We start from the raw sequence: 59,236 nt of genomic DNA, 5'->3' as shown, positions 1-59,236 counted from the left end.
ATAATACTCAGGTACCCATCTGACCAAGGCTCTACTATTCTGTGGTTTCTTTTTTGATTCTCTCAAATATTTAGTAGACTTTCTCTTTGATTGCCAGAAATTCCATGGACCAACATCTGCATCAATAGTTCTTTGTGAAGCATGCTTTCAGAAAATATTCTATTTTCCAGGCTTTCCCCTAGAACTCAAAGTTCATTAGAATTTGATCTCCTCAAGTTCTATCAGATGTCAGTACTGCCAAACATTTTGCCACTACATAACATGGATTGCCACTCTTCTGACCTCTGAGATCACTATCCTTAATGCCTTTTGTCCAACCCTTAGGCTAATATTTAAAACATAAATATTTTATGCTTTTATTACAACAGCATCCTACTTCCTGTAAGATCTGTATTATTTACAATAGCTTAAGCTTATGCTGCAGTAACAAGTCATCCAAATTTTTAGTGGCTTGACATTGGAAAAGTTTATTTCTCATTTTTGCAACCTATCTGATCATAGTAGCCAGGACTCTGCTCCACACTATCACTCAGGGACCCAGGCTGACTAAAGCTCTACCATCTTGTAGCTTTGCCACCTATAATATGCTACCTTCTCAGCTGTCACAGCAAGGGAAGACAAAGACTAGTGGATTAGTCATCAACTTTTTAATGCCTCACTCCAGAAGTGACGCACAGTACTTTCACATTTCATCAGCCAGGAAATGACACCTAACTGCAAGTGTTGGTGGGAAATCTGAGAATAGATAGAAACGTTAGTGAGTACCAGTCTCTTTGCCTCATTATCCCACTTAATTCTTCTTCCACAATTCTTTCAAGTATCATTATCCCAGTCTACAGATGAAGAGACTGAGACATGAAGAAGTTGAATGAATTATCTAAAGACAAGGCTAGTAAATGGAAGATGCAGGGTAAGATTCCAAAATGAGAAACCAGGTAGAGGAATCGTAACCTAAACACACTATCTACATCTTTTAGGTACTTCTAAATTTATTCATTTACCAAAAATTCATTGATTTACCTCACAGAAGTCCAGATTTCACCACCATAGTGTGATTTTGCACAACTCATGACTTCAGTCTCACAGGACTTATTAATGTGAGAATAAAAAATACCCACAGAACTTCAGTTTACTTTCCTGTGATTAAAGAAAGTGGACTAGGGGATCCCTGGGTGGCGCAGCAGTTTAGCGCCTGCCTTTGGCCCAGGGCACGATCCTGGAGACCCAGGATTGAATCCCACGTCCGGCTCCCGGTGCATGGAGCCTGCTTCTCCCTCTGCCTATGTCTCTGCCTCTCTCTCTCTCTCTCTCTGTGACTATCATAAATAAATAAATTTTTTTTTAAAAAGTGGACTAGTAATTCTCAATGCTCCATCCACCTCAGGTACTAGTGATTCAATTCTTAGGCCAGTGTGAAATTAATTCAGAACTCAGGTATCAGCCCTCCAACTGTGCTACTTCATTACCCACAGAATCTTGGTGGCCTGGGTGACATGATGTGCAAAAGGTGATCAGCATTATCAGTGCTTCTTCATACTTACAAAAAAATTTGAAATGTTTTATTTCTCCTTCTTTTATGGGGTTAGGCAATTGATATTACTTTCAAGTGGCATCCCCTAGATAAGAAAAGTTAAATTTCCATTGTTTTAGCCCATTTTAAAACTGAACATAAGAAGAGAGGGCAAAGAATTTTTTCTCTCCCAAGTCCTCACTACGTGCTTATGAGGACTTCGGTGGTGAGGGTGTAGAGGGGGTCAGGCATTTGGGTTCCATATGTAGATCACAAGATAAATATCTAGTCCTCCCCCTGTTGTACTTACTCATGTCATCCCCAGTCAATAAACATCAAACCCTTTTTAAATTTAAATGGAAGTCAGCTGTATCAATAGGACTAGTATTACCAATAGAACAACTAGGACTAAGATCATCTGGGTACATTTGGAAATTGGTGAACTGTGCCCACCAGAGGTCTGTTGACACAGAGATGCTGATGAATGTTAGGAGAAAGAAGTCTGGAAAAGATGTAGAACAGAGCCAGGGAGTAGGTAAAAGTCTTCTCAACCTTTATATGAATAGAAGAGGAAACCAAGCACTCAAGTCTTCTCCTACTGAAGAAGCTTGAGCTATAGGATGGAAGGGGCAATTCTGAATCTGAGTGACTCAGAGGCATAAATAGCACTACTTGGGGCCCTGTGACAAAGCAGAGCACAAAATCCAGAAGGAAAGTAAGTCATTCTACTTCAGTAATCTACTGCTGCATAACAAACCATTCCAAACTGAAGAGTGCAAAACAGTAAGAATTTTAACATATCTCATGACTCTCAGGCAGAGGAAAGGCTCATCTTCGTATCATGGTATCTGGGCCTCAGCTTGGAAGAGTGAGAGGGATGGGGTGATTCAGACATTTTGGCAATGGAATTATCTGGAGGCTATTTCATTCACATGTCCAACTCATTTTACTCAAAGTTTCCACTTAACCAGGACTGTTGAACAAAGTACCTACACATGGCCTCTCTGTGAGGCTTGGTCTTGCAGCATGCAGCTGGATTCTGAGAGAGAGCATCTCAAGAGGAAACACCTGGAAAGATAATGTTCCAAGAGAGCCAAGTGGCAGTGCATAGCTTTTTATGACCTAACCTCAGAAGCCACATACCATCATTTCTCCATACTCTGTTAGTCACAGCAATGATTGGCCTGCCTATAATCTATGAGGAGGGACACAAACTCAACTTGATTTAAGTAACATCAAAGAATTTGGAGCCACATTTTTAAATCATCATACATTCTTCCCCACTTTGGCTTTGCCATCTCAAGGGTTGTTGGGCCTCACTTGTGGCAGACACATAATTATTGACACAGTGGCACCTAGCATGAGACTGCCTGGTTTGTAGTCACACTAAGATACACATTAGGAACACCTAGAAATCCTTGAGGAATACCTCATAGGAACCTAAGTTCCTGTGCGAATAAGAAAAGCAAAAGCCAGAGGAACCAGCTTATTCTTAATAATGTAGTTCCATGTGTGAGCACAGGCGGGAGAAATCTCAGCAAAGGGTAGGAGGAACATGCTGTATACTTATGAATTGTCAGAGAAAACAGGGCAACTAAAAGGGGAACCCACAGGGACTCTAAAAGACAGGGACTAATGTACCACTTACTACAATGCTACCCAATTCAGGATGGCTGCAGATTGCAAACTAGATGAGCTATTTTGTTCTGTTGAAATAAGGAAACAAGCTGTGCTTTTCAAGCCAACCCTTTAAGCCAACCTTGAGTCTTCTATAAAGAATTGCAAGCATGATGCTCTTCAAAATGCCAACCACGGATGCTCATGGAAATACAAGTTTCATGTGCACAAGTAAGGAAAGGGCTTTATGTTAGAAATTGGCTTTTCAGCCACACACACACACATACATACACCCTGCCCTCACATCTTTAATAATAAAACAAACCACACAAAATTTATTTCCAAGCACTTGATCATTCTGAAAAATCAGAGGGAATTTGAGCCAAAAGGGAGGAAAGTAACCCTTATCCACAAAGGATAAATATCTGCCCCATAATTTATGGAGAATGCAAATCATCCAAGCAGCAGTCTATTGGCATTGACTGTTATTTCATTTAATTAAATGGCTATACAAGCCTCAGAATGCCATGTCTCCTGCCAGCTGACCCTATTGCCACGACCTTCCCTTCACAGAGTTCAGGGGAACATGATACTAAAGAAAGACATTTCATTTTAAACTAGAGAGAAATATGAATTGGTACATAAGGGAGGTCAGGTGGTGAGGACTTTTCCTTTGACTAATTTGTGCCATCGAAGCCTCTGTGACTACTGTGCATGATAAATTTACATTGTCTCGTTTTTTGTTTTGTTTTGTTTTCTTATTTCAGAGGGCAGTCAGCCTTGTCACTTTTGCATTATCATGTAGCTAAATTTTGCATGAAACGTGTCACTGTGTATGATGTTTTTTAAAGATTACAGAAATCAGCATTTCTTATGCTTGCTTTTGCTACTAAAATCTTGATTCTTGAAAGATTCTGGACCTTCTGAGTATTCATTAAGCACTGGAGTTGTGATCCCATGGTTAGGCTGATTAAGTCTTGGAGCACGTGTAGGTGAAGTTCTAAGGAGAAGTTTCATGCTGGCTTATCTCACCTACCCATAGAACTCAAGGTTCATGGGTCTATACTAGATCTACCTGAAATGAACCTGCACAAAGGCATCTGGATGGCTTAGTCATTTAAGTGTCCGATTCTTGATTTTGGCTCAGGTCAAGATTTCAGGGCCATGAGACAGACCTCCATGTCGGGCTCTGAAGCCAGCAGGGGGCCTGTTTGAGATTCTTGTTCTCTGGCTGCTCCTCTCCCTGTGTTCATGTACTTCTCTCTCTCTCAAATAAATTTTAAAAATCTTTTTAAAAAGTGAATCCACACAGTGTCTGATCTCTCTTCTTTTCTCCCATGACCGCCTCCCTCAGTCTTTTTTTATTATTACACTCATGAATTTTTAAAATAAGTATTTTAAAATACTTGGGCAGCCCAGGTGGCTCAGCGGTTTAGCGCTGCCTTCAGCCCAGGGCATGATCCTGGAGACCCAGGATCAAGTCCCACTGCATGAAGCCTGCTTCTCCCTCTGCCTATGTCTCTGCCTCTCCTTCTCTCTCCCTCTGATGAATAAATAAATAAAATCTTTTAAAAAAATAAAATACTTTTATTCCATTGTATTAATTGTAAAAGGGAATACATTTTTATGTAGTATACAGTATTTCCAGCTTTCTAAAAGATTCCTCCATGCCCCCTCCTAGTTAATATCTTCCCCTGAAAGGTAACCACTGCTCTGACTTTAGTCACCATACATTAGTTTTGCCTATTTCTTGAACTTCATATAAATGGAATTACACAATACAGTTTATACACTGTTGTTTCTTTCATTCACCATTATGACTATGAGTCCTCTGTGTTGTTGAATGTAGCAGCATTTCTCCCTTTCTAATATACCATTGTATGAATATACATACAATAATAGTTTATTTGGAGACGTTCTACTGCTAAAGATCCATTTTACTGCTGATGGTGCCCTCAGGCTTTTTCCTCTATTTGTTATCCTCCTCAGATATCAGCTATAATATCAAAAAAGAGTCAGGCCCTTCTCGAAGCCGAGAGCAATTCCAGGCTCCATGAGGTGAGTAGATGAAGGAGATATATTCAAGCCTTTGAGATCCTATCCTGGAGGATATTTTAAGTCCTTTAGAGTCTTCTAAGTGAAACAACCAAAAGAAGACAAAGCAGCAGCAATAGCATTATTTTCTTGCTGATGTTGACCTCTTTCAAAGGTTAACTTATATGTTCAACTATTGGATATTTTTAGCACCTATTGTATGCCAGATATTTGTTAGGTCCTAGGAATGAAGCATCAAATAAGACAGATAAGGATGCTGTTCTTCTGAAGCTAACTTTCAAAGAAGATATCAGATGGTGATGAAATCTATGGTGAAAATTAAAATAGGACAGTGCAATGAAATAGCCAGAAAAAAAAAAAGCCTCTCTAGGAAGACCACAAAATGATAAGAAATAGTCATAGCAAGAGAATCAGAGGGAAGCCATAAGAAGGAAACATATTCTGGGATAGCAGAACAACTAGATTGATGCTAAGTCAAGAATGAACTTGGCCTTCTTAAAGGAAGGCACACTCATAAAGCCAGCATACAGTAGGCAACATGAAAGTAGCAGAAGATTAGATCAGGGAAGTAAGCAGAAAATGGATCATACATGACTTTGTGGTAAAGAGTTAAGAATTTATTCTAAGTATGATGGAACACCATTAGAGGGCATTAAGCAGAAGAGTAACATTGCCCAGGAAATTAAGTGGAAAGTGGCTTAAAAGGAGTCAGGAGTAGAAGCAGAATACCAATGAAGCAGCAACTTCCTCAAAGACAGATAATGGTATCTTGTACTATGGTGGCAGCAAAGGAGGTAAAAACATGAACAGTTCAATATGTTTTGGAGAGAATCAACAGAATATGCCATGGAAAAGAGGTACCATTACACAAAGCAGCAGAGTGTCATTAAAGGTAACACACTCAGTGGCCAACTCTGACTCTATAGAGTTACAGCCACAAGACCCTTCCAACACCATCTCCATGAACCTATTCTCCATCCACATAATTTTGGAATTTCAAAACTGTTACATGTAACCTCTTGATATTGATTTTTTTCACTTAGCACGATTCTCTTCATATCTACCCACAATTGCTGTGTGTATCAATACTTTCTTCCTTTTTTGTCGCTGAATAGTATTTCATGGTATAAATATACCACAGTTTATTTGACCATTCACCCAATAAGAACATGTGGGTTGTTGCAGTTTTTGTTTATTACAAATCAATCTTCTTTGATAATTTGGGCACAGGTTTTTATGTGAATATGTCTTCATTTCCCTGGAATAAATGCCTAGGAGTATAATTGCTGGGTTGTACAGTAAGTACACATGTTTTATATGAACTTGCCAGGCTGCTGTCCAGATTGGCTGTACCATTGGGCATATCCCACTGACAATGTATGAGAGATTGGGTTCTCTGCATCCTTGCCATCATTAATACTATTACTATTTCTAATTCTGTTTAATATATATGTAGTGATATCTCAACCTGCTCTTAATTTCCATTTCCCAAAGGCTAATGTTACTGAACATCTTTCAATAAATTTATTTGCCATATGCATATCGTCTTCACTGAAATGTCTGTTTAAATGTTTTGCCCATTTTAAGTTAGATTATTGTTAATTCTTTTACTATTGATTGTCGAGGGATCTCTACCTATTCTAGAAATAAGTCTTTTTGTCAGATATGTGGTCTATAAGTCTGTTTTATCAATTTGTGGCTTTTCCTTTCATCCTCTTAGCAAAGTCTTTCACAGAATAAATCTTTAATTTTGATGAAAAAAAAGTAAATATGTATCATGCTTAACAAGTTTCTGTCTTCTTATTAGGCCTTATTCAAGACTCCTTTTATACGTTAGGATGGTGGAGAAAAGAATGAAGAACCTCAGGGGGAAAGATGATATTGCCTTACAGTAATCACTTCCACTGGTCCACAACATGCAGAAATTACTCTCATATACACATTATCACTTTATCCTTACAACAATTCTATAAGGGAAGGAAGCAGACATAAAAAGTGAAATTTTACAAATTAAAAAAACTCAGAAATTGAAGGCCATAATGGACTAACACAAGGATTCAATGAGTAAGTAATAATAACAATTAGCAAATTCCAGAGTGCCTGGGTAGCGCAGTCGTTTGAGCATCTGCCTTCATCTCAGGTCCTGGGATTGAGCTCTGGGCCAGGCTCTCTGCTCAGGGGGGAGTCTGCTTCTCCCTCTGCCTCTGCCCCCCCCCCCCCACTTATGCTTGCTCTCTCTTTCTCTCTCTCAAGTAAATAAAATCTTTTTTAAAAAAAAGTAGTCAGTTCCTAATCCAAGACTTGTACCCATCCTTTTGGCATCTGTCCTCGATATTGTTTTCCTGAGATATCTGCTCTAGTGATCATAATAAATCTTAACTTTTATTGAGTGCTTTCTCTATACCAGCCAGACACTGGTAACTCATGACATATATCACCTCTTTTAATCCTATAATGTAAGTACCATTACTGCAGTCCTTATTTTGAAGACCTGTAAACTTAAGGCTAAGAGAATTTAAGTGACCTTTCAAAGCTATCACAGACGCTAAGTGCTAGAACTAGAATTTCAGTCAAGGCAAACTCACTCCAAAGCCCATTTCCCCAGTCATAATACCAAGCTATTATAGATAGAGCAAGTAGAATCTGTTAAAAATCCCATTTGCCACCTCCAGTGTTAAGTATCTTAAAATAATTTCAAATACTAATATTTTCTGAGACTTTTAACAACACCATACTGATAAATTAATATATAAACACTATGGACATTTTCTTTCTCACTCATGATATTCATTGAAAAAATTATTTCTCAGCTTCTCTCCCAGCCTCTGAAAAATTTCCACAGTGGGAGATCTGATGATTTGCCCTTTTACCATTTGATCCCTAGGAACATCTATCTATAGCCACCGGTGTAATTAAAGATGTGTCAAAACATGAGGGCTGTCAGCAAGGCTGACTTTATTATTTGCTCAGAAAATATAAAATATCCATTATAAAGCCAGCATTTCATGATTACAAATATTTCTTAGAAGCATAATTTAATAATAAGTAACACTAATTCACCCAAATTAAAACAACTATTTGTGAGACCTCCTCCAAGACGTCTTCTATTATTGAACTAAACATTACCTTACTTGTTTTTAAAAATACAATTCAGACTGTTTCTCATTAAAATTTTGTTTTGGTTTTGTAAATCTAGCATCTGCTATTTAAATACATTCCATTAAGTTGTATACCATTTAGAGTTAGAAGAGACACCCAGGACTATATAATCTAAAAGTATCAAGTTATAGTTGGAGAAGCATAGTTCCACAAAGTTTCCTGTGACCAGGGTCCCCCAGTGAGTTGATGACAAAGCCAGGACTATGTATGGTCCAGAACAACAATATTTTACCATCTCACTTTCTGTGTTACTTTTATTAGCATATTAATAATCTCTCTCTCCAATAAAGAAAGTCTAGAAACTTGGTCTCTAATTATATACATAACCTCATATATAACTATACAGACTTTCATATCCTTTGAATCTGGGAAAACTCCTCCAGATCCAGTTCTGATGAGGCTGCACCAGCTCCCTCAGACAGAATGAGTCATTCTGTCACTGTGTTCCCAGAAAGCAGTGTTCACATTTCAACTATAATAGTTATCACATTTTATTCTAATTTACCCTGTTTAAATGTATGCCTCCTCTACAGGACCCAGTTCATCTAGACAAATCCACCTTGTGAACTCAAACATTTTGCATAAAACATGCATTCAGTAAAAGTTTTTATGAATGAATGTGTTATGGAATCAATCAGTTATTAGAGATTGCCTTGTCCACTCCCTGAGCTCAAAGAGACAGAATAATTGACTTATCGGTATCATACAAAAATACTTTTGTAGAAATCAAACATAAATAAAGCAAAGCAGACCGTTGTAAAGATTATTCAGGGGAGGAAAGGGGAGGAGATTGTATCAGACTGTACAATCTGTACCAGATTGTATCAAATAAAAAATCAGGAAATAGAAACCACACAATGATTAAACAGAAGTTTAATATAAAGCATTATTAAACTCAGGAGAATAACTATAAAGATATAAAGAGAACTCTAATTTTAGTATATGTGCTGCCAAAGCGAGCACTGTAAAGAGAACTCTAAAGGATACCTTGAATCAAGTGTGAATCCAGGGAAGGACAGACTTAGAAAAAAGACAAATTTGGCTCCCTCCCCAAGGCTGAGCTTCAGCCTCATCAAAGAAGATGTATGTGGTTGCTGCTCATGAGATGGTAAAGAAGTTCACTGGGTTGCCTGGATCAGGCCTGGACCTGAGCTGCTATGCAAGCCACAACAACAACCTCCACCCCGAGGTACAAGCGGGCTGTGGCTGGTGAGTAGGCAGGCAGAGGGAGTCAAGTACCACTGCAGCCCAAGGCCTGGAGCACACAGCGTCCACACCAGGAGAGCCACAGGAAGCAAAGTTCAGTGGGAGGGCACACAGAAGGAGCTGGGAAGCCACTGGGGGCACAAGGACTGGAGCATGCAATGCTCCCATGGAGGACCAGAACAAGGTGGCTAAGTCGCTAAGGGACCGCCCCCTCCTCCGGTGGTGCACAGCTGGGGCAGAGCAACGTGCACCCCTGACTGACCGCAGCAGGAGCAGGGTAAAGTAAACAAAGCAGCCAGGGGGTGGAGAGCCCCTTCTTCCCGCAGTGTCCTTCCAGCACCCTCTACTGCAAAGCTCAGCATCACCCCACCGAGAAGAAGAAATGCCCCAAAAAGTCCGATCTAGGGCAGCCCCTGCGGCCCTGCGGCTTAGTGCCGCCTTCGGCCCAGGGCGTGACCTGGGATCGAGTCCCACGTAGGGGCTCCCTGCATGGAGCCTGCTCTGCCTCTCTCTGTGTGTCTGTAATGAATAAAAAAAAAAAAAGTCCAATCTCACACCGGAAATGCTGAAGAACAAAAGACAAGAAACTGGTAAGTGGGATCTGATACTCAATAAATAAAAGACGCTTAGCTCAAGTTATAATGTCCTCAGTCTCTGCAGCTGTAAAATGAAGAGAGTAATAGGATCTACCTCCTCATATGCAGCATAAAAGCAAGATAATATGCCCACTTGCTCGGTGACAGCATATGTGCTGATCATAGAACAGTGCCCAGCACGTAAGAATTCAGTCAATGTTGGCTATCATCACTTTCACTGAAAAGCACGACTGGAATCAGACGACACCAGTTCCATTCCCAGCGCGGCTGTTACTGCCTGAGTGCACAGCAAGCCCCCTGCACCGGGCCTCAGTTTCTACCGCTGAAAAGTGGCTTTTTTTCCCACTTTTTTTTTTCTTTTTAAAGAAACTGCTTATTTTCCATCAGCTTTATTGCCATTTTGTGCGTAAGTCTGTGAAAGAACAGCGTAAGGCCCCCGGGTGAGGGTTCGCAGGCACGCGGGCCAGTCCCGGGAGCGCGCGGTGCGCGAGGCCTCCAGGGCAGCAGCGCCCTCAGCTCCGCCTGCCGCCCCACGGGAAGTGTCCGTGCTTTCGGGAGCCGCGGCAGCCCACTCACCCTGAAATTCCTTCTCCGTCGTGGCCCGCGGCAGCAGCCTGCTCTTCCTGTTCCATCCCTTCAGGATCTCTGCAGGAGAGACCCGCGCGGCCTCCTTCCCCGAGTGGGCCTCGGGAGGGGCTGCACATGCGCAGAGGCTCTGGGCCAGCGCCCCCCTGCGGCCTGGGCTGGAAATGTCCACGTGGCCCCGAGGAGCATCCGTGTGACACAGGTGACCGCACCTGTGCGGGGCCGCTGCTGGTCAGCAGCGGGACTAGTGACGGCGGGAGTCGCGGCCCTCGGAGGACTGCCTGGGCTGGCTTGGCGAAGGTCCAAGGATGGGGCGGCCGGCAACAGAGGTGGCTCTGGTGGCGGCAGCAACTTCCAGCACATCTTGCCGGCCAGGATTCCTGGAGGATACGACACTGACCTTGGCTGGGTTTTCAAGGGCTTGAGCTATCAGCACAAGCGTCTTCGATGTGTGATGCAGGCGCCATCACCGCCATCACCGTTGCTTCTGAGGATGCGCTGTCCCATTCGGAAGTCAAGGTGGGCGCCGTATCAATGGGTTCCTGCTGCAAGATGTGAGGACGTCTTCCTTGGTAGGACATCAAGGACTCTGCACAAGGTGAAGGTATGCCTTAAAGTTTTGATGGGACCCGAAAACGATGCCATATGGGCCCCTCTCTGGGGAGTATGGAAAGGCCCTTTCTCACTTTGAACATCGCATTTTTTTCCCATCTCACATGCCAACATCCACACCTTCTGCTCCACACCGGGGAAACTCATTGTGGGGTTTATAGAGAGCCTAACCCTCAAAACTATAGCTAGAAGATAAAAAGTAAGGGCTTTGGGCCGCATTGGGAGATGCTGAAGACATTTATAAGACAAAAATAATCCGGTGTGACACTATGTCAAAGTCTCGTCTGGAAAATGATAGCACATTTCAACTACTATCGAGCATTAATTTCTTAGAAAGTTTAACAAGTGGATAGTAAAGCCCCAAACAAATAATGCACAGAGAAACTAGGTTTTAAAGACACATTCAAAGGGAATGGAGGATTCTGTCTGGGAAGGCTGAGGTGGGATGGGATAGAAATGATACAGTGGTACTTCTCAAACTGTAATGTGACTGAATCACCTAGAGATCTCATTATAATGCAGGTTCGCATTCAGCAGGTCGGGGGTGGGACCTGAGATTCTGCATTTCTAATGAGCTCTGGTCCACAGACCACACTCTCAGTCATACCATGGAAACCAGCAGTCCAGGTATCCAGGACTTCTATACCCATGGATGTGATGCAAAAAAAGAAGATTTTTCAACTCAAATTTTTTTCTTGGAGTCAACGAAGTCATTGCAGGCATCTGACTTCCGAAATATCATCCAGAAGAATGAGCTTCAGAAATGCCAATCTCTGACCTATCAGTGCACTGAACTATCAGGGGCAACATTTTTAAATAACATCAAAAACACATGACAGGCCGGGGATCCCCAGGTGGCTCAGCGGTTTGGCACCTGCCTTTGGCCCAGGGCATGATTCTGGAGTCCTGGGATCGAGTTCCGCATCGCACTCCCTGCATGGAGCCTGCTTCTCCTCTGTCTGTGTCTGCGCCTCTCTCTCTATGTCTCTCACGAATAAATAAATAAAATTTTAAAAAAACACATGACAGGCCAACATAAACAGATCTTGAATAAACATAAAAGGTCAATAATTATGTAAATGATCATCAGATTATACCAGAGGTTCACAAAATTTCTATCTTTGGAGGGATCCTTAGTGACTCTGTGACTTCCTCAGCATGCCCAGATCAAAGAAAATAACCAACTGTTTTATTTACAAAGTAGTTAGAACCCTACTTGGTAAAGTATTTTGTTTTTCTGTTTGTCTGTTGTTTGGTTTTGGTCCTAACAACTTAGTAGCCATTTTTTTTAAAACAACGATACTCATGAACTGAAGGAAAGTATGTTTTTATTCCATCTGTAAATAACCACACGTACTTACTAATTGGATGTGTGCATCTACTGGGCACTGCACAACTTCTCAAACTTTGAAATCAGATTGGTCACTGCCATCCTCATCCACCATTGCTTTTCATGTGGTAATTGTTATTTATCACAGCAACTGTCAAAAACCAAGCTTTGCAAATATATAATACCGCTGAAAGGAATGTAGTAGTAGAATCTTATTGAAGAAACTGAAAACTTTCCTGAGCTAGGAGCTAATTTGCAATCCAAGAAATATTGAATATTGCTATACTGTCCTCAAACTGAAAACTTTCTGAGGCTCAGTTTAGGAACTGCAGGATCATACCCTTTACAAAATACTAATCATGACCAAAGGCAAAGTAAGAATTCTAAAAGAAGATAGAAATTTTTGCAAGGACCACCAAGAGCAATACAACAAAATTTCACTTAGCTATTAAAGAGAAATCAATTATTCTCTGTCTTGTTAGAACAAAAGCATATTCTTAAATTAACATTAGGATTCTTACGACAAAATGTTTTGGTCTTTTGAAGGAAATGATCTTCCTAATATTTTCTCAATAACCACATATCACTTTCCCATCAGCAAAAAAGCCTTTGCATATAAATATCATTGTCCTTTTATTTTCTTACATTTACCCTCTATTCTTTGACATTCTATTTCAAATTAAACCTAAGGAACAATTTTGAACATTCAAGCTTACAAAAAAAAAAAAAAAAGAGCCTTGATTGATTCAAAGTTATACTTTATGTACCTACAATTTCCCAGTAGTCCTATTTCTCAATCAGAATTTGAATAATCTTTACAACTTGTATTCCCCCAAACTCAGATTTAATGACTCAGTAGGTTCAGAAAGAGAAATAACAGCTGCAGCTCATCCCGCGGTGCTATTCAGTAATGACAATGTTATACCACATTAGCAATTGTGACATTAATAAAAAGAAGCCCATAGGATTAACCAAAGACAGCTGACTTTAGTCAAATGTAGGTCAGGCTTTGTTTGCTCAGAAGCTGGTAATAAATTCCCAGGTAAGTGCTCTCATGTGTCACACATATATGTCAGGAGCATAATTTCAGCCCCACTAAATGATTCACATTTTTAAGTTTCTGTAAGCCATTTTTGAATTATTGTTAAGCATTTAATTTCACTGCCAGGCCTATAGGCTCCTTAAAATTATTAACTTATGTGACATTATAGCATGTTTTTCCTTCAGGTACCACTTAAGAACACCTTAGAGAATTTCATGTTAACCTTCCAGATACTGAAGTTCTTATGAGAGAGGCTCAGGGGTCACCCCTAATTTATAGCATAATTATGGGGAAAATGGTGTTGATGGCTAAGCTAGCCATCTATAATCACAAAGTCCTCACTGTCACAGGAAATGTCATTGTAAGCCCAATGTGAATAGTGCATTCGTAATCAAGTCTTGTGGTCAGTTTTATATAAACAAGAAGTCCGGAACCATACAATCCTAAAATACATTTTAAAAATATAAATACTTTGGAAAACATTTTGCAGTTTCTTAAAAGTTTAGACATATTCCTACCATATGATACAACCATTGCACCCCTAGGTATTCATCTAAGAAATGGAGCCACATGTCCACAAAAATATTTGTAGCAACTCTATTCATAATGGCCCTAAACTGAAAATAACCCAAACCAACAAGCAGATCACTAAAGAAATGGAGGTATTTCATTATGCTGGAACACTACTCAACAATAAAAAGGAAAGAACCACAGACCTATGCAACAATTGTGGAGAAATCTCTAAAACACTATGTTAAGTAAAAGTAGCTAAACACAAAACAGTACATGATGCATGATTCCATTTTTGTGCAATTCTAGGATGGTCAAACCAATCTATGGTGATAAATCAGAACAGTGGTCGTGGGGTAGGAATGGTGCAGGACTGTCTGGGAGAAGCACAAGAGCACTTTGTGAGTAATGATAAGTTCCATATCTCGATGGGATGAGTGAGGTATTGTTCACATACACATTTGCCACATTCATCAAACTCTACATTTATGATCTATACATTAAGATATGTATAAAATAATGCTCAACATCACTCATTGTCAGGGAAATACAAATCAAAACCACAATGAGCTACTATTCACACTGGTCAGAATGACTAAAATTAACAATTGGGGAAACAATAGACATTGGCAAGGATGCAGAGAAAGGGGAGCCCTCTTACACTATTGGTGGGAATGCAAACTGGTGTAGCCACTCTGGAAAACAGTACGGAGATTCCTCAAAAAGTTAAAAATAGAACTACCCTAGGACCCAGCAATCCCACTACTAGGTATTGATCCAAAGGATACAAAAATGGTGATTTGAAGGGGCACATGCACCCCAGTGTTTATAGCAGCAATGTCCGCAATAGCCAAACTATGGAAAGTTCCCAATGTCCATAAACTGATGAATAGATAAAGAAGATGTGAGAGATAGATAGATAGATAGATAGATAGATAGATAGATAGATAGAGATATATAATGGAATACTACTCAGCCATCAAAAAGAATGAAATCTTGTCATTCCCAAGGATGTAGATAGAACTAGAGAGTTTTACGCTAAGTGAAATAAAGTCATTGAGAGAAAGACAATACCATATGATTTCACTCATGTGTGAAATTTATGAAACAAAACCAATGAACATAGGGGAAGGGAATGAAAAATTAAAAAGATAAAAATAGAGATGGAGGCAAACCATAAAAGACTCAACTATAGAGAATAAATTGGGGGTTGCTCAATTTTAGGGGCAGTAGGTGGGGAGGCAGAGTAACTGGGTGATGGGCATTAAGGAGGGCACTTGATGTAATGATCACTGAGTGTCATATGCAACTGATAAATCACTAAATTCTACTCCTGAACCTAATAATCATTTTAAAAGATGTGTATGAAATATACCTCAATAAATAAAATCTATGGTATTCTATAAGCTCTTTAATTTTATATTTAAACTTTATTAAGTCAAACACCTTTATTAAATATTTATGTAAATGTAATGAAGTCTTTTAGATATAATCAAAAAGAGATGCTACCCGAAAGAATTACTAATCTAGTATTACCCAATTAAGGATAAGAAACAGCATAGTTAACAAAATAGATAATTTCAATTTATTGACATCTAAATTCCTTCTAATGCAAATACCATAACTTGAGAGATCTGTGTTTATAAATTGAAAAATCAGAAAAATATCAACTGGTATAAATGCAATTAAGTACTTAAAACTAGTTTATATTAATGTGGAGCAGTTTCAAGATGAGGCCAAAATAGTAAATGATGCAAAAATCATTTGAATTTCTAATACTAAGCAGAATTCAGTTGACTATTCCAATACAAGCCTTGCCCCAGCCACCATTCTAATTCGGGCCACCATTCTGATTCAGGCCCTCATTTTGTTTTGTTTTTTTAAGTGGAGCAGATTCCTAACTGGCTTTCCTAACTTTAATGTCATCCTCCTTTGATCCATTTAAAATCATATTAAGCCTTTAGTGCAGCCTGCAAGAGCATATCCACTATACATCACAATTTATGATCAAGGTCAGCTCCCTAGCTCATTATTCAAAAACTGGTGGTCTGACCACAGTCTCCCTGCCATTGTATCTAACCTCATAGCCACTTTTTTCCCCTGGCCTCCCATCCCTTCACAGACCTCTGCACTGAAGAGTCAGGATGATGCTCCTATTTCTGCCACTGGACCTTTGTTTATGCCACCTGTCCATCTGAATTTTATATCATTTGGTCCCCACCTCATCATCCATATTCATCCCAGTTTTCAAGACACACTTTAGCTATCACTTCCTTTTTAAGGAAGTTCCTCATTTTTCTCACCCAGAGTAACCTTTCTTTCTAATAAACCGTCATCACATTGTTTGCCCAGTTCTGCTATCATAATCATCATCTGCCTTATATTGTGAAATGGTTTGGACTCAAGCTCCAGAGAGAAATACACAGCTTACAAACTGAGCTCCTCAGCGGTCAGAACTTAGGGCATTTACTTCATCTCTCTATGCTTCTGTTTTTTCACCTATTAAAAAATAAAATAAAACAATAGTATCTTTCTTATTTAATTGTTGCGAACAGGAAATTAGATAATGTACATATAGTTCTTGGTCGGGCACACATTTTAAGTGTTCAGTAATATTTACTCCAAAACCTGCTCACTAAAAGAGAATAAATTCTCTAAGCAGAAAACTATATTCAAAGAACTGGAAGAACTCACAAATGGAGAATTTTGAGGACTACCAAGTTATACCAGAAGGTTGGAGGATGACTTTTGCTGTGATTTCCAAAATAGGGCATGTTAGGCTTCAGAAACTGCAGAATGGTGACATTAATTCTAGGCAGGAAAAGTCTGGTGAAAAAGAAAACAAAAAACAAAAACAAAAAAACAAAAACAAAAAAAAGGAGAAGTAGTCCAGGTACTAAACAGAAATGTAAACACATGTCTACACCAAGACGCATACATGAATATTCAAAGCAGCTTCATCCATAATAGCCAAAAACTAGAAACAAATGTCCACCAACAGAGAAGTGGATAAACAAAATGTGTTATATCCCTACAACAGAGTATCATTCAGCACTAAAAATGAACACCCTACCGAAAGAATGGATGAATCTCAAATCTGTACATTGAGTAAAAGAAGCCAAATATAGAAAAGTGCCTACTGTATAATTCTATTTATACGAAATTCTAGAAAGTGTAAGTAAGCTATCATGACAGAAAGATCAGTGGTTGCCTGAAAACTTGGGATGGAGGGAAGGGGGAACTGCAAAGAGGCATGAGGAAACCTTGAAAGATGGTGGAAATGTTGTGTGTCTCAGTTCTGGAGGTGGTTTCAAGGGACTATACATAATTCTGCCAAAATTCATCAAATTCTATGCTTCAAACAGGTGTAATTTATTTTACATCAATTATACCTCCATCAAACTAATATTTTAAAACATAACCAAAAAGTGAAAAGGTTTCTTTAAGTCAAAGAGACCCTGGAAGAGCACTAGAGTTGATTGGGACACAGTATATTTTCATTAAGAAAATGTCACATTTGTCTAGCAGTTTTTCCTTCTTCAACAGGGCTACTGGGTTGCACTATCTGGGAGACATAGCAAATGCAAAGTCCTGAACCTCAGCAAGATATTTGAAGAGATTTTTCATGATATGCTGTGAGATCAAGTGAAATTTTATGGGATAAGTGCAAGGACAATTGAAGAATTGAGTGACGATTTCTGTGTTACCCTAAAAGATGTCTAATGTCAGATCGCATGGTTCTATATTTGGTCTGTTTAATATTTTTACCAATTACTTGCCTGAACATGTAAGGGCATAACCATCAACTTCATGTTGACTGAACATTGCTATGTTCAACAAAAGATAAGAATCTACATTATCTTAACAGGCAAGAGAAGTAGTTTAGATCTAACAAGGTGAAACTTCACAAGGACAGCTCTTAAATAACTGAATTGAGTCTAAAATCTAGCTTTCCAAGTACAAGATAAAAGTGCCATGTCATACCAACAAGACATTAGGAAAAGAAGCCTTAGGGGCATAATCAGTAATAAATTCAGTGTCAGTTAACAATGAAATGTCACTCGTATAGAAGTTAACATGACCTTGAGTTGCATTAAGAAAGATATAAGCTTTAATAAAAACGAGGTGAAAACCTTGTTCTATTCTCCACAATAGGCTTACACTAAAACATTGCATTAGTGAGAAAGCAATAACGGCTTTTTAGCCTAGAGAAGGGTGAAGGGGTAGGGACAGGGGTGGAGCAAGGAGATGGCTGCAAAATCTTTGTCAATTCTCTCCATCAACAAGTGGAGTTATGTATCCCAACATTGGGATCTGGGCTGCTCTGTGACCACTTTGACCAAGAGAATCAAGGGACAGTGATACTGTGCCAGTTTCAGGCCCAGTCTCAAAGAAGCCTGGCAGCTTCTGTTTCCTCTCTCTTAGAACCCAGTCACAGTGTATTAAGAAATCTCAAGCAGCTTCATGTAGCATAATTGAGGCACCAAGTCAATAGCCCCAGACAAGCTCCCTGCCAGCTCATAATAGTGAGCCACTTAGAATTAGATCTTTGCCTCACCAAGCTACCCTAGCTGATGCTTCATGGAGCAAAAATGATCTTTTTCCACTGAGTTTTGCCAAATTGAGAAACCACTAGCAGAAAACTTATCTTTCTGTTGAGTCAGTGTTCGGATAGTTTGTTATACAGCAAGAGAAAACTGAAACAGGAGCATCTTCAAATATATGAAGAGCTATCATATGCTTGGCCACATGGGCTAGAATTAGAACCAATATGCATAACTTGGAGAGACTCGCTGAGAGGCAAGCTGGAACTCCAAAGATAAGACTTAGAGAAATCCAGAAGAACAAAGCATCAGAGTTGTGGGACTCATCTGGTGTTAGGACTGGCCTTGAGGAAATAAACAAAGAATCTAGATTAGAACGCTCCAAGATGTATGGCTAGCCCAAGCTCAATTTCAGAAGGCATCAGGTCCTATCGGTTTCCTCTGCAGTGGCAGAGATGAATTCCAGGTGGAAGGCCATTCCGGTTGAATCCCATTTATCCAGTGGCTGGGGATAGACCTATGGGAACGCCTGGAAGGTCGTCAAGATCCCAGTTAAAAGTCAGAGTGGGGGACACCTGGGTGGCTCAGCATGAGTGTCGGCCTTCGGCTCAGGGCGTGATCCCAGAGTACTGAGATCGAGTCCCACATCGGGCTCCCTGCATGGAGTCTGCTTCTCCCTCTGCCTGTATTTCTGCCTCTCTCTCTCTCTCTCTCTCTCTCTCTGTGTGTGTCTCTCATGAATAAAAAAATCTGAAAAAAAAAAAGTCAGAGTGGGATGTCAATCCCTGAGGGACCATTAGAGTAACCACCCCAAAACAGAAAAACAAAGGCACAATGCTAGGCACTGCTGGGCACCCTGTAAGAGCTTAAATAGTGTTGCTTGGAATGGGGACACACCTTAGACTTATCAGACATCAGATATTGTTCTTGATCCCATTCTCTGATAGGAGTGCAAATCCTAATGTTCCATCAGGCTAGATTAAGATTAGCTCAGGGACACCTTGGGTGGCTCAGTCAGTTAAGCATCTGCTTTGGCTCAGGTCATCATCCCAGGGTCCTGGGATCAAGTCCCTCATCAGGATCCCTGCTCAGTGGGGAGCCTACTTCTTCCTCAGCCTACTGATCCTGCTGCTTGTGCTTGCTCTCTCGCTCTGATAAGTAAATAAATTCTAAAAAAACAAACAAACAAATATATATATATATGACAGCTAATATATATATTAGCTCAGAAACCAGCCAAATGAAGAATCAGCTCAGGAACTAAGATGGCCAAATAGAGAGCAGCTCATCAGCATCTTTAGCTGTGAGAGGCTCAGAAAAGAGGTTTCTGAAGGGAGCTACAAAAAAATAGGTTTTAGTTTAACACAAGAAAACTTTTTTCAGTCAGAGAGGTATGTTCCAATGCTGACAGAAGCCTAAATTGTCACCTGCCCACAGATCTACAGAGAAGATACATCCATCAAATAACTTTTAAATTCCCTTGCAACTTAAGATTCCCTGACATCAAAATACACAAGAAGGCAAATCATTTGCACAGAATACACAAGTGCTCAACGAGGAGTGGATGGGTGAACAGATAGACACACATATGAATGACCAAATGGATGAACGGAAATGGATGGATGGATAGATGACTAATGCAGTCTGACATTCTCAAATACTCAGCACCACCTGTCCACAAATATACTAGTTGTATCAAGTAAACTGGACTCAAGAGAAAAGAAATCCAAATGTATTTGTGCCTCGAAGAGTTGGCCAAATACTTACCTTGAAGTATCCAAGTATATGCTGCATTTTTATGCTTATGAAAGCAATTTGCTAAGAAAATTAGAATTTCATTTGAAAATCTCTTCATTTGTTCTGACTGGCTCAGTCTGAGCAGGCATCACTGTGACCCTGCCTAACACGAAAGCAGATCCGTCCTGTGACAGTCAGGAATCCCTGGCTCCAGGGCAAAAGAGAGATTGGAGCAGCTCTTCTGTGACAGTCAGGAATCCCTGGCTCCAGGGCAAAAGAGAGATTGGAGCAACAGAGAAGCACTGACTGGAGTCCAACAAAAGTTCTGCTGCCTTGTCTCCCAGGTGATTCTTCATCTTTCGTTTGTTTTTACATGACTTGCATCTATTTTCAACCACTGCTCCTGTCACACACTCCCTGATATGGATGTCTCTGCAACCTTCTGACACAGTTTGTACTGTCCCCTCAATAACAGGGCTTTTCGTGGCAAGGGTTTTATTTAAATAAATTTGCTAACACCTTCATGCACAATGAATAGCTCTCTCTCTTTGAGGCAGCGAATGAAGCTCAGAGTTCTAGGGAGTGGTTTATAAAATGTTTTAACCCCAACCCAGAGTCGGAAAAGCATTTTGTATCACAACCTAGTACACAGAACACACATAAAATAATAGTTAACCTAACTCTGTGCCATGCTTTCTATATTTTCTACTCTATTTCATTTTTTAAGCCACAGGTCAGAACTAACTAATTTGATTTTATGACACACTAATGCATAGGGACTGGTGGTCTGAAAAGCACTACTTAAGGACTAATTATCAATTAGAATTTACAGAGTGTGGCAGTGGACCAAGTGCCCAAAAACTGTGTTATCAACATTAGAGGCAAAGCCCAGATCCACCCAAACCTATAAATAATATAACATTTTCTACGAATGGAATTAATAAGAGTTAATACATAATGGATGAGATTAGCTAAATGTAGAAATTAATTCAAGAAAATATAGGGCTGCAGGGATTTGAAAGTCCAATCAAGGTGTCCAGGATGTGCAGTGTGACAGAAGTCTTACTGGATTATAGTTCTAATATAAAAATTTGAGACCACAGTTTTAATTTGCCTTGTCTGAGGAAATCCTGTTGATGGCAAGAACTGACTATTTTGGGGTCTTAGAAGTGGGAAGTCAAGGTACAAGAACTTTTTAATGGTTCCCCCATCCAGGGCCCCTGAACACAAATATCCAGTCTGCTTGGAAGCTTAGGGACTAGCTCACAGCTCAATGACACCTATCCCCTTTCTCTTTATTTGGATCCACTACACAACTAGTGATTTAAACATTAGTTTCCCAAACATGTTTTCCTAAAGTGGTAAGAACACACTTTTTTTCATTGTAAATTAATAGACCAGGATCTTGGTGAATATGTATCAGTCTCATGGCTCCAGTTATATGATCCTTTCTGTGCTGAATGAAATATCAAGGTTGTACAAACCAAATCTAGCACAGAGCAGCCCTGCTGGGATGATGGCATTCAGGAGCCTAAGTAGCCAGCCAGCCTCTCTCAAAGAAATATCTCTTTCTGTCCTATCACTCTACCTATAACAAGTTATTCAGAGGTTGATAAATGGCAAACCAAATAATAACATATTGGTTTTGTAAACACAGGCATTGACTTAGCATTCCTTTAGCCAGCTGGAGCAAAGGAATATTATTGAAACTCCGTCAGATTTGCTTTCCCATACCAGGGCTGTGTGTGGCCCAAATTTCCACAAACTAATGTTATATTTTTAAAAGAAGACTAAACAATTTGTGTCATGAGTTCTGGTGGCCAATATCACGCTTTAGTATTTGAAATCAGCTGCTGGATCTGGCTTTTCTATGCTCCTCAGTGCCATTCATTCATTCCACACACATTTTGTGAGCACCCAGAGTAGAGGTTACTAGAGAGATAAGGACTCGCCCTCAAGGAAGTCAAAGACTGGAACAGAATAATAACAAATCAGTATGAGAAATCGTGTTATATGCACTACAGAGTCATGGCATCATGTAGAATCAACTCAAGAGAGGAAAGTGAAAGATTCCACAGGGAGATGTTAGAGGCGAATTGTGAGGGAGAAGTGGAGATAAAGAGGCAGACCAATGGTGAATCTAGAGAGAGAGAACGTGCACAGGAGTTTGGACTGGCTTGATTATAAGGCTCTCATGAGTTTAAAGAGGACAGTTTTGCTGTTGCAGATTTGCTTTATTTTTAAGGAGAAAGTGTAGCCATCAGACTCACTTTTTAGACAACTCTGGCAGAAATAGAGTGTTGATTGGAATAGGTGGCAAAAGTAGACACAAAGTCTAATTAGCTTACTTAGTACCTAGAACATTAAATCTGTGTGTGTGTGGGGGGGTGCTATTTAGAAACTAACCCATAGGACTTTCTTCAGAGAGTTAGAACAAATTATTTTAAGATTTGTGTGGAATCAGAAAAGACCCCGAATAGCCAGGGGAATTTTAAAAAAGAAAACCATAGCTGGGGGCATCACAATGCCAGATTTCAGGTTGTACTACAAAGCTGTGGTCATCAAGACAGTGTGGTACTGGCACAAAAACAGACACATAGATCAATGGAACAGAATAGAGAACCCAGAAGTGGACCCTGAACTTTATGGTCAACTAATATTCGATAAAGGATAAAGATTATCCATTGGAAGAAAGATAGTCTCTTCAATAAATGGTGCTGGGAAAATTGGACATCCACATGCAGAAGAATGAAACTAGACCACTCTCTTGCACCATACACAAAGATAAACTCTAAATGGATGAAAGATCTGAATGTGAGACAAGATTCCATCAAAATCCTAGAGGAGAACACAGGCAACACCCTTTTTGAACTCAGCCAGAGTAACTTCTTGCAAGATACATCCACGAAAACAAAATAAACAAAAGCAAAAATGAACTATTGGGACTTCATCAAGGTAAGAAGCTTTTGCACAGCAAAGGATACAGTCAACAAAACTAAGAGACAACCTACAGAATGGGAGAAGATATTTGCAAATGACATATCAGATAAAGGGCTAGTTTCCAAGATCTATAAAGAACTTATTAAACTCAACACCAAAGAAACAAACCATCCAATCATGAAATGGGCAAAAGACATGAACAGAAATCTCACAGAGGAAGACATAGACATGGCCAACATGCACATGAGAAAATGCTCTGCATCACTGGCCATCAGGGAAATACAAATCAAAACCACAATGAGATACCACCTCACACCAGTGAGAATGGGGAAAATTAACAAGGCAGAAAACCACAAATGTTGGAGAGGATGCGGAGAAAAGGGAACCTTCTTAACTGTTGGTGGGAATGTGAATTGGTGCAGCCACTCTGGAAAACTGTGTGGAGGTTCCTCAAAGATTAAAAATAGATCTGCCCTACAACCCAGCAATTGCACTGCTGGGGATTTACCCCAAAGATACAGATGCAATGAAACACCGGGACACCTGCACCCCGACGTTTATAGCAGCAATGTCCACAATAGCCAAACTATTGGCTATTGAAAGATGAGTGGATAAAGAAGATGTGGTTTATGTATACAATGGAATATTACTCAGCCATTAGAAATAACAAATACCCACCATTTGCTTAGAAATGGATGGAACTGGAGGGTATTATGCTGAGTGAAGTAAGTCAATCGGAGAAGGACAAACATTATATGTTCTCATTCATTTGGGGAATATAAATAATAGTGAAAGGGAATATAAGGGAAGGGAGAAGAAACGTGTGGGAAATATCAGAAAGGGAGACAGAACATGAGAGACTCCTAACTCTGGGAAACGAACTAGGGGTGGTGGAAGGGGAGGAGGGCGGGGGGTGGGGGTGAATGGGTGATGGGCACTGAGGGGGGCACTTGACGGGATGAGCACTGGGCGTTATTCTGTATGTTGGTAAATTGAACACCAATAAAAAATAAATTTATTAAAAAATAAAAAAAAGAAACTAACCCATAACACAAAAGACTATTATGCTAGTTTTGGGTTTTTTTCTTACAAAAAAAATGGAATTAAAGCTAATGTGAACCCTTGCCACAAGAAATATAGTTTTCATGATGATCTGTATTGTTTTCCTTCTTTTTCCAAAGCCATCCAAACTGATAGGAGAATCTTTTTAGTAGGAAAGCACTACCACTTTGAGCTAATTTTTCAAACATATTATTTCTCTCTTTTTATTTAATCTTAAAATGTATGATTGTGTGAGATGACACTTCATAGAAGTGGCAATGCCTGGCAACTTTCTACTATTTCCTAAATTATCATGACTAGGAGGACCAGTCTCTACAAATATCCAATTCCCTTTTCTGGTTGAGTGAGCTTTTAGAGAGCTGAGGGCCCAGCCAGCAGAGATGGGAGTTGCCAGGTTCCCAGGACTAGCCTCAGGTATCAGTGGTGAGCAATGGAGATGTCAGGAAGAGCTGTGTACAGGACTGGATGGCTGTCGAGTCCAAAACATACGCCAGAGAGAAGGGTCCAGGAGTACAGGCAATAGGATGGAGGCAAGTAGAATGGTTCAAAGCCAACCCTGTGAGGAAAGATCCCAGATGAGTTCTCTACCAAACAATGAATAGTGACAGCGACTCTTTCTCCCAGTTTTTTTGAGACATAGTTAGTATATACCACTCTATAAGCTTAAGGTATGACACACCATCTTCCTAAACTACAGAGTAAAGAAGTAGTATTGCCACATTTAAAATATATTTAAATAAAAATATTTATAGTTAAAAATAAAAATATGTATATAAAATGTATTTTAAATGTATTTTAAAATAATAAGGCAGCCACCTAACATAATACTTTCAGTGAACCACTCCATGTAACTTCACGAAGTATTATCTTTCCATTTATACATTCAGAATGAAAACCATATGGTGTAAAAGTTCGAAGTTGGAGGATTTCATTTATGTACTTAAAAGCCAGAAAAATCAATACAGACAAAAGACCTCTCCAGCAGTTCCCTGATTACTACTTTACATAGGAGTAAACTCAGGAAATATAAATTTCCTTGTTTTCCAGGAGTTTTAAATGAATATGATACTGCTAATAGGTATTATAAGTTGTTTTTCATTTCAGTTTCATGTTTTTCCTTCTACTCTGTAATTCCTACTATTCCATGCCTGTGTCACCACACATCCAATTAGCAACTAAGCATGTACTGTTAGCATGACAGTATTACAGCCAGCTTAGGCTTCTGTGAATGACTGGATGATAGTGCTCTCTCCAGTTTCACTCACAGAAGGGGCTTCAAGTGCTCTATAAATTCAAAATAATGATGAAAAGAAATGGATGAGCTTTAGAAAACACAAATAATAAGGCTGTGCATATTCTCATGTATGAGGCTATTTGAAAACCTATAAACACATTTTATTCAAGATTGTACTGATGTTTTAATATAAAAAACCTCCTCTCTATTTTTAATTCGTCAAAAAAGTAGAGATATTGAGATTTCATTTTTAAGTGCTGATACTATTATAATATTACAATGATTATTTTTAGTGTATGACTTACATAAGAAGGAAACACTTACAAATACTTCCCCTATACCAAGATTTCTAAAAGCTGTTTGAGATCACTGTAACCAGATTAGTGAGGTAATGGTCAGTTAATTATCACAAGGTTGAGGAGCAGATGCATGTTCTTTAAGAAATAAAAGATTTTAAGTAAAAGATCTGTTCTCTAGCACAAAAAAATCTAGTACATTTAAGAAACATTAATAGTGTTAAAGTTTCAGGTCACCAGTCCTTGTATATATTAAAGAAAAATTCTCAAGATTACAGGAAATATTTTGCCATTCTTGCTAAACCTATTTTCAACAGAAGCTCAGGTTTATTATGATAAGATAAAGAATAACCATAAGATTAACTTAAATATTATGATAAATGACATATAAATATTTTCTACTCTTTCTTATCCTCTCTCAATAAAGGACAATGACTTAAATCAGTGTTGTGAATTTTCCAAAGTTCTCATATTAATGGTTTCTTTACTTCAAACTTTTATTAAGTGACATTGAAATTATTGCAACTCTAATTTTAAACTGAGCAGAATGAAAGAACATAGAACTTATAATAATTTAGTTCTGCATTAGCAAAGATTTTTTTCTTTAGTCATAAAAATTCAATTGAAAGGGGCATAGTAAAACAGCCATTCTTATCTATTTTTGATGAGTGAATAAATTTGTATAACCTTTTGAAAGGCAATTTGAATACATCAAGAGCCGTATATTAGTTATCTATTGTTACATTAAAAATTATCCAAAAAACAACAGACATTTTTATCTTACAGATTCTGTGAGTTAGGGATTCAGAAGTAGCTTACCTTGGTAGCTCCAGCTGGGTCTTTCATGAGGTTGGAGTCAATATGTTGGCTAGGGCTGCATTCTTGTGCAGGCTTGTCTGAGCTACAAGATTAATTTCCACAATGACTCCCTTGCCTGTAGGAATGGAGAGCCTGGAGCAGCCTGTAGGCATGGACCTCTCCACAGAATTAGTTGACCACCATCCTCACATGTCATCAGCTTCCCCAGGGACAAGTGAGCCAAGAGAAAGCAAGGAAGAAGTCCCTGGCCTATTATGACCTAGTGTCCAAAGTCACACCCATCACTTCTGCCCTAAGCTATTCAGTAGAAGTGAGTCACTAAGTGTTCAGCTCAAACTCAAGAGGAGGGGAATTAAGAGCCATCTCTTGAAGAAATGAGTCATCAAAGAAACCTCAGACATATTTTTAAGTGACAACAATCTCTAAAATATTTTGGAAAATCATTCAACACACACACACACACACACACACACACACACACTTTTTTAATTTAAATTCAATTTACCAACATATAACACCCAGTGCTCATCCCATCAAGTCCCCTCCTTAGTGCCCGTCACTCAGTTGCCCCATCCCCCCACCTCAACCCTTTGTTTGTTTCCCAGAGTTAGGAGTCTCTCATGGTTTATCTCCCTCTCTAATTTTTCCCCACTCGGTTCCCCTCCTTTCCCTTATAATCCCTTTCACTATTTCTTATATTCCACGTATGAGTGAAACCATATGATGATTTTCCTTCTCTGATTGACTTACTTCACTCAGCATAGTACCCTCTAGTTCCATCCATGTCGAAGCAAATGGTAGATATTCGTCCTTTCTGAGGGATGAGTAATATTCCATTGTATATATAGGCCACATCTTCTTTATCCATTTACCTGTCGAAGGACATTGTGGCTCCTTCCATAGTTTGGCTATTATGGACATTGTTGCTATGAGCATTGGGGTGCAGGCGTCCTGGCATTTCACTACCTCAGTATCTTTGGGGTAAATCCCCAGCAGTGCAATTGCTGGGTAATAGGGTAGCTCTATTTTTAACTTCTTGAGGAACCTCCACACTGTTTTCCAGAGTGGCTGTACCAGCTCACATTCCCACCAACAGTACAAGAGGGTTCCCCTTTCTCCACATCCTCTCCAACAACATTTGTTGTTTCCTGCCTTGTTGATTTTCGCCATTCTCACTTGTGTGAAATGGTATCTCTTTGTGCCTTTGATTTGTATTTCCCTGATGGCAAGTGATATGGAGCATTTATGCACGTGCTTTTTGGCCACATGTACGTCTTATTTGGAGAAATTTCTGTTCATGTCTTCTGCCCATTTCATGACTGGATTGTTTGTTTCTTCTTTATAGATCTTGGATACTAGCCCTTTATCTGATATGTCATTTGCGAATATCTTCTCCCATCCTGTAGGTTGTCTTTTAGTTTTGTTGATTATTTCCTTCAGTATACAGAAGTTTTTTTATCTTGATGAAATCCCAATAGTTCATTTTTGCTTTTGTTTCCCTTGCCTTCATAGATGTGTCTAGCAAGAAGGTGCTGTGGCCAAGTTCAAAAAGGTTGTTGCCTGTGTTCTCTAGTATTTTGATGGATTCTTGTCTCACATTTAGATCTCTGAACCATTTTGAGTTTATCTTTGTGTATGGTGTAAGAGATTTGTCCAGTTTCATTCTTCTACATGTGGCTGTCCAATTTTCCCAACACCACTTATTGAAAGGACTGTCCTTTTTCCAGTGAATATTCTTTCCTGCTTTGTCAAATATTAGTTGACCATAGAGTTGAGGATCCATTTCTGGGTTCTCTATTCCTTTCCATTGATCTAGGCACACACATATTTTTATGATATCATTCATTGCAGTGGTATTTACAAAAAAGAATTATAAAAAACTTTCGGTCCAATAGTCAGGAAAATGTTGAAAAAAGCAAGATGTGTATGTACACATTGTGTAGTTAACTCCAAATAATGTTTTCCAAGAATATTCAATAGCATATACAAGGCCTTCTATTATAACATTAAATGGGAAAAGCATTATGTGAAAAATACAAATGGAAAAATATTAAAAGAAATAAATCAAAATGTTAAAACCAGTTGCCTTTGGGTGTTAGAATTGAATGTTAGCATTCTCTATTTTTCAATATTTCCACATAATGAAGCATCCAGTTTCCACAATTCCCAGTTTACAGCATACCTACATGCAGTCTGTATACAATGTTCCTTTAAAACTTACTAGTATGTTGGGGGCGCCTGGGTGGTTCATTCAGTTGTCTACCTTTAGCTAAGGTTGTAATCTCCGAGTCCTGGGATTAAGCGCCATGCACAGCTCTCTGCTCAGCAGGGAGTCTGCTTCTCCCTCTCCTTCTCTCCCTTCCTCTTCTCTCTCTTTCTCTCTCAAATAAATAAAGAAAATCTTTTTTAAAAAAAAGTTACAAGTGTGTTTATTAAACAATTTCCTAACTTTTAACAGGAAAATTTCTTCAGTCCTTTTAAAATTATCAAATTAATGGGAATCCCTGGGTGGCTTAGAGGTTTAGTGCCCGCCTTCAGCCCAAGGCGTGATCCTGGAGACCCGGGATCGAGTCCCACATCACACTCCCTGCATGGACCTGCTTCTTCCTCTGCCTGTGTCTCTGCCTCTCTCTCTCTCTCTCTCTCTCTCTCTCTGTCTCTCATGAATAAATAAATAGAATTTTTAAAAATAAATAAATAAAATTATCAAATTAGTGGTTTTCTTCATTATAAAACTCACTCTGAAAGACACAGCAATATAGACATTCCTGTTCATTCCTAATGGAGAATGCCTACATCTCCCTCCACAAGAGATCTTGTTATGTTCAGGAGAGGCTTGGAGCAGTCCTAGGAGGAGACAAGAAATGTACAATGAAGGGCATTTGGAGTCCAGGCCTCAGTACAAACCAGGTGGATAGGTGACCCCAGACAGTGATTTCTGGACCCACAGTTTGGAAGCAGGCCTCTACCAACACAGCACATATGAGCACACATTGTAACTCATATATAGCCTTCTCTTAGCTACTCACCTGAGAATTTTCCACAAAACAGATCTGTAAGGGGCCTCTCTTATGAATGGGATTCAGATCAGACCCATCCTCCCTTCTTCTGTTCCTTACACTCAGCCTCCACACACCCCATTCCATCCATATCCAATTGTAACAATACTGTATCCACTCCACTCTGATCTCCTGGAATCCTCCTTACCACTCTGAGCATCCATCCCCCAGCCTCTGGGAGGTTTTCCAAAAGCTGGTGCCTGCATCTTTCTTCAGTGATTTCTTTTGAGCTACTGGACTGCCCTGGCTGCCAACACAGGCAATTGAAAATGCTTGGGAGTTCATATATGATCCACTCGTATCAAATACTTGTGCCTGACATACATGTGTACACGCACATACACACACAGAGCAGTCCTTAGCCAATGACTGATAGAAGTAGGAATATGAATACCCAGCTCCCTGTCTCAAGCCAGGACAACCTTAAGGTAAAATTTATGCTTAGAGCTTCTCTGGAGATCAAACTGAGGCTGGAATTTGGTCTGAAATATCACTGTATTGGTGTCTTTCTTTCCCTACCCTACTTCCCCCATACTCTTTCCACTTTTCCTGGGAAGCCTTTCTTAATAAACCCCTTGCATAAATTCCTCTTTTCAGGGTCATTTTGTGGAAGAACTGCCTTGCCCAAAATGGCCATAGCACCCTGACCAAGGAACAGGGAAAGAGAGAGAACTCAGTTCAGACCAAATCCAGACAAAGTCCAACATTTAGATTTGGTTCAAGAGGAGGAGTCAATTGATGATATAGAAAAGGAATAGCCAGAGAAAGGGGGGAAAAAAAACCAGGAGAGTGGGAAACCAAGAAAGCTAAGCATTCCAAAAACAAGGAGGTGTCAAAAGTTGGGTGCTACTAAGGTCATACAAGGCAAGAATGGAAAACTAGCCACTGATCTTGCTCCATGGAAGTCATGGATGCCCCGACAACTGTAATGTTTAAGGGGGCTGTGAAGGTGGGGTCCGAGTAAGGACTGAGTGGTGCAAAAGATGAGAAAGCTGGCGTGTTTGGCCATGAATAGGTGTGGAATAATGGGAGGGTGGTTTGAAGGAATTTGAGACAAGGGGACACTTTGTAAGAATATGTTTATATAGTGATAGGAAAGATTCAATAGAGAAGGAGCAAAAGATGGTGAATGAGAAAAAGAGAAAACAGAAAGAACAGAGTGTGAATGAGTAAGAATGAATGGATAGAATCTCCCAAAATGTGTTTACCCTTACCCATTTACCCTAATGCTTGCTTTTCTGCCCAGCAGCCCACCTCTAACCCATTCCAGGATAAAGAAAAAGCATTATTTTTTCATAATGATTCACTCTCCTCAAACAACAGATTGAAAGACTCCCTACTAAAGCTCACATAAAAACTATAATAAACTTCCTTGCATTTATTTGGTTCTCACTCCGTAGTATGTGGTCTTGAATAATGGTCAGGGCAGGTAGGGGAAGAAATTCGATTTTTGAAAGGCAAAAATTCTCCCTTGCCTCCTATGGTTTTCTGTGATCTCTGTGGAAGTACACACTTCAAATCTTTCAAGAGAGAACTTGCTGCAAGGAATGTGGTTAGTTGGCCACCTTTAGCTATATCTCTGAGATCTGTCCCAGCATTCACACTGAGGCCAGGCCCTTCCCAGGTTGCTCCCAGCCAATGACTGAGCACCACAGGACCACTAGAGCCAGGGCTTCCTGGCCAACACAAGCTTCCTCTCCCTGGCAATCTTTGCTCTGAAGTTTCCCACCAGCCTGATCTAGACCTTCTCAGAGCTACATTGCAATCCCAGGTTTTTTCTCCAGATCCTTCTTCCTCCACCTTCTCCTTCTACAAGTGTCACACGTGCAGCATGATCTGAAGATTCTAACTGGTCCTATGACCTCTGTCCCTTATCTTCCATAGATATTTCCTACATGGAACCTCATGCATTTCTAATTCTGTCTTGGTATCTACTTGCTACAGGGCCCAAACTGACACATATTCCTCCCCAGGATTAGGAGCGTGTTTTGCTCACCGTTTTGATGATTTTTCATATATTGCATTTCAACCAAAGACTTGCATCTGTAGAAATATTAAATCAAATCTTGTACTTTTGAGAAATAGATAATTAATAAATTGTTGTTATTATTGATAGCTATGCTAGTTTTATAAATGATTATTATAACCGCCAAAGGACCTGGCACCAACTCATATTTGTGTGTTCCCTATTGAGTAAGCATAGTTCAATAGATTGTTATTCTTGTTTGCTCTTTTCCAACAAAGAAATCACAGTGTTCAGTTGCCAAATGAATAGAGCGGAATAATGTCATGATACAAATAGAGCAAAGAATGCCACCCAGGCATTCTGTACCCATAAGGTTCCTGACTACAAGCAAAAACTAACTTAAGCAATAGGGAATTTATCAACATGATATAAGGTAGTGGGAAGGAGAATGACAGGGTACCAGAGACCAGGGCATCAGGCTTGGGAATGGATTGAAAGAACCAAGGGAGCTCTGAGAGTCAAGATGCTGGGAAGAAAACTTAGCAATCATTTCATGGTGGAAAATCCTAGACAGTACTGTGCTAGCATTTTGGTCAGTGCTACAACAAATCACCTGCAACCACCTCTGATACCCATGTGTCCAACTGGTTGGATTCAAGTCAAACAGCTGCCATTTGGCTGCATCACAAAAGGGAGAGAAGAGATCCAGGAAGTTCACTTTGATCAGAGGGAGACAGGCACTGTTTCTACCAGGGCTATGAACAAGTGGGAGAAGAAATTCCTTCCAAGGAAATTAAGGTGGTATTATGAATGTGCTAAGTGCTAAAAAGATGAAAATTAAAAAGACAAATTCCACCACACACTCCTAGGTCCCAAACCAGTCCTTTTCCATCATCTGAAGGCATGGGAAGTTTATTCAAAGAAAATATTAGAGCAGTGGTTCTCAACTATGCCTGATGAAAGAATCATCTGGGGAGCTTTTATGAATCCTAATGCTCAGTTCAAAACTCAAACCAATTAAATAAGAATTTGGGGGTGGGACCCACGCATCAGTACCTTGTAAAACTCCCCAGATGATTCTAACATGCAGCCAAGGTTGAGAACAACCCTATTAGTGGAAAGCCCAATACACAAAACAGACAAAGCAGCCCTGCTCCATTGGGTGGGGAGATTGGCATTGCTCCCATCCCACTGGTCCCTGAGGCACCTCTGAGGAAACCTTTCATACTAGCACTTATGATAGGTTATAATTGTACATTTGTTGACTCCCTTACTTTCCCACACCCAAATCCATTCTGTCAGTTTGGCTTAAGCTCCAAAAGAGAATCAGAATCTGACTACCTCCCCCACTGCCATTCTGGCCCAAGCCAGCATCCTCTCCTGCTTGGATGTCATGAGAGCTTCCTAGTGGGTCTCCCTGCTTCTACCCTCAATCTGCTTTCAATATAGCAATATGAATGATTCTTGTATAAGATAAACCAGAACGTGGTCCTCCTTTGCCCACAACCCAGAGATGGGTCCCATTTCATTCAGAGTAAAAGCCAAAATCTCTGAGCTGCTACATCAGGGGTCAGCAATTTTTTAGTAAATATTTCAGGCTGTGTAGGCCATATGGTCTCTGTCACAACTATTCAACTCTGCAGTGGTAGCCAGAAAGCAGCCTTAGATGATGTGTAAATGAACAAGCATGGCCATTTGCCAATAAGATGATGTACAAAAACAAGCAGAGGGGCTAGATTTGGTCTGCATGCTGATATATGCTAACCCCTGCTGTACAAATCAGACCCCCGATGCAGTTTTAGCCTGATATCTTCCTGTACTCCTCCTCTCTCTCCTTTCCAGTCACACTGGCTCCCTGAAGTTGCTGGAATGCTCCGGGCACTCTCCTGCTTTAGGGAGTGGGTTCTATGTCCCTTCTGCCCTCCAAGCTTTTCCTTTGGCTACCCCCTCACCTTGTTCAAGCCTTTGTACAAATCTTACCTTCTCAATAAGGTTCACTGGGATGCCCTATTTAATAGAGCACCTGCCTCCTTACCCCCACCCCCACGGTACCCTATATCACCCTTACTCTTTCCCTCTCCAGTTCCCTTCTCTGATTTTCTTTCCATAGTACCTTTCACTCTTAAGCATACTTTACAATTTATTTATTAAGCCATTTACTGTCTACCCAGAATGTAAAGTGAACAAGTACAGAGTATCTGTCAGGGTTCAATCAGAGCAGCAGAACCACTACAAGAAATAGAGAATGGGATTTATTCTAGGGATTTGTTGTTAGGCAGTTGTGAAAGCAAGTGGGGCAACTGTGTAAGCTACTGCCTCTCCTTCTGGTTGGAGCCTGGAGTCACCACGAGTCACTGATTCAGGAGAAAATCCTGGATGTGCATGAGAACGGGGGCAACGTGGAATTCACAAGGAGGCAAATACATGCAAACTGAACCTACATCTGTCACTCACTGACTCAAACTCAGTGCTGTAGGAATCTGCAGGAGAAGTGGGCCCACTTGCCATAAGTTGCACCACATTGGGCTCAGGCCACAGAGAAGCAGGAGGAGGATACCCAGCAGGACCCAGAGGTCGTCCACTAGCACGCTAGGAAGGTGATGCAGCAGATGAGCTCCAACATGCATGAGCTATAGCAGTGCCTGGAGCCCTGCAATGTCCTTCAGAGGTTAATGACTGCAGCTTCACTCCTGCTTTTCAGATCTTATGCATATTTCTCCTATGCCCATGCCTAACCCAGAGAAAATTCTGGGAAATGTAGTTCTGGCCTAGATAGGTTGGCACATATGAGTGAAACCATATGATGATTGTCCTCTGATTGATGTATTTCACTCAGCATAATACCCTCCAGTTCCATCCATGTCGAAGCAAATGGTAGATATTTGCCCTTTCTGAGGAATGAGTAATATTCCATTGTATATATAGACCACATCTTCTTTATTCATTCATCTGTCGAAGGACATCGTGGCTCCTTCCACAGTTTGGAAGGACAACTGCTGCTATGTGGACATTGCTGCTATGAACATTGGGATGTAGGTGTCCTGGCATTTCACTACATCAGTATCTTTGGGGTAAATACTTAGTAGTGCAATTGCTGGGTCATAGGGTAGCTCTATTTTTAACTTCTTGAGGAATCTCCACACTGTTTTCCAGTGTCTGCACCAGTTTACATTCCCACCAACAGTGCAAGAGGGTTCCCCCTTCTCCACATCCTCTCCAACATGTGTTGTTTCCTGTCTTGTTAATTTTCGCTATTCTCATTGATGTGAGGTGGTATCTCATTGTGGTTTTGATTTGTATAGTCCATTGGAGAAGGAAAATCATCATAGGGTTTCACTCATACGTGGAATATAAGAAATAGTGAAAGGGAAATAAGGGAAAGGAGGGAAACTGAGCGGGAAAAATTAAAGGGAGATAAACCATGAGAGATTCCTAACTCTGGGAAACAAACAAAGGGTTGCGGAGGGGGAATGGGGTAACTGAGTGATGGGCACTGAGGGGACTTGATGGGATGAGCACTGGGTGTTATAATATATGTTGGCAAATCGAACTTCAATAAAAACCAAAAAAAAAATTTTTAATGTTAAAAAAGAAAAGCAAAACAAAACAGCAACAACAAAAAACTAAAACTCTCCCCAAATAAATAGTTTTCTATTCAAGGCCAAAAAAAAAAAAAAAAAAAAAAAGATAGGTTGGCACATTATAAAGCCACCACATGCAGGAATAGTATTGTCTTGTTTCTTGTTTTACTGATGAATCAGAATCCCAAGGACCTAAAACAGCCTGGAACATTGTATAGGTGCTTTAAAAAAATAGTTGATGGGGGTGCCTGGGTGGCTCAGGTGGTTAAGCATCTGCCTTCAGCTCAGGTCATGATCCCCAGAGTCCTGGGATTGAGCCTCTTGTCAGACTCCCTGCTCAGTGGGGAGTCTGCTTCTCCCTCTCTCCCCTGCTCATGCTCTCTCTTGCCATCTCTCTCACTATCTCTCTCTCTCTCTCTCTCTCTCAAATAAAAAAATAGAATCTTTTTTAAAAATAATAATTGATAAATGAATGAATGAATGATATTTGATGGATATTGATTCATGCCAGCTCCTCTGCTAGTATGTAAGTTCATGAGAGCAGAGAGCATGTGCTTTATGGCCACCATTGTATCATCAGCATCTAGCACACACATTCACTCTCTGTGCAAGCTCTTGTTCCAGGAAACCCTTCCCAGTAGCCAAAAATAGATATCTAATGGTATCTCTACAAGAATGCCAAAGGGTAGCCAACACAGACCCATAGCAACATTTCCTAAAATCCTTTCTCCAAACTCCAAAGCTGCCCCCAAATATTGATTCTTCTCTCTCTTACCTTTCTATGAAAATCTCCTTATCCCCTACACCCCATCCACCACCAAGCACCCTAACACACATCAGAAGACTGCAGTGAGCTGGCAAATTCAATCTCCCTTAAATTATATATGTGTGTGAGTGTGTATGTGTGTGTCTGTATTCATATATATAATTTTATTTTCTCCCTCCTACTGAATGAATGAACAAAGAAACAGACAAAACAAGTGAATGAATGAATTTGAAAACTAGTGACCTAAACTACCATTCTTCCTTTAGCAACCCTGCAATTACAGGAGCTCTTTACTAACAGTAGGACTGGGAACACATGACAAATTAAGACTTTTGGATTTTTTTTTTAAGATTTATTTGTTTATTCATGAGAGACAGAGAGAAGTAGAGACATAGGCAGAAGGAGAAATGGGCTCCTCGCAGGGGGCGCAATGTGGGACTCGATCCTAGGACCCTGGGATCACACCCTACTTTCGGCTCAGCAACCGCTGAGCCACCCAGGTGTCCCAAGTCTTTTGGATATTATGTGATAGAATCAAATCAAGTGATTTTTCAAATATATATGTATATATATATATACATATATAGTACCTGAACACATATGTGGGTGGAAATATTCTGCAAACTACTGGGTCATTACGATCCACGATTATTGAGAAAATTACACAGATGCTAGGAGATAAGAAATCATGATTATTGAGAAAATTACACAGATGCTAGGAGATAAGAGTTTGTCATTTAAAATATTTTTAAAAGATGATTTTGTTTCCTGCCTTTGTTTCTATTAAGTAATAGTAATAAAGTCAAGATTATTGACTTCATAAAGGCACTGACAATAAAGAAATAGGTAATATAAAAATATGGAATTTAGCTTTGAAACACTATATATGTATATACATATGCATGTATGCATATATAAAAACACACTTGCAACGTATACATAACATTTATATTCAGGAAAAGTGTTGTAAAATTTACCCCCTGATAACTCACAAAGTCAATAATCTTCAGGCAAAAATAATCCAGCCTTAGCCTTCTTCAAACAGAGAGTTAAATGTTCTCTGGATATAATAGAGAATAGAAAACAAAGAACAGGGTTGTACATCTCTGGCACATCTCAAGCAAAGCAAAGAAATTCCCAGGAAATCCCCAACCCACTGCCACATTCATTCTGGACCAAGCTCCAATTCAGGAGGCAGGTGAATTGTACACCCTCCTGAAGCTTCTTTCCTAGAACAAAGATAATGACTTTCCCTAGACTTCACCCTCAAATCAGGGAACAACTTCATATTATCTGAAAGATGATCCAATATGTGTGAATAATAATAAACCCAAAGGTAAAAAAAATCCTTCAGCCACTGGGGTTTGTGACCAAATGATTCTGAAATCAGTCATCTCCAGAAAAAATTTTCCTGTCTTCCCTGGGACAAACTATACACATAGTCCTCACTAATTTTTCCGTCACTCTGCAGCGGCTGGACTCAAACAATTTTGGAGTTGTTTATAAACACAAACCACTATCAATTGTTGGATAAAGTCCCCATAACCTCAAAGTGAACTGTTTCTACGAAGAAATAGCACTGCTCAGCAATGAGTGAGCTAGAGATACAGACACCTATAAAAGCCAACTTTGTGACTCATTGTTAAGTGGTTGCCTTAAAAGAATTATGGTTGTGAATCAATCTGCAATCAATTCTCTACAAATGAAAGCTCTAGCTAACTTAGTTCAGTGAATCATATAAATCCAGAGGAACAATGTGAAAAATTTCCTGGCTGACAGCGAGAAACCCAGGAAGACACATTTTTAATGTCTGATCTTATTTGTTAAACTTAGAAAATCTCATCCTTGACTGGACTCAGACTTAGAGGTAGAAGTTCTCAGAGCGGACAGCCTCCACCTCTCAGCCATCTGTTCCTGGTATTTTTCTTTAGCTTCCTTCATTCTCAAGGCCAAACGTTTAGCCTACTCTGCAGCCTCTTATTTTCCGTAGTACGCTGTTTCTTCAGAGCCATACGCCGATGTTTGTGTTGGAAGATGTATGGAGTAACAAGATGCCGAGTCTTGGCTGCTTTGGTTCTAGGTTACTCACCTTCTTTATTTAGGGGCTTGCTCACAACATACTGGTGGGCATCATCCTTAGAGAGACTGAAGAGTTTGTGGATTCTCCTAGCTCTTTTGGACTCCCCGTGAGAAGGCGTAGTAGTATCAGTAAGCCAGGAAGGTCCTTCTCCCCTTTTTCACAATGACCAAGTTGAGAGCACTGAGACTGGCATCCACAAGGCAACCCTGAACAGCTCTGCACTTTCTTTCTCCGGTCCTCCCTGGTCTGTAGCAGGAGCACCCCTCACTCAGCAGCAGGTGGACACAGCTGTGGGTCTGGACCGCCTGCTTCATGGGGAAGCCTACCCTGTCATCGCCACCACTGATTCAGGCCATGTAACCCTTCCATTCTTCACCCAGAGCAGCAGCAGCAGCGTCTGTGGCCATATGCTTCTCATAACAGGTATGAGGTTTGTATCCATCGTCCACTTCAATGAGTTTCTGGCAGCCAATAGCTGGGAAAGAGATGTTCACCTTCATCTTGAAGCAGCCTCCTCCCCGCCGAGACAGCACTGTTTTTATATGGCAAGAGGTACCTGTCTGCTCTGAGAGTGCTCTACACTTCCTAAATGCATGACCTCAGTTATTCATTCAGAGAATGTGACCAAGCCCCTTTGAGCTTACAATATTAATCACTTGGAAATAATGAACTTGACTTTCACTTTGAAAGAACAAGGCATAAAAGGAACAGAAAGTTCCACCACTTACCCTCCTGCATTTTCTGCTTTACGCAGGGGAAAGAGGAAATGACTCAGCTTCCTCCAACTCCTGGCCATCCTCATTTCTCCAACTTATTTCTGCATACATGGTAAAAATCCTATATTCGTTCAGCAAATGCTTATAGAGAATGTACTATGTGTCAAGTACTTTGGACAAACATACATAACCTCTCCTGCCAAATTTATTATTAAATGTATTTTTTCCAATTGTGCTTCTGATATTTTTCTTTGGTTTAGAACGATATTTGCAACAGTTCTTTAAATTTAACTTGTGGATCTCTTGTGTTTAGAGCAAACCATTTTGTACAAGAATTTTCCCATTACTGAGTTTCCTATCTTTAGACCAGCTAGAGTCATTTTTTTTTTTTTTTTTTTTTTTTTTAGGGAACCTTCTTTGGTAACTACTGAGCTTACCTTTTCAGAAATGGAACTATATATATAATAATAATAAAATTATTGTACCCTGTACCAAATCTTTGCCCATATCTCCCTATAATCTATGCTCTTCTAAACTTTAATACTATAGAGAGTATACCAGAGTAAAATAGGATTTGCTTCCTTTGCAGGCCACCTGATTTTCTCCCTGGATGCTTTGGAAGAATTTAAAATTTTTAAAAATTACCAAGGTGTGCCTAGGTAAGTTTTCATTAATATAGGCAGATGCTGCATGAGTGATTTCCAAATACATAATCAGGGCTCCCACAGATCAGGCAAGTTTTCCTCTTTTATGTATCTGAATGTCACTCTCAGTCTTTTGCTCTAATCTCCTTTTTTTAGAAACCTCAATTATCTCTGTTTAATCACTACCTTCTGATTCTTAGCTATTCATTTGTCATTAAATTCTTTGTCCTTTTTCTCTCCATCCTGAAAAGTGAGTTCTCCATTTTTCTCTTCAATATTGGCTCTTCTGGTTTTTCCCTGCTTACTCAGCCCAAAGGTAAGGCTTTCTCTAGCCTGGTGTTTCCCCTACAAACTGAAAGGATGGGTTTACTTATTTCTCCTGACTGTCCTTGGCATTCTTCTGTCAGATAATGATGCAGAGGGCCGATTGATGTCAATGTCTATTTCCTATTCAGCCTCAAGTAAATGGTATGCAGCAGAAGCCAAGGGCATTTCCAGTAGAGAAATGTCTCTACACAGCTTCTTCCCAACTATTGGTGAAGCTGCAAAACCTCCAGCATTCTGCTTATGGCTTGCTCTTCGCCAGGCCTCCATGCCAGGTAACAGCGGTGCCTCTGCCCAGTCCCTTCTTGGTCCTGCTGCCAGCCAAATCAGGCACAAGCCACCCTGCTGGATGTGTTCCCTGTGGCTGCTGCATGAAAACAGCTGCCTCCTACTGCTGTTAACTCTAGTTCCCTGGGCTGCTGGAGTGGAATAGAAACCCAACAGTGTGTTCTCTAGGACCCCAAGACCAGCCCCACACATTTCCACCCTGTACTCAACAGAAGTGGGGATGTTCAATGGAACAGAATAGAGAATCCAGAAGCAGACCCTCAAATTTATGGTCAGCTATTATTCAACAAAGGAGGAAAGTCTATCCACTGGAAAAAAAGACAGTCTCTTCAATAAATGGTGCTGGGAAAATTGGACATCCACATGCAGAAGAATGAAACTAGACCACTCTCTTGCACCATACACAGAGATAAACTCAAAATGGATGAAAGATCTAAATGCGAGACAAGGTTCCATCAAAATCCTAGAGGAGAACACAGGCAACACCCTTTTTGAACTCGGCCACAGTAACTTCTTGCAAGATACATCCATGAAGGCAAGAGAAACAAAAGCAAAAATGAACTATTGGGACTTCATCAAGATAACAAGCTTTTGCACAGCAAAGGATACAGTCAACAAAACTAAAAGACAACCTACAGAATGGGAGAAGATATTTGCAAATGACATATCAGATAAAGGGCTAGTTTCCAAGATCTATAAAGGACGTATTAAACTCAACAGCAAAGAAACAAACAATCCAATCATGAAATGGGCAAAAGACATGAACAGAAATCTCACAGAGGAAGACATAGACATGGCCAACACGCACGTGAGAAAATGCTCCGCATCACTTGCCATCAGGGAACTACACTTCAAAACCACAATGAGATACCACCTCACACCAGTGAGAATGGGGAAAATTAACAAGGCAGGAAACCACAAATGTTGGAGAGGATGCAGAGAAAAGGGAACCCTCTTGCACTGTTGGTGGGAATGTGAACTGGTGCAGCCACTCTGGAAAACCGTGTGGAGGTTCCTCAAAGAGTTAAAAATAGACCTGCCCTACGACCCAGCAATTGCACTCCTGGGGATTTACCCCAAAGATACAGATGCAATGAAACGCCGGGACACCTGCACCCCGATGTTTATAGCAACAATGTCCACAATAGCCAAACTGTGGAAGGAGCCTTGGTGTCCATCGAAAGATGAATGGATAAAGAAGATGCCTTTTATGTATACAATGGAATATTACTCAGCCATTAGAAACGACAAATACCCACCATTTGCTTAGAAATGGATGGAACTGGAGGGTATTATGCTGAGTGGAATAAGTCAATCGGAGAAGGACAAAGGGCTCATTCATTTGGGGAATATAAAAAAATAGTGAAAGGGAATAAAGGGGAAAGGAGAAAAAAATGAGTGGGAAATATCAGAAAGGGAGACAGAACATGAGAGACTCCTAACTTTGGGAAACGAACTAGGGGTGGTAGAAGAGGAGGTGGGTGGGTGTGGGAGTGACTGGGTGACGGGCACTGAAGGGGGGGCACTTGATGGGATGAGCACTGGGTGTTATTCTATATGTTGGCAATTTGAACACCAATAAAAAATAAATTTATATATAAAAAAAAGAAATGGGGATGTTAAACTCAATCAGGTTCTCTCCTCCCTGATGGCATCTGAGTGCAACTCCCCGTCATGCTGTCCTGCCCAGAATAATGACAGCATTCACAAACCCTGGACATTCTCTTTGCCATTAACCAAGGTTGAATTGAGCTACAAGATAAAATCCACCATATGCATTTTAAATCCTGTATCCAGTTCATAATATGCCACATATTATTACCTAGAAACCACAACACTGAAGCATTATTTTGCAATAGTTTTGATTCTTCTCTTGGTACATTTGAATATCCTCCCCCAAAAACACATGAGAAAGCTGGAAAGTTATCTCCTCTCTTTCTTTGCTAAAACTATCTTCTTACTTTTCTCCGAGTTCTAAACCTAACTGAGGTGTCCTAGGTCAGCAATCTATGGCCAAGGCTGCTGCCAGAGAAACACAGATGCACAGATTGTTTGACCTTGGGTGTACAAACACAGACAACCCTTTGTAACAACATTCTCACCTCAGAGTTTGCAAAGTGCTTGCACATGAGCTATTTCTCTTACTCTTCATGAGATCTATGCAAGAGCGAAAACATGACTATCTCTTTCTCACAGATCATGGGAATGTGCTCAGCATCCTTCCCAGCTCTGCCCACCAGTACTTTTGCCCTGGACATCCTCTGATAAGTCCCCATTACCTAAGTCTCCCCAGATTCTGGCAATCTCCCCAGGCTGCCTGCCAAACTTGCTTGCTCCGTTTTGCAGGTTCTCTGTTGCTGTTCCTTTACTTTGGGCCACTGGACTAGGAGTGGGCATTTCAGACATCCCCTTGCTCCCTGCCTGGCCCTCCCATGGCCTGCAGCTCTGGTCCAGTCACGCTTTGCTCCATGCCCTCAGCTGTGAGCCAGCCCCACTCATTCCCACACCATGTCTGGAAACTCTGTCTGGGCTGCACCCTGGACTCCCCAGTCACCTAGAAGAGGAAGACAAATATAGATGTGTAAATTAGGACCAGAGGAGGCAGAGTATATGGTGAATATGTGATCCAGGCAGTCCAAGTTAGAAATGCAACCAAGTCATCTACTAAGAGTGTGACTGTGAACAAATGTCTTAACCTTTTAAAGTCTCTGTTTCTCACCTATTAAGAAAATATGACAATACATCTTCCTCTCCCAAAGACTTTTTGGAAATATCAAATGAGATGGGTATAAGTTAAGTGTTAAGCATATTGCTTGGGCCCTGGTAAGCTGTCATAATATCAACTGTCATTATTACTATTATTATTAATAAGGTTAAAGAATGAGTAATTGTATCCTTCTCTATCTCTTCATTTCACTTTTAATAGCACATAATTATAGAAAATTAGCAAGTGATGGTAGACAGAAATGGTCACTTAGCTGCTTTTGACTAAATGTGGAGAAGCTTGATTATTTTAAGAGCTTTCTAGAAGTCAGAAAAATATTACTTGCCCTAGATAAATATTACTTAGCAGTTTGTATTATTTTACTAGACTCTCTGACAGGGAGCTCAAAAGAAAATATCACTTCTGGCAGGTGAATTGAAACACATTTTCTTGGCCCTTGTTGTAAGCAAATATGTGTTATTAAATCCAATAAGCTTTCCTCGTGGCCTCGTGATAACACACAGCTAAAGGATTCTGGGTGGAATTCCTGTCTCTTGCAGGTAAGCTTTGGAATTACTTTGCATAGTCACTTGTGCAATTAACATATGCAATTTTGCAGTAGCTTCCTTGGAAGCTGAACATGGCCTAAAGAGGCAGGAGAATTTTTGATGGCCATCGACATAAGGGTTACTTCAGAATCTTTCCTAAAGTAATAATATCCTTTAGAGCGCATAGTCCAGAGACAGGCTTTCAAAGCAGCCCACAATACATGTGTCAAGACCAGTCAGGTAATAAATTATGTGTGTTCCAGTGGAACCGTATTAGCACTTCCAGTTTTCCTCAATAGCATGTCTGTAGTAGGTTTTTAATTTTATTTGATGGACAAATTGGCCAAGTGTTTATCATGAGCCACAGTCTTTATGGATTTTGACAGATTATCTTTTGGTAGTTTATAGCAGGGGCTGCTACAGGAGAGGCGATGTGTTCTTGTTCAGATGATACACTGATCTCACATTTGCAAGCTTTTAAGGCATGCTTCCAGATTTCCTGGCAAGGAAAAAAATTCTGGGGCAGCTAGAGCTCTAAATGGATCCAGATAATCTCTCTATATAAAATGCTTAGCTATGGTTCCTCGGGGTTTACCAGCACAGTGGTTCGTACTCTGTAGTCCCAAGTTTCAGCAGAGTGTGATTTTATTCTGACAATGACCCCAGAAAGATGTAAAACCCATGGCAAATTGAACATTAGGCAAGCAAACCTAGTCTAGATGAGAGAATAACTACTCTGGGCCAGGGACTATAATAAACATTTCACATTCATGAGCTCATTTGATTCTCATTACAATGCTGTCATGTGGGTACAATTATTAAGTCCATTTGAAGATGAGGAAACTAAAATTCAAAAGGGTTAAGGAACTTGCTTGAGACTAAACTGCAAGCAAGACAAGGAGGAGGACTTAACCAAACTGCCTGATTCTAGAACCCCAGCTGTCTTTTAACCAGGGCCCAGTCATACTTGCTCTCCTTTTTCTGATTCTAGAATATGCCAAAACAAATCCTACACTAGTCTTTGCCAGCCTAGTGCCTCAGCTGTGAGTACTCTTCTCACTGATGGCTTCTTGTTGTCATTCACAGCTCAGTGTAAATGTTCCCTACTTGGAGAGGGCTTCTCTGTCACATAGGATGCTCAGAGTTGTCTCAAGCAAGAGACAAAGCTGGGGAAGTCATCCATCATCTCTCATCCACTGGTTGAGGGCTGCTCCTAGGGGCTCTCTGGCTTGCCCTGTGCATAAACAGAAGCTGTGACCTCTACAGAAATGATGAGTGCTGAAGATCAGGCTTTCAAAATGGGCTGGCTTAGAGGTTCACTAATGTCCTCAAGAACCAGATAATTTCCTTCTCTACACTCAGCTATGCTGAGGGTCAGATTTCCTCTCAGGAGTATTTCCTTCATGGCTGTAGGCCACCTGCCAAGAATAACTGTCTGCTTACTTCCTCATTCACATCTAGTAAAAGAGACAGACCATCTTTTCCCATTAAGAGCAGAAAACATCCCAGACATTTCCAGAAAACTCCCCTGCACTTCTCACTGCCTCAAAATGGATCAGGTGCCCATTCCTGAACAGATCTCTAGTGACAGGAAAATACTATATCCTGATTGGCTTAGGCTCAGATTCTTAGACCAATTACTGGCAAGGGAATGATGTTACTGTGACTGGGTGCTATTAATCAGGACCAACCACTGAAGCTAGTTCACTCAGCTTTCCCCGAGACAAATGAACACTTGGAAAGTGGTTTGTTTTGGAAAGAACAGGAGAAAATGGATACCAATAGGCTATCAGGTATGGACCACAGTTAATAAACTTGGGGCTATTTTAAGATGTTCCTAAGCCTTTGACAGTCTCATTTGTGTAGACAAACTACTACATCTTCTAAGTACTCCCCACCCTACCCCAGTCAGTACCACATGTCCTGGTCTTATTTACATCATAACACTTACCACCTTCTAATATATGTTTGTTAGATTGTTTATTCACTTAGTCTGTTTTCTCTACTAAGAAATAAACTCTAGAAAATAAGGATCTTGTCTGTCTCATATATTGCTATAGCCCTCACCCATAAAGTAATGCCTGGAACACAATAGATGTCAAATAAGAAATAATAAATGCTTACTAAATAAATGCATGAACTAATAAATAAGTGAATCCATGAATAATGGCTCTTACTACACAAAGCTGGGAGGTAGAATAGAAGTATGTTGAGGCCACTGATGGGGAATCCATTAATCTATGACAGTGACAGTGTTAGGTGAGAGTGAGACACTGGGAAAGGGCAAAGGGAAGAAGTCTCTATTGCCCGGGTCTCCTGGGTCCCAGGCTGGGGTTTGGGCAAGATACAACCAGACTGTCTCACCTCTGCAGAATATCCCTGGCAGGGAGCAGCTAGGAAGTAGGACAAGGCAAGGCAAGGGTGATTTCCCCTTCTTTAGAAGAGGAGGAAGCTATTTAAGACATGCCAGTGGAACAATCTTGGGCCAGTGGGAACCCATGTCCTAAAGTGGCATGCGGGAGCTCCATGCACATATCCAAAGCCCAGCCACATATGTTCTCAGTCCTCTTTGCCTCCTAAACATACTAGAGTTCATCTAGACCTAGAAGAGATACCAGAGAAAAGAAGAAGGAAGGAAGGAAGGAAGGAAGGAAGGAAGGAAGGAAGGAAGGAAGGAAGGAAGGAAGGAAGGAAGAAGGAAGAAAGGGAAGGAAGGAAGGAAGGAAGGAAGGAAGGAAGGAAGGAAGGAAGGAAGGAAGGAAGGAAGGAAGGAAGGAGAAGGAGGAGGAGGAGGAGGAGGAGGAGAAGAAGAAGAAGAAGAAGAAGAAGAAGAAGAAGAAGAAGAAAAGAAGAAGAAGAAGAAGAAGAAGAAGAAGAAAAGAAGAAGAAGAAGAAGAAGAAGAAGAAGAAGAAGAAGAAAAGAAGAAGAAAAAGAAAGAAAGAAAGAAAGAAAAGAAAGAAAGAAAGAAAGAAAGAAAGAAAGAAAGAAAGAAAGAAAGAAAGAAAAAGAGAAAGAGCACAGACCTCTCATTAACCTGGACAAACTGACCATTGTAGACATCCTGAAGATCTAACAGATTAACCACACGCAGCACACTAAAGGGTTTCAGACATACCAGCCACTCTGGACAGAATGATCATGTTTCAAATATGAACCTGCTGAGATTTGTGAACTGGCAGATGCCTGATGCCTCCCCACTCGCTGGTGCTTTGAACAACAGCAGCAGCTTCCAAATCTCTGTTAGAGGTAGAGACCTGGGCAGGAAGGAAGGCTAGAAAAATTGTCATGAAACGTAGTGGGCACACCATTTTTACGTAGATGATATGTAATGTGAGGTGCCAGATCTGCCACTATTGCACTGACCATTCTAGAATTCTAACTGCTCTACATTCATGTCAAGCTTTATTCCAAGTATACTTCCTGTTCACTGTTCTTGCTCTGGACATAATGCTCTACTTGCAGGAACTCTATTCCCCAAACAAATAAGCCATGGCCGGCCCCTTGCACTCTAGCCCCAGGACACTGCTTTCTAGATTTAGATGTAAAAGCATTGGTGTTACTGGGAGAGGGGCAACAGAGGACTGTGCCTTAGAGAACATTACCCATGCAGTAGAAGACCTGTATGGGATACTGATTAGTACAGTGCTTGCATTCAAGGAGACAGATGAGTGGCTCATATGGAGCTTCTCCTTCTTAACTTTCTGGGCATATGCACTCCATTTCTGTTGGCATGGCTCAGGTGGACTAATCCATTGCATTTTTAAAACTAATCCATTATCTTTGTAGTTTGCTGAAATCACTCCAAGATTATGACAAAAGGTTGAATTATAGCCCCAGCTTTTAATTCTAATTTCCTCTTTACTTCATAGGAATGATAGAGAGCCACCAGCATGGACTACGTGATAATCTACTGGCTCCCAAAGCAGAGCTCTTTGATGCAAGCACATACATTCTAAAATGTTCACATCTTTTCATTTTCAAAGGCTCACTCTCACTATCAATCTTCAAAGAAATAGTCCTTGTCCTTTTCCTTTTGATATGCCTTGTGTTGGAGTTTCTTTTTCTTTTCTTTTTCTCTATTTTTATTGTTAATGGAGGTATAACTTAAATATAGTAATTGTACTCAGCCTAAAAGTTGGGCTCATTGAATTTTATCAGATGGATAACCACCACCTAGATCAAGATATGGAATGCTTCTACCACTGGAGAAGCCTCTTTTGCATCCCTCCCATCTTCTCCTTCAAAGATAACCGTTACTTTAACTTCTATCACCATGGATGAATCTTGATCCAAATGAGTTTCTTAAAATCTTTTTAGGGACAAGTTGCCTCAGCTGTCAGGGCACTGCAATGTGCTCCCCATTGACTTCCTGTCATAAAAAAAAAAAAAGAAAAGAGACAAAAGAGAGGTAGGACAGAGAAGCTGGAGGCTCTAGCTAAGCTAGTCATCTATATCATGATTCTCAACCTGAACTATTTCCTCCCTGAAGGAACTTGACAATGTTTGGAGACATTTTTGATTATCACAACCAGGGGTCAGGACGCGCTATTAGCATCCAGTGGGTAGAGACCAGAATGCTGCTGAGCCATTCACATTATACAGAACAGTCCCCCACAACAGAGAATTGTCTGGTCCCAAATGTCAATAGGGCCAAAGTTGGGAAATCCTGATTGAGGGGATGTCTGCCTTTACAAAGAGGTTAGCTCAATAATATCTCTTCCTATCAACCTTGAGCTTCTTTATTCTATTCTGATATAAAAAGTGGATGGATGTGTCACTGCCTCTCTTTCTGTGTCTCTTATGAATAAATAAATAAAATCTTTTTAAAAATTGGATGGGTGGTGCATAATCCAAAAACAAGAATCTCAATTCTGCTCCACTGATGATAGCAGAAATTTCATGTGAAGTTTGATTCACTGCCTTTCCTTTTGTTTCCTCCTCTGCTGCAGTTCAGTATTCTCTATGCATCTTTCCAGGGCACTGTACCAGAAGCTGGGAGAAAGGGTGTCAGATACAGCTAGCTGGCTACCATGATTACCCAGAAGCACCTACTTATAAGTTTCATATTAAAAATACAATCAAAGGGCACCTGGGTGACTCAGTGGTTCAGCGTCTGTCTTGGGCTCAGGTCGTGATCCCTGGGTCCTGAGATAGAGTCCTGCATCAAGGTACCTGCTCAGTGGGGAGCCTACTTCTCCCTCTGCCTATGTCTCTGCCTCTCTGCGTCCCTCATGAACAAATAAATAAAATCTTTTTTAAAAATAAAATAAAAAATGCAATCAACACCAACATTATTACTTTAAGGGAAATGCTTCTGTGACTATGAAACAGGGAGCAATTTTACCTGCTGGGAATTCCAAGAGAGTAGATGAAATTGAACAAATTGTTTCCTGGACTGTCAACCTTAGCTTTTTCTAAGGAAAGGCTGTTAGCAAGGTCCTCTTTCAACAGCGTGTTATTGATCAGTTTCGCAGGGAAATTTGCTAGCTCTGCAATGTAGGTCAGAATCACAATTTATAAGTGACCACTGATGTTTTTTCCCTTTAAAATAGCAAATGCTGCAATCAAGGGGAATGCATTCTAATTTCCCCTCCTGGATTTTAAAAGCATCTCTTGAGCCTCATTTTCATTAAGATATAAATTGTCCAAGTGTGTGAGAAACACAATTAGAAAGAAAAGGCCAATAACAGTCTTTTATTTTAATTTCCATTTAATTTAATCAGATGATAAGAATTTTACAGGAAAATATCCATATTGTCTCCCCAGCCCTACCCTCAATAGCAAACTTTTTTTTAAAGATTTTATTTATTTATTCATGAGAAAGAGAGAGAGGTAGAGACACAGGAGAGAGAAAGAGAGAGAGAAACAGAGACACAAGCAGAGGGAGAGACAGGCTCCATACAGAGAGTCTGACTTGGGACTCGACCCTGGGTCTCCAGGATCAGGCCCTGAGCTGAAGGCGGTGCTAAACCGCTGAGCCACTGGGCCTGCCCAGTAACTTTTTATAAAATAGATTTTATGTGTCAGGTATTATTGAGGAATTAAGTATTTCATGTAAGCAAACTTTTCAGTTAAGTGAAATGTAACCTTTTAAGCAGAAAAACTGTTGTTCATTTTTTTAGAGTGGGGAATTTTCTATTTCCATCCATAAAAATTCTACTCACTTTTTAAAGCCCCTTCCTCTCCTTCATGAGAAGTTTCCCTTATTGACCTAATCAAAAAGAATCACTTCTACTTAGAATTCTCGATGTATTTTGTGTTTCCATATATTGTGCCCTTATTGAGGGCCACTCCAAGAATGCATAACTAAAATAAATGCTCCCTCAAAGAGATGATGAGCTGTCAAACAAATACATGATGGACAAAGATGGAGATAGAGAAAGACACTTTAAAGAGGATTAAATGAGTCAATGTATTTAAAGCACTTGGAACTGTGCCTAGCATATCATAAGCCCTAAATAAACACTACTACTATAATTATTGATTTTATTATTAGGATTAAAAAACATGGATTGCTCCTAGAGAATAATGCTTGATTGTAATGAAATATAATGTACCCATCAGATAGGTCCATCCTTGTGAGCTCAGAGAAGAGAGAACAGCAGAGGTAAATATCGGCTGGGCCCCTCCCAGCAGTGTCCAAAAGAGAGGATGTCTCTGCCTAGGAAACATTTCTCTGACCAGAGGCAGGTATATCCCACATTGTGGAAATGGTGATTCCCATTACCACCTCCACTCTCTCTCCTCTTTCTCATTAAATGCTCAATGATCAAGATTATAAATTGGTTTTCCAAGTTGAAGGGCTTCACATAGCACATGCTAAATGGACTGCCTTGTGCATATATTTTCTAAAAACTGGGTTAGCTGACATTTGAATGATAATTTGGCTCTCTGTGTGGAGTATCCATGGACAGAAGGTGACAGTTGGAGAGCCTGTCTGAAACCTTTGGCACTCCTTATCTTCCTGTACATTAATAAATTGGTTTATTACTTCAGACTCTGAAGTTTGTTTATTGTGAATCTATTCCTGAAAAATGAGTTCACTCAGTGGGCCAACAAATTGAGTTTCTGAGCCTACCCTTTTGGCCGGGAAGAATTCACTAAGGGCATCTTAAAGATAACATCCTTTTTCTCATCATCAAGCATTTTAGCTATGGTTTCCACAAGTTCAACTACTTTTAATGCATTATTTTTGTTGCCTTGTTATGACTATTTTTATACTTGATCACATTGGATATAAATTTCACAAGAGCAATAATTATTCATTTTACCATCTCCTGTGGTGTTTAATATACAAAGTGTTGATGAGAGCATAGAAATGAATTTTTTATGCATTCTTGGCGAGCATGCCAATTGGAAAAAAATATTTGTAGAGAAGAACTAGACAGTTTTAATCAAACTTTTATATATGCATACCCTTTGACCAATTCCACCTCTCAAAATCTACTTTAGAGAAAAACTTCTAAGTGTGTACAAGGATATATGGATAGGCTGTGGCTTAGCATTGCTTATAATCATAAAAAATTGAAACAATCTACATAACCACTAAGAGAATATAAAAATAGGGGTCCCGGGGTGGTTCAGTCAATTGAGCAACAGGCTCTTGATTTCAGCTCAGGTCATGATCTGGGGGCCTCAAGATTGAGCCCTGTGACAGGCTCCACCCTCAGCAGGGAGCCAGCATGAGGATTTTCTCCCTCTCCCTTTGCCCCTCCCCCACTCATGTTCTCTGACAAATAAATAGATAAACCTAAATAAAGAGAGAGAGAATGTATAAATAATCCATAGTACATCCATTCTACTGGTCAACAACACAAATCAACAATTTAAAAGAATAAGGGAATTCTAATATTCTAGTATGCAAAAGGTTCTAAGTCAGCCATATTATTAGGAGAGAAAAATGAAAAGCAGAACACATACACACAAATGTAGATTACATGTTACAGTTCATATAAACCAAAAAATACTACAGCATGATACCATACTTATGTTTCTGGGTACATTTACACATATGTAGATGCATACAAAAGTTTGAAGGGGTACACGTCAATTGATAACTTTGAATAGCCCTATGGAGGGAAAAGTGATATATCTGAATACAAAATTACAATTTATTAGTTTTCATTGTTTAACAGGAATGTATTCATATTTTAACCATGTGATCATAATTTAGTTTTAAAAAGAAAAAGTTACTAAATGGCACAAGAGAAGACTTAAATAAATGGAGAGACATTATAGATAAACCTGGATTAAAAAGATCTTTTAAACTGTCAATTCCTCCCAAACTCATTTAAAATAAAAGTAATCAAAATTAAAATCTTACTTATTTGGGAGGAATTTACAAAATAATTATATGGTGAAACAATTAAAATTGTTTTAACAAAAGAATCACAAGAGTAACATGATTGTCCATAATTAAAATGTACTGTCCCTCTAGCCACCAGAGGGGAAGAGGGTGGGGATGGGGAAAGTAGATGATAGGGATTCAGGAGTGCCCTTGTGATGAGTATCGAGTAATGTATGGAAGTGTTGAATCACTATATTGTACACCTGAAACTAATATTACACTGTATGTTAACTTTAAAAACACTATATGTTAACTTTAAGAACTTTTTAAAAAATGTATTGTAAAACTGGCAGAATTTTAAAGGCATTAAAAAGGAACAAAACTACAAAGACAATCTTTTTTAAAAAATCACAAAAATAATGGACAAAAAGTACTTTATGGGATAGCATATATCAAAAAATTTCTTAGTGTGAGAGTTTTTTAAATAAATTTTGCTTTAATGATTCTGTTTAAGTTCAAATCAATGCTACAATTAAAATCAAAAGGACTTAAAATGAATGTTTTTCTAAGTTTAATACCTACTTGTCTTTTACTTTCTACTGAATTTTAATATTTATATACGAAGATGTGTAGATCATAAGTGTACAGCTCATGAAATGAATACATCCAGGTCAAGAAGCAAAATATAACACCACCCAGAAAATTCCCTTCTGCCCCTTTTCTATCACTAGCCTCTTTACTCTCCAAATTAACCACTATCCTCACTTCTAACATCACAGCTTAATTTTGTCTATAACTTTGTAAAAATAGAGATTGTACAGTACATTTCACCTGTGTCTTGCTTTATTCATTTATCATTATGCCCTTGAGATTCAAGCAGATCGTACCTGAACTTTATAGTCTGTTTTCCTTGCTGTATAGTACTCCACTTTGTACATCCCACCACTTAGTCATTCATTTTGCTGTCAATGAACGTGGGTTGTCATCAGTTCTACCTATTAAATTAAGACAGAGCAACAGATACTTTCTAACAGTATTAAGAGGTTTAACCACTTACAGAAATGGAATGGCCCTATCTACCAAAATCAAACATAGCATTCCTCATTATCCAACAATTTTGCCCCAGGTATATACCCAATACAAATGCATGTCCTTGCTTACCAAAATAAAAGTATAAAAGCATTTCTAGCAGCATCATTTTGATTTTATTTTTATTATGATAAACATAGCAATTACTATGCTTGTCATATGAGTTTGAGATAAACAGGGCAAACCTAGTAGATATATTTACATTATTTAGAAACACTTCCTTAGATGCCATGAAACAGTGTTTTATATCCTATGTCACTTAGCTAAATAAAATCGTGACTAAACATGAACCTAAATATTAAAGTTCAGCTTGCTGGAAATAATTCCATGTGCAGGACTGTCATCTGTCAACCTTGCTACCGTGCTGCTCCATTAAAATTACTACCCATCAACCAGCTCACAGTCTGCATAGCACTTGGACATAAGATTTTATTTCTTTATGAGCTTGAGTATTACAGTGAGTTTTCCATTTAATAATTAGCTTCACTAATGATTTAATTGTCATCTTAAATTACTGTTAACTGAACCTGAAACCCACTTCATTAACTTTAAAAATATAAGGCCACTGCTAAATTGAATTTAAAATGTCAGCAGCTAAAATAACAAAGAAGAAAGATATTCACCCTGTGATTTGCAAACCTCTTGTTCCACAGAAGATTGTTTTAAAAACAGAAATAACTCCATATGTTATATGTTCTGAAATAACTTAGCATCTTCATTTGAAAGATCTTTTTAATCAATTCTCAAATTGAGCACCAAGAAAAAAATCTGAGCATAGAGAAATTATTTCTCAATATTTGAAATATTATTGAAATGCAGACATTCCTTATTAAATAACTTAAAATTTTAAGTATATACCAAAAGCTAGTTTCACAAATTGGTGTTTAATAGCAAAACAACCTAAATTATTTGGTGATGGCAATTTATTAAAATAAAAACCATGATGCAGGTTATCCTGGTTTTATTTAAACACTTTGAAAATTAATGTTAAACAAAGATTTACCAAAAACCCAGTATTTCCACTCCTTCCAAAAGAAATCTTTACCCACGAGAAATGAAAACACATCTCTACACAAAGATTTGTAAAGGAATATCTAAAGCAGCTTTTACTTTTAATAGTCAAGAGTGGAAATAACCCATCCATCAGCGGATGAATAATAAGATGTAGTATATCCATATAATGGAGAATTATTCACCAACAAAAAGCAATGAGGTATTGATACATACTAAAACATGGATGAACCTCAAAAGCATTATGCTAAGTGAAGGAAGCCAGACATGAGAGATCACATACTGTATGATTTCATTCATAAGAAATGTTCAGAAAAGGGAAGTTTAGAGACAGAAAGTAGATTCATGAATGCCTAGGGCTGTGACTGATAACGGGCACAAAGTTTCTTATTGGGGTGATGAGAATGTTCTAAAATGATAATGTGGTGATGTCTGCACAATCCTGTAAATACACTGAAAATTATTGAATTATTCACTTAAACTGGGTGACATTTATGGTATGTAAATTGTGCCTCAACAAAGCTGTTTTTTTAAAAAATGATTGAATTTTAGGAAATGAGCCAGGATATTATGAATTAGTTGCAGTTTGACATTTGTGCCTGCTATGCCTTTCTGTTCATCTTCTCAAAAGTTCTAATGTTACATCATCTTCATTTTCATGAATTAAATCTCACTGTGCTGAAAATAACAAAACATAATAAAAATATAAAGATATTCTATTTGCCAATATAACAAAGACTCAAACATTCATGGAGGTAATTTATAAACTACTATAACTTTAAAATATTTATATCCAGAGGAAACAGAATTAACAAACTGTTCGTGAGGAATTTTTTTTTTTTTTCATGAACTCTCTTCACCATTCAGGATCTAGAGCAAATTGCTTAAAGTGTAATCAGGTCACATCATTGCACTGTTAAAAGTCTCCAGCAATAAAAACAATCTTTATATCACTCTTTCCCCAGAAGGAGAACAAGGCCTTCTATGCTCTCCCCTTTACCTACTTCTCTGAAGTCAACTCATATTGTGTTCCTCATCCTTAAATATACACCAGCCACACTGATTTCCTTACTGTCCATCCAAAAACTTCAGGTTTGTCCCAGCCTCAGGGTTTTTGCACTGGCTACACCTGGAAAGGCAGCAAGGCGTAGTAGATAAACGTACAGACTAGCTGCATGTTGCCTGGCTTTTTGCCTGTGTTTAGAAAGGTGTATGCCTTTGGTTGAGTTATTCACTTTCTCTGTGCCTCATTTCTGCATCTGCATAAGGGGAATAACAACTACACATATATCATAGGATTATTAGAGGATTACATGAAATAATTTTTGAAAAATGCTTAGAAAAGCTTTTATATAAAAATCTTTTTATGTATCTGCATGAAATAATCTTTCCCCACATCTTTTCAGAGAAGGTCTTTTATTCAAAACTCAGCTAAAATGTCACTAAGTAGTTCCCAGCCCCATTTACTCAATACACATTTATTAAATGCTTGCTTTATGCCAGGCACCATTTTGAGTACTGGTCATATGCCATGAAGAAAACAAAATCCCCACCTAGCAGAGTTTACTTCTAGTAGGGTGAGACAGATGATAAATAACAACCCACAGCACATATGGCATGTCAGAAGCAACATGTACTAAAGAAGAAAAATGGAATAAAGGAGTTGGGCAGTGAAAAAGTAGAAGTGGAGAGGAACAGTTTACCACTTTACTTGGTGGGAGGTGGTTAGAGACACCAAGAAGTGACCTATAAGCAAGGTGATCCATAAACTAATGGAGTTTACCAGCGGTTGTGTGCAGGAAGGAAGATATGATGGTATGAGTGTGTACTAGAGTGTGAGGTCATGAGAAGCAGTCATATTTTCTCTTTCTCATAGAGCTTCTATCTAAAATTTTCATAGATTTTTACTTATTGTTATGTCCTCTTCCTTTGCCAAATCCAATCATAAAAGAAAATCCTATAATGACAAATACCCTGCCCATCATTTTAATCACTACAACTAAAGCACACAGTGGGTACTAAATGAGTGTCTATGGAATGAGTGAATGGAAGAAGAATAAGTGAGTAAATGAAATGAATTGATATGGGGTGCCTGAGTGGCTCAGTCGGTTAAGCTGCCTTCAGCTCAGGTCATGATACCAGAGTCCTGGGATCGAACCTCCTGGGCTTCCTGCTCAGTGGGGAGTCTGCTTCTCCCTCTTCCTCTGCCACTCTTCCTGCTCATTCTCTCTCTCACTCTCTCTCTTTCAAATAATAAAATCTTAAAAAATAAAGAAATGAATTCATGAGTTAAATCCACTTTCTATTCTGGACAACTACATTATTTCACTTACATGTGGAATCTGAAAAAAAAAAATGAACAAGCAAACCAAAAAGACAGAAACAGACTCATAAATACAGAGAATAAACTGGTGGTTGCCACAGACAGGGTTGGGCAAAATGGGTGAAGGGGAGTGGGAGATACAGGCTTTCAGTTATGGAATGAGTAAGTCATAGGGATAAAAGGCACAGCATAGGGAAATAGTCAATGATACTGTAATAATGTTGTATGATGACTGATGGTAGCTACACATAGCATAACATGCAGACTACTTTAATCACTATGCTGTACACCTGAAACTATGTAGCATTACATGGCAACTATATCTTAATTTTTAAAATCCGCTTTCTATCATTTATGTACTATACATCTGATTTTCATACATAAGTAAGACATTTCAGGTTACTGGAAAGGACTTTGAAAGCTGTTGCTGAGATAGCTAACAATTTAGAATAAAAATTAACTAGATTCTTAGCTTATACTATACACTAAAATAGATGGCAGATGGTTCAAAGAGTTTAATATAAAAAAGAAATCCTCTAAGAACAAAAAGAAAATATAACTTAATTATTTCAAGGTAGAAAAGGACTCTCCAAAAGCAGAAACTACTAAAAAAAAGATTGATAGCTTTGATAACACAAAAAAACCTTAACTTCTGTACAGCAAAATCATTGTAAACAAAATATAAAACCCAGTAACAAACTAAGACAAGCATACAAAAAGTTACTACATATAGGATCATGGGATAGTATCCTTCACACAGAAATGACACACACACACACACACACACACACATATATATGAAAGAATATATATATTCTATATAGAGTTCTCTCTCTCTGTGTCTCTCATGAATAAATGAATAAAATCTTTAAAAAAAAAAGAAAGCAAGAATTCCCCTATGGCTGAATTATAGGAATAAAGAATTTATAAGAAAGATATAGAAATGTTTAATAAGCATGAAAAATATTCAACTTTACTAGGATCACATATATCCAAATTGGTATACAATAAAATAACACTTTCACCTATCAAATAAGTATTTCTTTTCAAAAAAAAATATTTATTTTTCGAGAGAGTGGGCATGCACACAAGCAAGGAGAGGAACAGAGTGAGAGGGATAAGCAGACTCTGCTGGAGCATGGAATGCAACTTGGGGCTCGATTCCATGACCCTGAGATCATGACTTGAGCCAAAATCCAAGTCGGATGCTCAACTGACTGAGCCACTCAGGCACCCCAAGTATTGATTTCTTTTAATGCTAAAACCTATGTTGGCCAAGTCACTGGTTAATGGCCTCATCATTCATTTTGGCTCACATGAGTTTAAACCGATATATTTCAAGAGGTAATTCAGTAGTATGCAGCGAATACTTTTAAAATGTTCATAGCCATTAACTACGCAGTTCTATTTACTATAAAAAATTATCCAAAATGCACACAAATGTGTGTCTATACAATGGAAAACCAGACAGACAAAAATGTTGTCATTATAGGAGAGATATTAATTGTTATGAAAAATATTCTCAGTGTAGTGTGTTGTTAAATGGAGAAAAGAGTTATAAAGTAGATAATACACAATGACCTCAATTTTTAAATATGCATATACAATTTTTATTGTGGTGGTGATTACATGAAAATATACATGTGATAAAATGATAGAACCATACATACACATTTACCAACATCAAATCCCTGGATTTTGATATTGTTTGTTTTCAAGCCCCCCAGTGGAGCAGGACTTGACCTCACAACCCTGAGATCAATACCTGAGCTGAAACCAAGAGACTGATGTTTAACTGAGTGAGCACCCAGGCAACCCCCTATCTAGGTTTTGATATTGTACTATAATTATGTAAGATGTAACCATTGAGTGTAACTGCGTAAGTGTCCATAGGACAGCTCTGCACTATTTTTCTAACTTCTTATAAACCTATTCTCTTAAAACAGAAGGTTTTTTCTGTACATATATATTTTAGAACACAAGGAAATATGAAAAACTGCTAATAGTGGTTTCCACTGTTTATAAGATTTAGGTGATCTTTATTTTCATCATGCTTTTAAACTTGTCTTCAATTAGCAAAGATTATTTTTACAATCAGAAAATGTTATTACTGTATGTTGTTTTAAATAATGTAAAATTTTAAAGATGTCCCAAGACTTAAAAGCTGTTTTTGAATACCAACAGTATTTCTCACAGAATTAGAACAATCCTAAAATTTGTATGGAACCACAAAAGACCTCAAATAGCCAAAGCAACCTTGAAAAAGAAAAAAACAAAGCTGGAAGCATCACACTTCTGGGCTTCAAATTATATTACAAAGCTGTAGTAATCAAAACAGTATGGTACTGGCAAAGAAATAGACACATGGGTCAATAGAACAGAATAGAAAAGCCAGAAATGAACCCATAACTATAAGGTCAATTCATCTTTGGCAGGCAGGAAGGAATATGCAATGGGAAAAAGATAATCTCTTCAGCAAATGATATTGGGAAAACTGGACAATAACATGCAAAAGAATGGAATTGGACCACTTTCTTACACCATACACAGGAATAAATTCAAAATGGATTAAAGACCTAAATGTGAGAGATGAAATCATCAAAATCCTAGAGGAGAACATAGTAACCTCTTTAACATTGGCCATAGCAACTTCTTAATAGATACGTCTCCCGAGGCAAGGAAAACAAAAACAAAAATAAACTACTGGGAAATTCATCAAAATAAAGAGCTTCTACAGAGTAAAGCAATCAACAAAATTAAAAGGCACCCTATGGAGTGGGAGAAGATATTTGCAAATGACACATATGATATAGAGTTAGTATCCAAAATATATAAAGAACTTGTAACAATCAATACCCATATAAATGAATAATCCATTTTATATATGGGCAAAAGATATGAATACACACTTTTCCAAAGAAGACATACAGGTGGCCAACAGACACGTGAAAAGAAGCTCAACATCACTCATCATCAGGGAAGTACAAATCAAAAC

At 39.2% G+C, this 59,236-nt stretch overlaps 1 pseudogene; it reads right to left on the bottom strand.

Annotated features, from left to right (window-relative positions):
* Window positions 1–36,551: 36,551 nt before the first annotated feature.
* On the bottom strand, window positions 36,552–39,178 carry LOC140629546 (small ribosomal subunit protein eS6-like; annotated as a pseudogene).
* Between the last annotated feature and the right edge of the window lie 20,058 nt (window positions 39,179–59,236).

Source organism: Canis lupus (assembly GCF_048164855.1).
Source record: "Canis lupus baileyi chromosome 16 unlocalized genomic scaffold, mCanLup2.hap1 SUPER_16_unloc_13, whole genome shotgun sequence".
In the NCBI taxonomy this organism is placed as follows: Eukaryota; Metazoa; Chordata; class Mammalia; order Carnivora; family Canidae; genus Canis; species Canis lupus.
The sequence above is the reverse complement of the archived record's forward strand: the minus strand, read 5'-3'. Positions and strand labels throughout refer to the sequence as shown.